Source organism: Schistocerca piceifrons, chromosome 1, assembly GCF_021461385.2.
Source record: "Schistocerca piceifrons isolate TAMUIC-IGC-003096 chromosome 1, iqSchPice1.1, whole genome shotgun sequence".
Taxonomy (NCBI): domain Eukaryota; kingdom Metazoa; phylum Arthropoda; class Insecta; order Orthoptera; family Acrididae; genus Schistocerca; species Schistocerca piceifrons.
Genome location: NC_060138.1, coordinates 436,648,465 through 436,720,553, shown reverse-complemented (window position 1 = coordinate 436,720,553; position 72,089 = coordinate 436,648,465).

Here is a 72,089-nt window from a genome sequence, read left to right as displayed (position 1 = left end):
TGATGAGCAAACATTCTCTTAGTTAGAATGAGTACAAAAGGTGCTGAGATGCAGCTGACAAAGTCGGTAGCGGGTGGAGTTCCTACACCACAATTCGCATTCACAAAATAGATAATGGTCTCTGACTATAATGTGTACCTCCAGAGCATGTGGTCTGTAATTCAAAAGTGTCATGATGATCTCCCCATTGGCAAAATATTCTTGAATAATCCCCCATTCGGATCTCTGGGAGTGGATTGCCAATGGAGGAAGTAACCTTGAGCAAAACAATCAGTAAACATCAAAAGGATAACGTTCTACGAGTTGGTGCGTGGAATCTCAGAAACTTGAAGGTGGTAGGGAAGCTAGATAATCTGAAAAGGGAAATACAAAGGCTCAGTCTAGATATAGTAGGTGTCACGTGAAGTGAAATGAAAAGAAGACAAGGATTTCTGGTGAGATGAGTATAGGGTAATGTCAACAGCAGCAGAAAAGGGAGCAACGGGAGTATGTTTCGTTGAGAATAGGAAGGTAGGGCTGAGAATGTGTTAGTACGAATAGTTCAGTGATACCGTTGTTCGTATCAGAATCGACGAGCAACCCAACACCAATAAGGACATTTTAGGTATACATGCCGACGTCAAAAGCTGAAGTTGAAGAGATAGACAAAGTATAGGAGGACAATGAAAGGTTAATACAGAATGTGAAGAGAGATGAAAACTTAACAGTCATGAAGGAAATGGAATGCAGTTGTAGGGGAAGGAATAGACGAAAAGGTTACAGGAGATTAAGGACTTGGGACAAGGAATGGGAGATGAGAATGACTAATTAAGTTCTGTAATAAATTTCAGCCAGCAATAGCGAATTCTCTGTTCAAGAATCACAAGAGAAGGAGGTATACTTTGTGACCACCCCGCAAAAATGAAAGAAAATAATTAATTAAATGTTAATGGACATTGTGCTAAACGTAACCTTTCTGTAATTATTTTTAAATGATATGAATTGAATAAGAATTGCAAATAGTGCCAAATGTTATCTTCCCACAGTAATAAAACTCAATGATAATAACAATGTGCAAAAATATTAAGTCCCCACAAAATTAACGTTAAGATCAACCTGATAAATTGATTCTGGGAGGAAAAGCAAAGGTAACATTATTTCAATTGTAATGATTATTTTCTTAAAAGATTGCTTTCAGAACAAAATTATTATTGGGGCCATTCTTGAACAAATTAATTACAGTTAAGATACATTACATTATCAGATGTGCGCAATGCTGCTTCATTACCTTATTTAAAAAATATACCTCGTCCTGAATCTTGACCAGAGGCCCATGTCGACGCCCGCCGACTCCTCACACACGACTCCGACTATCTCGCGCGCGCTGCTAGCACGAACGAACTACATGCTCTCGCGACTCGCTACGTACCACAACTTTCTCGCAACTGAACTGAACTCTCGCGCGGTCAAGCGCAGACTAGGAATGATAAATAACGCTCTGGTCAGAGATTCTGTCATGCATCGCCATCGCTGATACATAACACACGTGTTTCATAACCCTCCACTGGGGAGGCAAAAATTTGTCAGCGATGGTCAGTCATTTGGACTTGCCATGAGCGACAAATTTCTTCTCAACTAATTAACTTTACAATTAAAGCATATATACAGATATAGAACATGAAGGAAATATGGTGCACATGCATCAAGTACAAAACATATTAGACAATGACAAAATGTGAGTACAAAACATATTAGCAAATCTGAAAAATGTGTATACAAATTATTTGATAGATAACAAAAGTGCACATGCACTGAAAAACTCTTTAGCATTTTCAGAACAAATAAACAGAATGGCACAATATCATGTTGACAAGTGACATGAGTGCACATGCACTGCAGTTCAGAACATATCAGCAAATGAGGAAATGTATATACAATGAGTACAAATGACATAAGTGCATACGCACTGAAGTATTGAACATATCAGGAAATCACAAAATGTATACAGAATGAGTACAGATCATATTGAAAAATGAGAAAAGTGCACAGGCACTGTAGTTCAGTAGAAAACATATTAACACATGACATAAGTGCACATGTACTGTAGTTAAGAACATATCATCAAATCAAAAAAGAAAAAGAAAAAAGTGTATAGGTCATGAATACAAATCATGTTAGCAAAAAATGTTTTTTTTAAATTTTTATTTTACTACGTTACAAGAATTAGGATAGGAAAGGGATGGATTGCATCATGGTTGTAGCACTTTAGGTTGCACACAGCTGCACTGAAAGTCCATATCTTTCCACAGAAGTACAACACCAAGTGAGACAATCTGAAGTTCTTTTCCCAGAAGTATTTATCAGCATAGCCATGACACTGAAATGTCGAAGTAATATTCCACCACGCTCTTACAAGGCATTCAATCGTAGAATCAGTGCAAAAACCAAATATAGTGCTCCATGATCAGGAGGATGTACAGGACAATTGGATATTGCAGTAATTCAGGGTAGTTAGGTCAGTAGGTGAAGGACATTAAGTCACATACTAGTCATCACTGAGAATTACATTAGTCTAACAGCTGATTTAAGTAATTGGTGGAACTCGTCGTCCAGTTACTGAACATTTCTGTACCATGTATGAAGTATTACAGAATAATGATCATAAATCATCTGATTATAGTGAACATTGGCACTTATTGGCCAGTTATAAACCATCAGAAGTCATCATTCAAAATTAGAGTCAATTATTGGCATAGCATTAACATAATTCATTTAGTTATACCAATGATTGGCACTCATTGGCCAGTTACAAAACATCAAAAGTCATCATTGAAAACAGGAGCTAATGGATGGCATAGTATTAACATAATTCATTTAGTTATACTAATTATTGGTACTCATTGGCCAGTTACAAAACATCAGAAGTCATCATTGAAAACAGGAGCTAATGAATGGCATAGTATTAACATAATTCATTTAGTTATACTGATTATTGGCACTCATTGGCCAGTTACAAAACATCAGAAGTCATCATTGAAAACAGGAGCTAATGAATGGCATAGTATTAACATAATTCATTTATTATACTAATCATTGGCACTCATTGGCCAGTTACAAAACATCAAAAGTCATCATTGAAAACAGGAGCTAATGAATGGCATAGTATTAACATAATTCATTTAGTTATACTAATTATTGGCACTCATTGGCCAGTTACAAAACATCACAAGTCATCATTGAAAACAGGAGCTTATGACCTGCATAGTATTAACGTAATTCATTTAGTTATACTAATTATTGGCACTCATTGGCCAGTTACAAAACATCAGAAGTCATCATTGAAAACAGGAGCTAATGAATGGCATAGTATTAACATAATTCATTTAGTTATACTAAGTATTGGCACACATTGGCCAGTTACAAACCATCAGAAGTCATCATTGAAAACAGGAGCTAATGAATGGCATAGTATTAACATAATTCATTTAGTTATACTAGTTATTGGCACTCATTGGCAAGTTACAAAACATCAGAAGTCATTATTGAAAACAGGAGCTAATGAATGGCATAGTATTAACATAATTCATTTAGTTATACTAATTATTGGCACCCATTGGCCAGTTACAACACATCAGAAGTCATCATTGAAAACAGGAGCTAATGAATGGCATAGTATTAACATAATTCATTTCGTTATACTAATTATTGGCACTCATTGGCCAGTTACAAAACATCAAAAGTCATAATTGAAAACAGGAGCTAATGAATGGCATAGTATTAACATAATTCATTTAGTTATACTAATTATTGGCACTCATTGGCCAGTTACAAAACATCAAAAGTCATAATTCAAAACAGGAGATAAAGAGTGTAGAGCATGCATGTATTATTACAAAATATCATTGACTATTACTCAGAGCTCATCATTTAAGTGACATAACTAAAATTTAACACTCTGCAACTATTACTCAAGGTCTGTGATTAGAATGACATAATTAAAATGTAACACTCTGCAACTATTACTCAAGGTCTGTGATTAGAATGACATAATTAAAATGTAACACTCTGCAGCTATTACTCAAGGTCTGTGATTAGAATGACATAATTAAAATGTAACACTCTGCAACTATTACTCAAGGTCTGTGATTAGAATGACATAATTAAAATGTAACACTCTGCATCTATTACTCAAGGTCTGTGATTAGAAAACATTATTTAGTATTTTTTAGAACTCTCTTAAACTGGTAGCATTATTTGCGACAGGTAATAAATGGTTCAAATGGCTCTGAGCACTATGGGACTCAACTGCTGAGGTCATTAGTCCCCTAGAACTTAGAACTAGTTAAACCTAACTAACCTAAGGACATCACACACATCCATGCCCGAGGCAGGATTCGAACCTGCGACCGTAGCGGTCTCGCGGTTCCAGACTGCAGCGCCAGAACCGCGCGGCCACTTCGGCCGGCCGACAGGTAATACTTTTTTATGTTTTGTGCTAGCAATGCATTGCGATGGGATCGATAATTAATTGCAGAGGCATAACAATATTTGCTTTTGACCTATTGATGCAAATGAGGATAGGTAACGTCATTCGTCATGAGTCAGCTGTAGCAAGTTAATGAACCAAGTAGAGTACCTGTATATGTAATCACATTCATAGAAGGCATAGATATAATGATCAACTGCTTATAGCACATTAATTTCATAAATAATTTCTCCTGCGAAAATATACAAAAAAATGGATTATTAAGTTGAAGTAAGAAGCGCATTTTATGCTGAAAAGCAGTGAACCTTGAAGTAACAGGTAGTGAAATGTGTATAAAAATTTGTTCCATAGCTGTCCTTTCCAAAACCTTCCGTCATCCTACTATGCAATATAACACCTGCTGTCAAAGCATACTGCAACAAATACTTAAATAACTACATATCATAAATACATAACTTTAACAATATTCTCATCTGTAAAGAAGAAACTTTATTATCCATCATGTCATTACTTACATTATCATAACTCCATTATTATCATCACCTGTAAAGAACAAACTTCATTATCCATATTAGTATATTCTTCATCATTATTCATCAGCATTCATTATCATCTGCAAAAAAAAAAATCACTTCATGACTCATTACATAACTATTCCTTATCTCTAGCATATTTCATCACTAAAACTAAGATGTGTAGTTCTGTCTGACAGCCTGCATCAACCGCTTCATATTCTGAAAGAAAAAATTTCTTAAGACTGCTATTCTACGATGTGTATTGTATATTCTTGTTAATGCTTATTAATTCTGATCCATTTACTATTCCTCATAAGGTTTTGGCATCTTCTTTCGTTTATTCCGAAGGTGAAATTCCCATTTCTGTTTAATTTATGTCTTTCACGCATCATTTCTTTCTGAAATTGATGAACAAAGATTAATGTCTTGCATTTAAATCATATACTCATTAAATAATGACTGGTTTATGGTAACATAATTAAGCATACAGCTCTGTTAGTTCTCGGAATCGGACCAAAAATGTCTACAGCGGCCATGTGTCTTAATTTAACGGGTACAATGGGATATAATGGAGGAATATGTGAAGTTGTGTCTGACTTAGCTTTCTGGCAAATTTTACATGACGTTAAAACTCGTCGTATACGTTTCTCCATGTTGGTAAAATAACAGTTCTGTCTCAGTATAAGAAAACATTTTCTTGCTCCGTAATGTGCGTAACTTAAATGAGTGTACCAGATTAATTTGTTAACCAGTTCGTCAGGAATGCATAATAACCAATTGTTGCTGTCAGGATGAGAGCGGCGAAATAGAATGTCATTGCGCACAGTGTAATGGTTCCTAATCGTAACATTATTCTTATCTTGCCAAAGGTGTTTAATTTCTTTCCACACATTGTCTTTACTTTGCTCTTTTGCTATGTCCTGTAATGACGACGAAATAAAATTTTCAAATGCAACTTGCTGAATGTACATAACGCTGAAATTTGCTTTGCAGAAGTTGGTTGCGACGTCTTGCTGATTGTTGCTGAGAGAACGAGATAGTGCGTCTGCTACAACATGTTGTGTGCCGGGAATGTGAACAATCGTAAAATTAAATTCCTGCAAATAAAGTTTCCATCTGCTTAATCTATCGTGTGTGAATTTAGCTGAATGTAAGAATTGTATCGCTCTGTGGTCTGTGTAAACGGTGGTGTGTCTGCCATAAAGAAAATGCCTAAATCTCGTGAAAGCCCATACAACACATAATGTTTCTAGTTCTGTAGCGGAATAATTTCGTTCAGCAGGTGACAAAATGCGGCTTGCAAATGCGATATTTTAATTACTGTTGAGCCATCTTCTTCAATTTCCTGAAAAATATGTACGCCTACAGCGGTGTTGGAACTGTCGGTGGCAATGGAAAAATTTCTGGTAAGATCTGGGTGCGATAAAAGTGGAGCATTCAACAAGGCATGTTTCAGGTTCACGAATTCAGAATGTGCTTGTTTATACCAGGACCAAATAGCATTATTACCTGTTAATTGGCATAATGTAGGTGTGTCTAAAGCAGAATGATGAATAATTTTACGAAAAAAGGTAATTAAGCCCAAAAACCTGCATAGTTGTTTCTTCGTCGTAGGAACAGTAATGTCACGTAGAGCTTGAAGTTTTTCAGGATCAGGCGCAATGCCTTTTGCTGAAATTACGTGTCCAAGAAATTTTATAGAAGTTTTCCCAAAGTGCGATTCACTGAGGTTAACTGTGAGTCCTTGTGCACGAAATGTTTGCAACAGTCGTTCTAAAATCAGATTATGTTCAGTCCAGTTAGCTTCTGGAATAAGAATGACATCTACGTACGTCGTAATAATGTCTTTCATGCAAACGTGTGTCGGATGGCGTCAAAATGAATAACATTTTTGTTAACAAGATTCCGCGTGTCAAAATTATGGCTTACGTTACTGGAATATGCAATCTGTGCTGTATCTGTTTAAATTCTATCGTACGTGTTATTATTTTCAGCAGGATTCTGTGGCATTTCGACAATTTGAACTGTACTATTATTTCTTCTTGACGTATTACGTTATGGATGACACCTATTGTCTGGTTCATTCATGATAATATGTTGTTGCTGATGTTGCTGCTGCTGAAAAGATCGACTGTTATTAAATGTACGCTGAAAATTATGATCATTAATTTTACGTCTGTCATGATAGTAATTCCTATTCGGCGCTTTGAGATACGGGTTGAAATAGTGTGTTGTCTGTACGTAGTTATTTCTTTGCTGCTGAGCGTTACTATTTGTTGTAGCTGAGACTATACGTGCTCGCGGCGAAACATTAAAGTTTGGTTGACCTTGTAGACTGCATTGTTGGTTACGTATGCTAAGCGGCTGACTTTCATGCTGTTGCAGAGAAAAACACTATTGTTACCAAAAATGTGGTTCCTGTTACTAATAATTTGGACGGTTGCTAAAAATGCTGTACATACTGATGATTACGATTTTATCTGTTATTGGAATTACGGCGGTAGTTGTGGAGTGCCTAATGAAAATTGTCACTTTCGGTAAAAATTTGTCACATTGGGTATTCTTTAGTCATGTTTCTTAATTCTAGATAGGGCAATAGTTAAAGAGCTGTTCTGATAGATATAAAGGATAGTAGAGGAGAAGGCAGCAGTGCAGAAAACTAAAATTGAAACAGCACTACTACAGCTCGGGGCCCTATGCTCGCTACGGCACATATTCATTAAAGCGTAATGAATCCCCTGATGTCTATTACGCGCTGCAAATAAATTTTAGCTTTTGCGTTACAGGCAATGGCGGTAAAAATTCATAAACAAATTGCTGTATCCGTGCTAACTGTAGTTTCTGTATAACACGCAATGCTGGTGAAAGTACAAAAACAAATTGTCGTATCCAGTTCAAAACGTGTACCTGTGTTCTGTCACTATTAAATTCGTTAGATTTTCTTACAGATAAAAATTGCTCGTAATCTACGTTCTCGTCACTGAATTTGAGAACTCGTTCAGGTTTGTGTGAGAATCTGTTTGTCTGTGTCTCTTCGGAATCTAAGTCCCATACTCTCTGTAGATTACTTAAATTATACGCGCTGCGTGAGTCTGACAATTGTTCGCAAAGTGGCGTGTGCTGTGATGTGTTATTAACTGAAATATATTTTATCTCTGTTACCTCTTGCTGTAAACGTGACAATTTTCTATGCAATGTGTTATTAGATGAATTTATCTCATTGATTGTCTGCTGTAAATTTTGGAATTCAGGTGTTTGTTGAAATGAGATCGGTACAGTATCGTCTGATTTATTGTCATTAGTACTTTCGATAACATCAATACGACTGGCAAATTAATCATATTTTTCAGTCAGTATTTTTACCTGATCATCGTTCTTAGTGTCAGAAGCATTAATCTGTTTTGCATTTTACGTGTGGTTTCGTTCAGTTATTTAATGTCAGCTTTGACGACATCGGAATCCTGTGTTAGTTCTAATTGTTCGAGTCTGTCGGTCACTGTTTGAAAATCTGTTGTGTATGTGTCTGTTTTCGATTTAAGATCGGAAATTTCGTCACGTATTTCTGTGTCCGACTGTTTGATGGTATTAATTTCGTCAGACACTGTAGCGATATTGTTGTCTACGTATGTCTTCGCTTTCGTGAACGATTTACGTTTGTCTTCCTGTCTCTGTGCAGTGATTGTTTCCATGACTTGACGTTTTACTTTATTTTGATCCTGAATAAATTTGCGGAAACGCATATCACTGTTATGTATGTGGTGATTAAAACGTTCGTCCATGTGAGTATTCTGTTGGTCGAATTTCGCGTCTATCTTTGCATCCATTGTGCGCGAAAGTTCTGCCGTCATTAATTTAAATTCGTCGCTCAATTGTGTAGCCTTTTCAGAGCATTGTATAGCGACTCCGCTAATTTCCTCTTTAAGTGTTTCTGTTGCAGCTATTTGCATATCCCTTAATTCTTGCGCAACAGATCTAATTTCTTCGCTACTTTTCTTTGAACAAGCCTCAATTTCCTCGCGTAACTGTTCCTTAGTGTCATGGCACTGCGCGGCAACGGCTCTAATTAGGTCACTAAGCTGCCTGGAATTGTTGTCTAATTTTTCATTAAGCTTGTCTTGTTTTTCGTTCTGTTGTTTGACCTGTTCACTAAGTTGTTTTATATCTTCATTATTATTGTCTAATTTTTCATTAAGCTGTTTAAGATCTTCATTATTATTGTCTAGTTTTTTATTAAAGTTTTGTTTGAGATCTTCACTCTGTTGTTTGTTTGATTCAAGAATTTGTAGCAATAATGCCCTAATTGGATCCGACACAAAATTACCATTTCTATTCTCTGTGCTGTTTAATGGTGGATCTGGAATTGTCTCGCTTTCTGTAACCATTTGGTTATTCTGAAATTTACAAAAAGGTTTATCAGTCGGATGTACACTGTCAGACACTATTTCGGAATTAAATATATCCGTCATACTTTGTGTATCCTGTTCAGTTTCATTAGACAAATTTGTCTGTTCGTCACGTGAATTTAGTAAACCGGTTGTGTTAAGCTGGGCAGCGCTCATTACAATAGAATGCCCCACAACATCAGTTGTCGTCAAATTAACAGAGGACACAATTGAGTTCGTTTGTTCATCAGTAAGATAAAAATTATCATTAGTGGTTGGAACGCACTGATTGTCAGTGAACGCAGGATTGTCATCATTACACTGCGTGTCACAAGTACTATCGGTAAAGTTGTTTAAGTCGGTAATTTCATTCATTATACCTCGCGATACACTATTCATAGTCTTTCGCGGCATTTTTACAATAGTCACAATTAATCACAAAAGAAATAAGCACAATGCAAAAAGTAACAAACACAAATACAACAGAGCTACGAATTGCCGATGATCTGAGGAAAGAAAGTCATAAAATTAGTAAAAGCGTTGCGCCAAATGCTAATTATATTAAGTATATAAGAGCAAATATCTGACTACTTTTCAGAAGATTCTCAACGAAATACGATCCTGGACCGGATGTCGCCAAGTGTAACCTCCTCGCAAAAATGAAAGAAAATAATTAATTAAATGTTAATGGACATTGTGCTAAATGTAACCTTCCCGTAATTATTTTTAAATGATATGAATTGAATAAGAATTGCAAATAGTGCCAAATGTTAGCTTCCCACAGTAATAAAACTCAATGATAATAACAATGTGCAAAAATATTAAGTCCCCACAAAATTAACGTTAAGATCAACCTGATAAATTGATTCTGGGAGGAAAAGCAAAGGTAACATTATTTCAATTGTAATGATTATTTTCTTAAAAGATTGCTTTCAGAACAAAATTATTATTGCGGCCATTCTTGAACAAATTAATTACAGTTAAGATACATTACATTATCAGATGTGCGCAATGCTGCTTCATTACCTTATTTAAAAAATATACCTCGTCCTGAACCTTGACCAGAGGCCCATGTCGACGCCCGCCGACTCCTCACACACGACTCCGACTATCTCGCGCGCGCTACTAGCACGAACGAACTACATGCTCTCGCAACTCGCTACGTACCACAACTTTCTCGCAACTGAACTGAACTCTCGCGCGGTCAAGCGCAGACTAGGAACGATAAATAACTCTCTGGTCAGAGATTCTGTCATGCCTCGCCATCGCTGCTACATAACATACGTGTTTCATAACCCTCCACTGTGGGGGGCAAAAATTTGGCAGCGATGGTGAGTCATTTGGACTTGTCATGAGCGACAAATTTTTTCTCAACTAATTAACTTTACAATTACAGCATATATACAGATATAGAACATGAAGGAAATATGGTGCACATGCATCAAGTACAAAACATATTAGACAATGACAAAATGTGAGTACAAAGCATATTAGCAAATCTGAAAAATGTGTATACAAATTATTTGATAGATAACAAAAGTGCACATGCACTGAAAAACTCTTTAGCATTTTCAGAACAAATAAACAGAATGGCACAATATCATGTTGGCAAGTGACGTGAGTGCGCATGCACTGCAGTTCAGAACATATCAGCAAATGAGGAAATGAATATACAATGAGTAACAAATGACATAAGTGCATACACACTGAAGTATTGAACATATCAGGAAATCACAAAATGTATACAGAATGAGTACAGATCATATTGAAAAATGAGAAAAGTGCACAGGCACTGTAGTTCAGTAGGAAACATATTAACACATGACATAAGTGCGCATGTACTGTAGTTAAGAACATATCATCAAATCAAAAAAAAAAAAAAAAAGTATAGGTCATGAATACAAATCATGTTAGCAAAAAATGTTGTTTTTACATTTTTTTTTACTACGTTACAAGAATTAGGATAGGAAAGGGAAGGATTGCATCATGGTTGTAGCACTTTAGCTTGCACAAAGCTGCACTGAAAGTCCATATCTTTCCACAGAAGTACAACACCAAGTGAGACAATCTGAAGTTCTTTTCCCAGAAGTATTTATCAGCGTAGCCATGACACTGAAATGTCGAAGTAATATTCCACCACGCTCTTACAAGGCACTCAATCGTAGAATCAGTGCAAAAACCAAATATAGTGCTCCATGATCAGGAGGATGTACAGGACAATTGGATATTGCAGTAATTCAGGGTAGTTAGGTCAGTAGGTGAAGGACATTAAGTCACATACTAGTCATCACTGAGAATTACATTAGTCTAACAGCTGATTTAAGTAATTGGTGGAACTCGTCGTCCAGTTACTGAACATTTCTGTACCATGTATGAAGTATTACAGAATGATGTTCATAAATCATCTGATTATAGTGAACATTGGCACCTATTGGCCAGTTATAAACCATCAGAAGTCATCATTCAAAATTAGAGTCAATTATTGGCATAGCATTAACATAATTCATTTAGTTATACTAATGATTGGCACTCATTGGCCAGTTACAAAACATCAGAAGTCATCATTGAAAACAGGAGCTAGTGAATGGCATAGTATTAACATAATTCATTTAGTTATACAAATTATTGGCACTCATTGGCAAGTTACAAAACATCAGAAGTCATCACTGAAAACAGGAGCTAATGAATGGCATAGTATTAACATAATTCATTTCGTTATACTAATTATTGGCACTCATTGGCCAGTTACAGAACATCAGAAGTCATCATTGAAAACAGGAGCTAATGAATGGCATAGTATTAAAATAATTCATTTAGTTACACTAATTATTGGCACTCATTGGCCAGTTACAAAACATCAAAAGTCATCATTGAAAACAGGAGCTAATGAATGGCATAGTATTAACATAATTCATTTAGTTATACTAATTATTGGCACTCATTGGCCAGTTACAAAACATCAAAAGCCATCATTCAAAACAGGAGTTAAAGAGTGTAGTGCATGCATGCATTATTACAAATTATCATTGACTATTACTCAGAGCTCATCATTTAAGTGACATAATTAAAATGTAACACTCTGCAACTATTACTCAAGGTCTGTGATTAGAATGACATAATTAAAATGTAACACTCTGCAACTATTACTCAAGGTCTGTGATTAGAATGACATAATTAAAATGTAACACTCTGCAACTATTACTCAAGGTCTGTGATTAGAATGACATAATTAAAATGTAACACTCTGCATCTATTACTCAAGGTCTGTGATTAGAAAACATTATTTAGTATTTTTTAGAACTCTCTTAAACTGGTAGCATTATTTGCGACAGGTAATAAATGGTTCAAATGGCTCTGAGCACTATGGGACTCAACTGCTGAGGTCATTAGTCCCCTAGAACTTAGAACTAGTTAAACCTAACTAACCTAAGGACATCACACACATCCATGCCCGAGGCAGGATTCGAACCTGCGACCGTAGCGGTCTCGCGGTTCCAGACTGCAGCGCCAGAACCGCGCGGCCACTTCGGCCGGCCGACAGGTAATACTTTTTTATGCTTTGTGCTAGCAATGCATTGCGTTGGGATCGATAATTAATTGCAGAGGCATAACAATATTTGCTTTTGACCTATTGATGCAAATGAGGATAGGTAACGTCATTCGTCATGAGTCAGCTGTAGCAAGTTAATGAACCAAGTAGAGTACCTGTATATGTAATCACATTCATAGAAGGCATAGATATAATGAACAACTGCTTATAGCACATTAATTTCATAAATAATTTCTCCTGCGAAAATATACAAAAAAATGGATTATTAAGTTGAAATAAGAAGCGCATTTTATGCTGAAAAGCAGTGAACCTTGAAGTAACAGGTAGTGAAATGTGTATAAAAATTTGTTCCATAGCTGTCCTTTCCAAAACCTTCCGTCATCCTACTATGCAATATAACACCTGCTGTCAAAGCATACTGCAACAAATACTTAAATAACTACATAGCATAAATACATAACTTAAACAATATTCTCATCTGTAAAGAAAAAACTTTATTATCCATCATGTCATTACTTATATTATCATAACTCCATTATTATCATCACCTGTAAAGAACAAACTTCATTATCCATATTAGTATATTCTTCATCAATATTCATCAGCATTCATTATCATCTGCAAAAAAAAAATCACTTCATGACTCATTACATAACTATTCCTTATCTCTAGCATATTTCATCACTAAAACTAAGATGTGTAGTTCTGTCTGACAGCCTGCATCAACCGCTTCATATTCTGAAAGAAAAAATTTCTTAAGACTGCTATTCTACGATGTGTATTGTATATTCTTGTTAATGCTTGTTAATTCTGATCCATTTACTATTCCTCATAAGGTTTTGGCATCTTCTTTCGTTTATTCCGAAGGTGAAATTCCCATTTCTGTTTAATTTATGTCTTTCACGCATCATTTCTTTCTGAAATTGATGAACAAAGATTAATGTCTTGCATTTAAATCATATACCCATTAAATAATGACTGGTTTATGGTAACATACTTAAGCATACAGCTCTGTTAGTTCTCGGAATCGGACCAAAAATGTCTACAGCGGCCATGTGTCTTAATTTAACGGGTACAATGGGATATAATGGAGGAATATGTGAAGTTGTGTCTGACTTAGCTTTCTGGCAAATTTTACATGACGTTAAAACTCGTCGTATACGTTTCTCCATGTTGGTAAAATAACAGTTCTGTCTCAGTATAAGAAAACATTTTCTTGCTCCGTAATGTGCGTAACTTAAATGAGTGTACCAGATTAATTTGTTAACCAGTTCGTCAGGAATGCATAATAACCAATTGTTGCTGTCAGGATGAGAGCGGCGAAATAGAATGTCATTGCGCACAGTGTAATGGTTCCTAATCGTAACATTATTCTTATCTTGCCAAAGGTGTTTAATTTCTTTCCACACATTGTCTTTACTTTGCTCTTTTGCTATGTCCTGTAATGACGACGAAATAAAATTTTCAAATGCAACTTGCTGAATGTACATAACGCTGAAATTTGCTTTGCAGAAGTTGGTTGCGACGTCTTGCTGATTGTTGCTGAAAGAACGAGATAGTGCATCTGCTACAACATGTTGTGTGCCGGGAATGTGAACAATCGTAAAATTAAATTCCTGCAAATAACGTTTCCATCTGCTTAATCTATCGTGTGTGAATTTAGCTGAATGTAAGAATTGTATCGCTCTGTGGTCTGTGTAAACGGTGGTATGTCTGCCATAAAGAAAATGCCTAAATCTCGTGAAAGCCCATACAACACATAATGTTTCTAGTTCTGTAGCGGAATAATTTCGTTCAGCAGGTGACAAAATGCGGCTTGCAAATGCGATGTTTTAATTACTGTTGAGCCATCTTCCTCAATTTCCTGAAAAACATGTACGCCTACAGCGGTGTTGGAACTGTCGGTGGCAATGGAAAAATTTCTGGTAAGATCTGGGTGCGATAAAAGTGGAGCATTCAACAAGGCATGTTTCAGGTTCACGAATTCAGAATGTGCTTGTTTATACCAGGACCAAATAGCATTATTACCTGTTAATTGGCATAATGTAGGTGTGTCTAAAGCAGAATGATGAATAATTTTACGAAAAAAGGTAATTAAGCCCAAAAACCTGCATAGTTGTTTCTTCGTCGTAGGAACAGTAATGTCACGTAGAGCTTGAAGTTTTTCAGGATCAGGCGCAATGCCTTTTGCTGAAATTACGTGTCCAAGAAATTTTATAGAAGTTTTCCCAAAGTGCGATTCACTGAGGTTAACTGTGAGTCCTTGTGCACGAAATGTTTGCAACAGTCGTTCTAAAATCAGATTATGTTCAGTCCAGTTAGCTTCTGGAATAAGAATGACATCTACGTACGTCGTAATAATGTCTTTCATGCAAACGTGTGTCGGATGGCGTCAAAATGAATAACATTTTTGTTAACAAGATTCCGCGTGTCAAAATTATGGCTTACGTTACTGGAATATGCAATCTGTGCTGTATCTGTTTAAATTCTATCGTACGCGTTATTATTTTCAGCAGGATTCTGTGGCATTTCGACAATTTGAACTGTACTATTATTTCTTCTTGACGTATTACGTTATGGATGACACCTATTGTCTGGTTCATTCATGATAATATGTTGTTGCTGATGTTGCTGCTGCTGAAAAGATCGACTGTTATTAAATGTACGCTGAAAATTATGATCATTAATTTTACGTCTGTCATGATAGTAATTCCTATATGGCGCATTGAGATACGAGTTGAAATAGTGTGTTGTCTGTACGTAGTTATTTCTTTGCTGCTGAGCGTTACTGTTTGTTGTAGCTGAGACTATACGTGCACGCGGCGAAACATTAAAGTTTGGTTGACCTTGTAGACTGCATTGTTGGTTACGTATGCTAAGCGGCTGACTTTCATGCTGTTGCAGAGAAAAACACTATTGTTACCAAAAATGTGGTTCCTGTTACTAATAATTTTGACGGTTGCTAAAAATGCTATACATACTGATGATTACGATTTTATCTGTTATTGGAATTACGGCGGTAGTTGTGGAGTGCCTAATGAAAATTGTCACTTTCGGTAAAAATTTTTCACATAGGGTTTTCCTTAGTCATGTTTCTTAATTCTAGATAGGGCAATAGTTAAAGAGCTGTTTTGATAGATATAAGGGATAGTAGAAGAGAAGGCAGCAGTGCAGAAAACTAAAGATGAAACAGCACTACTACAGCTCGGGGCCCTATGCTCGCTACGGCACATATTCATTAAAGCGTAATGAATCCCCTGATGTCTATTACGCGCTGCAAATAAATTTTAGCTTTTGCGTTACAGGCAATGGCGGTAAAAATTCATAAACAAATTGCTGTATCCGTGCTAACTGTAGTTTCTGTATAACACGCAATGCTGGTGAAAGTACAAAAACAAATTGTCGTATCCAGTTCAAAACGTGTACCTGTGTTCTGTCACTATTAAATTCGTTAGATTTTCTTACAGATAAAAATTGCTCGTAATCTACGTTCTCGTCACTGAATTTGAGAACTCGTTCAGGTTTGTGTGAGAATCTGTTTGTCTGTGTCTCTTCGGAATCTAAGTCCCATACTCTCTGTAGATTACTTAAATTATACGCGCTGCGTGAGTCTGACAATTGTTCGCAAAGTGGCGTGTGCTGTGATGTGTTATTAACTGAAATATATTTTATCTCTGTTACCTCTTGCTGTAAACGTGACAATTTTCTATGCAATGTGTTATTAGATGAATTTATCTCATTGATTGTCTGCTGTAAATTTTGGAATTCAGGTGTTTGTTGAAATGAGATCGGTACAGTATCGTCTGATTTATTGTCATTAGTACTTTCGATAACATCAATACGACTGGCAAATTAATCATATTTTTCAGTCAGTATTTTTACCTGATCATCGTTCTTAGTGTCAGAAGCATTAATCTGTTTTGCATTTTACGTGTGGTTTCGTTCAGTTATTTAATGTCAGCTTTGACGACATCGGAATCCTGTGTTAGTTCTAATTGTTCGAGTCTGTCGGTCACTGTTTGAAAATCTGTTGTGTATGTGTCTGTTTTCGATTTAAGATCGGAAATTTCGTCACGTATTTCTGTGTCCGACTGTTTGATGGTATTAATTTCGTCAGACACTGTAGCGATATTGTTGTCTACGTATGTCTTCGCTTTCGTGAACGATTTACGTTTGTCTTCCTGTCTCTGTGCAGTGATTGTTTCCATGACTTGACGTTTTACTTTATTTTGATCCTGAATAAATTTGCGGAAACGCATATCACTGTTATGTATGTGGTGATTAAAACGTTCGTCCATGTGAGTATTCTGTTGGTCGAATTTCGCGTCTATCTTTGCATCCATTGTGCGCGAAAGTTCTGCCGTCATTAATTTAAATTCGTCGCTCAATTGTGTAGCCTTTTCAGAGCATTGTATAGCGACTCCGCTAATTTCCTCTTTAAGTGTTTCTGTTGCAGCTATTTGCATATCCCTTAATTCTTGCGCAACAGATCTAATTTCTTCGCTACTTTTCTTTGAACAAGCCTCAATTTCCTCGTGTAACTGTTCCTTAGTGTCATGGCACTGCGCGGCAACGGCTCTAATTAGGTCACTAAGCTGCCTGGAATTGTTGTCTAATTTTTCATTAAGCTTGTCTTGTTTTTCGTTCTGTTGTTTGACCTGTTCACTAAGTTGTTTTATATCTTCATTATTATTGTCTAATTTTTCATTAAGCTGTTTAAGATCTTCATTATTATTGTCTAGTTTTTTATTAAAGTTTTGTTTGAGATCTTCACTCTGTTGTTTGTTTGATTCAAGAATTTGTAGCAATAATGCCCTAATTGGATCCGACACAAAATTACCATTTCTATTCTCTGTGCTGTTTAATGGTGGATCTGGAATTGTCTCGCTTTCTGTAACCATTTGGTTATTCTGAAATTTACAAAAAGGTTTATCAGTCGGATGTACACTGTCAGACACTATTTCGGAATTAAATATATCCGTCATACTTTGTGTATCCTGTTCAGTTTCATTAGACAAATTTGTCTGTTCGTCACGTGAATTTAGTAAACCGGTTGTGTTAAGCTGGGCAGCGCTCATTACAATAGAATGCCCCACAACATCAGTTGTCGTCAAATTAACAGAGGACACAATTGAGTTCGTTTGTTCATCAGTAAGATAAAAATTATCATTAGTGGTTGGAACGCACTGATTGTCAGTGAACGCAGGATTGTCATCATTACACTGCGTGTCACAAGTACTATCGGTAAAGTTGTTTAAGTCGGTAATTTCATTCATTATACCTCGCGATACACTATTCATAGTCTTTCGCGGCATTTTTACAATAGTCACAATTAATCACAAAAGAAATAAGCACAATGCAAAAAGTAACAAACACAAATACAACAGAGCTACGAATTGCCGATGATCTGAGGAAAGAAAGTCATAAAATTAGTAAAAGCGTTGCGCCAAATGCTAATTATATTAAGTATATAAGAGCAAATATCTGACTACTTTTCAGAAGATTCTCAACGAAATACGATCCTGGACCGGATGTCGCCAAGTGTAACCTCCTCGCAAAAATGAAAGAAAATAATTAATTAAATGTTAATGGACATTGTGCTAAATGTAACCTTCCCGTAATTATTTTTAAATGATATGAATTGAATAAGAATTGCAAATAGTGCCAAATGTTAGCTTCCCACAGTAATAAAACTCAATGATAATAACAATGTGCAAAAATATTAAGTCCCCACAAAATTAACGTTAAGATCAACCTGATAAATTGATTCTGGGAGGAAAAGCAAAGGTAACATTATTTCAATTGTAATGATTATTTTCTTAAAAGATTGCTTTCAGAACAAAATTATTATTGCGGCCATTCTTGAACAAATTAATTACAGTTAAGATACATTACATTATCAGATGTGCGCAATGCTGCTTCATTACCTTATTTAAAAAATATACCTCGTCCTGAACCTTGACCAGAGGCCCATGTCGACGCCCGCCGACTCCTCACACACGACTCCGACTATCTCGCGCGCGCTACTAGCACGAACGAACTACATGCTCTCGCAACTCGCTACGTACCACAACTTTCTCGCAACTGAACTGAACTCTCGCGCGGTCAAGCGCAGACTAGGAACGATAAATAACTCTCTGGTCAGAGATTCTGTCATGCCTCGCCATCGCTGCTACATAACATACGTGTTTCATAACCCTCCACTGTGGGGGGCAAAAATTTGGCAGCGATGGTGAGTCATTTGGACTTGTCATGAGCGACAAATTTTTTCTCAACTAATTAACTTTACAATTACAGCATATATACAGATATAGAACATGAAGGAAATATGGTGCACATGCATCAAGTACAAAACATATTAGACAATGACAAAATGTGAGTACAAAGCATATTAGCAAATCTGAAAAATGTGTATACAAATTATTTGATAGATAACAAAAGTGCACATGCACTGAAAAACTCTTTAGCATTTTCAGAACAAATAAACAGAATGGCACAATATCATGTTGGCAAGTGACGTGAGTGCGCATGCACTGCAGTTCAGAACATATCAGCAAATGAGGAAATGAATATACAATGAGTAACAAATGACATAAGTGCATACACACTGAAGTATTGAACATATCAGGAAATCACAAAATGTATACAGAATGAGTACAGATCATATTGAAAAATGAGAAAAGTGCACAGGCACTGTAGTTCAGTAGGAAACATATTAACACATGACATAAGTGCGCATGTACTGTAGTTAAGAACATATCATCAAATCAAAAAAAAAAAAAAAAAAAGTATAGGTCATGAATACAAATCATGTTAGCAAAAAATGTTGTTTTTACATTTTTTTTTACTACGTTACAAGAATTAGGATAGGAAAGGGAAGGATTGCATCATGGTTGTAGCACTTTAGCTTGCACAAAGCTGCACTGAAAGTCCATATCTTTCCACAGAAGTACAACACCAAGTGAGACAATCTGAAGTTCTTTTCCCAGAAGTATTTATCAGCGTAGCCATGACACTGAAATGTCGAAGTAATATTCCACCACGCTCTTACAAGGCACTCAATCGTAGAATCAGTGCAAAAACCAAATATAGTGCTCCATGATCAGGAGGATGTACAGGACAATTGGATATTGCAGTAATTCAGGGTAGTTAGGTCAGTAGGTGAAGGACATTAAGTCACATACTAGTCATCACTGAGAATTACATTAGTCTAACAGCTGATTTAAGTAATTGGTGGAACTCGTCGTCCAGTTACTGAACATTTCTGTACCATGTATGAAGTATTACAGAATGATGTTCATAAATCATCTGATTATAGTGAACATTGGCACCTATTGGCCAGTTATAAACCATCAGAAGTCATCATTCAAAATTAGAGTCAATTATTGGCATAGCATTAACATAATTCATTTAGTTATACTAATGATTGGCACTCATTGGCCAGTTACAAAACATCAGAAGTCATCATTGAAAACAGGAGCTAGTGAATGGCATAGTATTAACATAATTCATTTAGTTATACAAATTATTGGCACTCATTGGCAAGTTACAAAACATCAGAAGTCATCACTGAAAACAGGAGCTAATGAATGGCATAGTATTAACATAATTCATTTCGTTATACTAATTATTGGCACTCATTGGCCAGTTACAGAACATCAGAAGTCATCATTGAAAACAGGAGCTAATGAATGGCATAGTATTAAAATAATTCATTTAGTTACACTAATTATTGGCACTCATTGGCCAGTTACAAAACATCAAAAGTCATCATTGAAAACAGGAGCTAATGAATGGCATAGTATTAACATAATTCATTTAGTTATACTAATTATTGGCACTCATTGGCCAGTTACAAAACATCAAAAGCCATCATTCAAAACAGGAGTTAAAGAGTGTAGTGCATGCATGCATTATTACAAATTATCATTGACTATTACTCAGAGCTCATCATTTAAGTGACATAATTAAAATGTAACACTCTGCAACTATTACTCAAGGTCTGTGATTAGAATGACATAATTAAAATGTAACACTCTGCAACTATTACTCAAGGTCTGTGATTAGAATGACATAATTAAAATGTAACACTCTGCAACTATTACTCAAGGTCTGTGATTAGAATGACATAATTAAAATGTAACACTCTGCATCTATTACTCAAGGTCTGTGATTAGAAAACATTATTTAGTATTTTTTAGAACTCTCTTAAACTGGTAGCATTATTTGCGACAGGTAATAAATGGTTCAAATGGCTCTGAGCACTATGGGACTCAACTGCTGAGGTCATTAGTCCCCTAGAACTTAGAACTAGTTAAACCTAACTAACCTAAGGACATCACACACATCCATGCCCGAGGCAGGATTCGAACCTGCGACCGTAGCGGTCTCGCGGTTCCAGACTGCAGCGCCAGAACCGCGCGGCCACTTCGGCCGGCCGACAGGTAATACTTTTTTATGCTTTGTGCTAGCAATGCATTGCGTTGGGATCGATAATTAATTGCAGAGGCATAACAATATTTGCTTTTGACCTATTGATGCAAATGAGGATAGGTAACGTCATTCGTCATGAGTCAGCTGTAGCAAGTTAATGAACCAAGTAGAGTACCTGTATATGTAATCACATTCATAGAAGGCATAGATATAATGAACAACTGCTTATAGCACATTAATTTCATAAATAATTTCTCCTGCGAAAATATACAAAAAAATGGATTATTAAGTTGAAATAAGAAGCGCATTTTATGCTGAAAAGCAGTGAACCTTGAAGTAACAGGTAGTGAAATGTGTATAAAAATTTGTTCCATAGCTGTCCTTTCCAAAACCTTCCGTCATCCTACTATGCAATATAACACCTGCTGTCAAAGCATACTGCAACAAATACTTAAATAACTACATAGCATAAATACATAACTTAAACAATATTCTCATCTGTAAAGAAAAAACTTTATTATCCATCATGTCATTACTTATATTATCATAACTCCATTATTATCATCACCTGTAAAGAACAAACTTCATTATCCATATTAGTATATTCTTCATCAATATTCATCAGCATTCATTATCATCTGCAAAAAAAAAATCACTTCATGACTCATTACATAACTATTCCTTATCTCTAGCATATTTCATCACTAAAACTAAGATGTGTAGTTCTGTCTGACAGCCTGCATCAACCGCTTCATATTCTGAAAGAAAAAATTTCTTAAGACTGCTATTCTACGATGTGTATTGTATATTCTTGTTAATGCTTGTTAATTCTGATCCATTTACTATTCCTCATAAGGTTTTGGCATCTTCTTTCGTTTATTCCGAAGGTGAAATTCCCATTTCTGTTTAATTTATGTCTTTCACGCATCATTTCTTTCTGAAATTGATGAACAAAGATTAATGTCTTGCATTTAAATCATATAACCATTAAATAATGACTGGTTTATGGTAACATAATTAAGCATACAGCTCTGTTAGTTCTCGGAATCGGACCAAAAATGTCTACAGCGGCCATGTGTCTTAATTTAACGGGTACAATGGGATATAATGGAGGAATATGTGAAGTTGTGTCTGACTTAGCTTTCTGGCAAATTTTACATGACGTTAAAACTCGTCGTATACGTTTCTCCATGTTGGTAAAATAACAGTTCTGTCTCAGTATAAGAAAACATTTTCTTGCTCCGTAATGTGCGTAACTTAAATGAGTGTACCAGATTAATTTGTTAACCAGTTCGTCAGGAATGCATAATAACCAATTGTTGCTGTCAGGATGAGAGCGGCGAAATAGAATGTCATTGCGCACAGTGTAATGGTTCCTAATCGTAACATTATTCTTATCTTGCCAAAGGTGTTTAATTTCTTTCCACACATTGTCTTTACTTTGCCCTTTTGCTATGTCCTGTAATGACGACGAAATAAAATTTTCAAATGCAACTTGCTGAATGTACATAACGCTGAAATTTGCTTTGCAGAAGTTGGTTGCGACGTCTTGCTGATTGTTGCTGAGAGAACGAGATAGTGCGTCTGCTACAACATGTTGTGTGCCGGGAATGTGAACAATCGTAAAATTAAATTAATGCATATAAAGTTTCCATCTGCTTAGTCTATCGTGTGTGAATTTAGCTGAATGTAAGAATTGTATCGCTCTGTGGTCTGTGTAAACGGTGGTATGTCTGCCATAAAGAAAATGCCTAAATCTCGTGAAAGCCCATACAACACATAATGTTTCTAGTTCTGTAGCGGAATAATTTCGTTCAGCAGGTGACAAAATGCGGCTTGCAAATGCGATGTTTTAATTACTGTTGAGCCATCTTCTTCAATTTCCTGAAAAATATGTACGCCTACAGCGGTGTTGGAACTGTCGGTGGCAATGGAAAAATTTCTGGTAAGATCTGGGTGCGATAAAAGTGGAGCATTCAACAAGGCATGTTTCAGGTTCACGAATTCAGAATGTGCTTGTTTATACCAGGACCAAATAGCATTATTACCTGTTAATTGGCATAATGTAGGTGTGTCTGAAGCAGAATGATGAATAATTTTACGAAAAAAGGTAATTAAGCCCAAAAACCTGCATAGTTGTTTCTTCGTCGTAGGAACAGTAATGTCACGTAGAGCTTGAAGTTTTTCAGGATCAGGCGCAATGCCTTTTGCTGAAATTACGTGTCCAAGAAATTTTATAGAAGTTTTCCCAAAGTGCGATTCACTGAGGTTAACTGTGAGTCCTTGTGCACGAAATGTTTGCAACAGTCGTTCTAAAATCAGATTATGTTCAGTCCAGTTAGCTTCTGGAATAAGAATGACATCTACGTACGTCGTAATAATGTCTTTCATGCAAACGTGTGTCGGATGGCGTCAAAATGAATAACATTTTTGTTAACAAGATTCCGCGTGTCAAAATTATGGCTTACGTTACTGGAATATGCAATCTGTGCTGTATCTGTTTAAATTCTATCGTATGTGTTATTATTTTCAGCAGGATTCTGTGGCATTTCGACAATTTGAACTGTACTATTATTTCTTCTTGACGTATTACGTTATGGATGACACCTATTGTCTGGTTCATTCATGATAATATGTTGTTGCTGATGTTGCTGCTGCTGAAAAGATCGACTGTTATTAAATGTACGCTGAAAATTATGATCATTAATTTTACGTCTGTCATGATAGTAATTCCTATACGGCGCTTTGAGATACGAGTTGAAATAGTGTGTTGTCTGTACGTAGTTATTTCTTTGCTGCTGAGCGTTACTATTTGTTGTAGCTGAGACTATACGTGCACGCGGCGAAACATTAAAGTTTGGTTGACCTTGTAGACTGCATTGTTGGTTACGTATGCTAAGCGGCTGACTTTCATGCTGTTGCAGAGAAAAACACTATTGTTACCAAAAATGTGGTTCCTGTTACTAATAATTTGGACGGTTGCTAAAAATGCTGTACATACTGATGATTACGATTTTATCTGTTATTGGAATTACGGCGGTAGTTGTGGAGTGCCTAATGAAAATTGTCACTTTCGGTAAAAATTGGTCACATTGGGTATTCTTTAGTCATGTTTCTTAATTCTAGATAGGGCAATAGTTAAAGAGCTGTTCTGATAGATATAAAGGATAGTAGAGGAGAAGGCAGCAGTGCAGAAAACTAAAGATGAAACAGCACTACTACAGCTCGGGGCCCTATGCTCGCTACGGCACATATTCATTAAAGCGTAATGAATCCCCTGATGTCTATTACGCGCTGCAAATAAATTTTAGCTTTTGCGTTACAGGCAATGGCGGTAAAAATTCACAAACAAATTGCTGTATCCGTGCTAACTGTAGTTTCTGTATAACACGCAATGCTGGTGAAAGTACAAAAACAAATTGTCGTATCCAGTTCAAAACGTGTACCTGTGTTCTGTCACTATTAAATTCGTTAGATTTTCTTACAGATAAAAATTGCTCGTAATCTACGTTCTCGTCACTGAATTTGAGAACACGTTCAGGTTTGTGTGAGAATCTGTTTGTCTGTGTCTCCTCGGAATCTAAGTCCCATACTCTCTGTAGATTACTTAAATTATACGCGCTGCGTGAGTCTGACAATTGTTCGCAAAGTGGCGTGTGCTGTGATGTGTTATTAACTGAAATATTTTTTATCTCTGTTACCTCTTGCTGTAAACGTGACAATTTTCTATGCAATGTGTTATTAGATGAATTTATCTCATTGATTGTCTGCTGTAAATTTTGGAATTCAGGTGTTTGTTGAAATGAGATCGGTGCAGTATCGTCTGATTTATTGTCATTAGTACTTTCGATAACATCAATACGACTGGCAAATTAATCATATTTTTCAGTCAGTATTTTTACCTGATCATCGTTCTTAGTGTCAGAAGCATTAATCTGTTTTGCATTTTACGTGTGGTTTCGTTCAGTTTTTTAATGTCAGCTTTGACGACATCGGAATCCTGTGTTAGTTCTAATTGTTCGAGTCTGTCGGTCACTGTTTGAAAATCTGTTGTGTATGTGTCTGTTTTCGATTTAAGATCGGAAATTTCGTCACGTATTTCTGTGTTCGACTGTTTGATGGTATTAATTTCGTCAGACACTGTAGCGATATTGTTGTCTACGAATGTCTTCGCTTTCGCGAACGATTTACGTTTGTCTTCCTGTCTCTGTGCAGTGATTGTTTCCATGACTTGACGTTTTACTTTATTTTGATCCTGATTAAATTTGCGGAAACGCATATCACTGTTTTGTATGTGGTGATTAAAACGTTCGTCCATGTGAGTATTCTGTTGGTCGAATTTCGCGTCTATCTTTGCATCCATTGTGCGCGAAAGTTCTGCCGTCATTAATTTAAATTCGTCGCTCAATTGTGTAGCCTTTTCAGAGCATTGTATAGCGACTCCGCTAATTTCCTCTTTAAGTGTTTCTGTTGCAGCTATTTGCATATCCCTTAATTCTTGCGCAACAGATCTAATTTCTTCGCTACTTTACTTTGAACAAGCCTCAATTTCCTCGCGTAACTGTTCCTTAGTGTCATGGCACTGCGCGGCAACGGCTCTAATTAGGTCACTAAGCTGCCTGGAATTGTTGTCTAATTTTTCATTAAGCTTGTCTTGTTTTTCGTTCTGTTGTTTGACCTGTTCACTAAGTTGTTTTATATCTTCATTATTATTGTCTAATTTTTCATTAAGCTGTTTAAGATCTTCATTATTATTGTCTAGTTTTTTATTAAAGTTTTGTTTGAGATCTTCACTCTGTTGTTTGTTTGATTCAAGAATTTGTAGCAATAATGCCCTAATTGGATCCGACACAAAATTACCATTTCTATTCTCTGTGCTGTTTAATGGTGGATCTGGAATTGTCTCGCTTTCTGTAACCATTTGGTTATTCTGAAATTTACAAAAAGGTTTATCAGTCGGATGTACACTGTCAGACACTATTTCGGAATTAAATATATCCGTCATACTTTGTGTATCCTGTTCAGTTTCATTAGACAAATTTGTCTGTTCGTCACGTGAATTTAGTAAACCGGTTGTGTTAAGCTGGGCAGCGCTCATTACAATAGAATGCCCCACAACATCAGTTGTCGTCAAATTAACAGAGGACACAATTGAGTTCGTTTGTTCATCAGTAAGATAAAAATTATCATTAGTGGTTGGAACGCACTGATTGTCAGTGAACGCAGGATTGTCATCATTACACTGCGTGTCACAAGTACTATCGGTAAAGTTGTTTAAGTCGGTAATTTCATTCATTATACCTCGCGATACACTATTCATAGTCTTTCGCGGCATTTTTACAATAGTCACAATTAATCACAAAAGAAATAAGCACAATGCAAAAAGTAACAAACACAAATACAACAGAGCTACGAATTGCCGATGATCTGAGGAAAGAAAGTCATAAAATTAGTAAAAGCGTTGCGCCAAATGCTAATTATATTAAGTATATAAGAGCAAATATCTGACTACTTTTCAGAAGATTCTCAACGAAATACGATCCTGGACCGGATGTCGCCAAGTGTAACCTCCTCGCAAAAATGAAAGAAAATAATTAATTAAATGTTAATGGACATTGTGCTAAATGTAACCTTCCCGTAATTATTTTTAAATGATATGAATTGAATAAGAATTGCAAATAGTGCCAAATGTTAGCTTCCCACAGTAATAAAACTCAATGATAATAACAATGTGCAAAAATATTAAGTCCCCACAAAATTAACGTTAAGATCAACCTGATAAATTGATTCTGGGAGGAAAAGCAAAGGTAACATTATTTCAATTGTAATGATTATTTTCTTAAAAGATTGCTTTCAGAACAAAATTATTATTGCGGCCATTCTTGAACAAATTAATTACAGTTAAGATACATTACATTATCAGATGTGCGCAATGCTGCTTCATTACCTTATTTAAAAAATATACCTCGTCCTGAACCTTGACCAGAGGCCCATGTCGACGCCCGCCGACTCCTCACACACGACTCCGACTATCTCGCGCGCGCTACTAGCACGAACGAACTACATGCTCTCGCAACTCGCTACGTACCACAACTTTCTCGCAACTGAACTGAACTCTCGCGCGGTCAAGCGCAGACTAGGAACGATAAATAACTCTCTGGTCAGAGATTCTGTTATGCCTCGCCATCGCTGCTACATAACATACGTGTTTCATAACCCTCCACTGTGGGGGGCAAAAATTTGGCAGCGATGGTGAGTCATTTGGACTTGTCATGAGCGACAAATTTTTTCTCAACTAATTAACTTTACAATTACAGCATATATACAGATATAGAACATGAAGGAAATATGGTGCACATGCATCAAGTACAAAACATATTAGACAATGACAAAATGTGAGTACAAAGCATATTAGCAAATCTGAAAAATGTGTATACAAATTATTTGATAGATAACAAAAGTGCACACGCACTGAAAAACTCTTTAGCATTTTCAGAACAAATAAACAGAATGGCACAATATCATGTTGGCAAGTGACGTGAGTGCGCATGCACTGCAGTTCAGAACATATCAGCAAATGAGGAAATGAATATACAATGAGTAACAAATGACATAAGTGCATACACACTGAAGTATTGAACATATCAGGAAATCACAAAATGTATACAGAATGAGTACAGATCATATTGAAAAATGAGAAAAGTGCACAGGCACTGTAGTTCAGTAGGAAACATATTAACACATGACATAAGTGCGCATGTACTGTAGTTAAGAACATATCATCAAATCAAAAAAAAAAAAAAAAAAGTATAGGTCACGAATACAAATCATGTTAGCAAAAAATGTTGTTTTTACATTTTTTTTTACTACGTTACAAGAATTAGGATAGGAAAGGGAAGGATTGCATCATGGTTGTAGCACTTTAGCTTGCACAAAGCTGCACTGAAAGTCCATATCTTTCCACAGAAGTACAACACCAAGTGAGACAATCTGAAGTTCTTTTCCCAGAAGTATTTATCAGCGTAGCCATGACACTGAAATGTCGAAGTAATATTCCACCACGCTCTTACAAGGCACTCAATCGTAGAATCAGTGCAAAAACCAAATATAGTGCTCCATGATCAGGAGGATGTACAGGACAATTGGATATTGCAGTAATTCAGGGTAGTTAGGTCAGTAGGTGAAGGACATTAAGTCACATACTAGTCATCACTGAGAATTACATTAGTCTAACAGCTGATTTAAGTAATTGGTGGAACTCGTCGTCCAGTTACTGAACATTTCTGTACCATGTATGAAGTATTACAGAATGATGTTCATAAATCATCTGATTATAGTGAACATTGGCAACTATTGGCCAGTTATAAACCATCAGAAGTCATCATTCAAAATTAGAGTCAGTTATTGGCATAGCATTAACATAATTCATTTAGTTATACTAATGATTGGCACTCATTGGCCAGTTACAAAACATCAGAAGTCATCATTGAAAACAGGAGCTAATGAATGGCATAGTATTAACATAATTCATTTAGTTATACAAATTATTGGCACTCATTGGCAAGTTACAAAACATCAGAAGTCATCATTGAAAACAGGAGCTAATGAATGGCATAGTATTAACATAATTCATTTCGTTATACTAATTATTGGCACTCATTGGCCAGTTACAGAACATCAGAAGTCATCATTAAAACAGGAGCTAATGAATGGCATAGTATTAACATAATTCATTTAGTTACACTAATTATTGGCACTCATTGGCCAGTTACAAAACATCAAAAGTCATCATTGAAAACAGGAGCTAATGAATGGCATAGTATTAACATAATTCATTTAGTTATACTAATTATTGGCACTCATTGGCCAGTTACAAAACATCAAAAGCCATCATTCAAAACAGGAGTTAAAGAGTGTAGAGCATGCATGCATTATTACAAAATATCATTGACTATTACTCAGAGCTCATCATTTAAGTGACATAATTAAAATGTAACACTCTGCAACTATTACTCAAGGTCTGTGATTAGAATGACATAATTAAAATGTAACACTCTGCAACTATTACTCAAGGTCTGTGATTAGAAAACATTATTCAGTATTTTTTAGAACTCTCTTAAACTGGTAGCATTATTTGCGACAGGTAATAAATGGTTCAAATGGCTCTGAGCACTATGGGACTCAACTGCTGAGGTCATTAGTCCCCTAGAACTTAGAACTAGTTAAACCTAACCAACCTAAGGACATCACACACATCCATGCCCGAGGCAGGATTCGAACCTGCGACCGTAGCGGTCTCGCGGTTCCAGACTGCAGCGCCAGAACCGCGCGGCCACTTCGTCCGGCCGACAGGTAATACTTTTTTACGCTTTCTGCTAGCAATGCATTGCGTTGGGATCGATAATTAATTGCAGAGGCATAACAATATTTGCTTTTGACCTATTGATGCAAATGAGGATAGGAAACGTCATTCGTCATGAGTCAGCTGTAGCATGTTAATGAACCAAGTAGAGTACCTGTATATGTAATCACATTCATAGAAGGCATAGATATAATGAACAACTGCTTATAGCACATTAATTTCATAAATAATTTCTCCTGCGAAAATATACAAAAAAATGGATTATTAAGTTGAAATAAGAAGCGCATTTTATGCTGAAAAGCAGTGAACCTTGAAGTAACAGGTAGTGAAATGTGTATAAAAATTTGTTCCATAGCTGTCCTTTCCAAAACCTTCCGTCATCCTACTATGCAATATAACACCTGCTGTCAAAGCATACTGCAACAAATACTTAAATAACTACATAGCATAAATACATAACTTTAACAATATTCTCATCTGTAAAGAAAAAACTTTATTATCCATCATGTCATTACTTATATTATCATAACTCCATTATTATCATCACCTGTAAAGAACAAACTTCATTATCCATATTAGTATATTCTTCATCATTATTCATCAGCATTCATTATCATCTGCAAAAAAAAAAATCACTTCATGACTCATTACATAACTATTCCTTATCTCTAGCATATTTCATCACTAAAACTAAGATGTGTAGTTCTGTCTGACAGCCTGCATCAACCGCTTCATATTCTGAAAGAAAAAATTTCTTAAGACTGCTATTCTACGATGTGTATTGTATATTCTTGTTAATGCTTGTTAATTCTGATCCATTTACTATTCCTCATAAGGTTTTGGCATCTTCTTTCGTTTATTCCGAAGGTGAAATTCCCATTTCTGTTTAATTTATGTCTTTCACGCATCATTTCTTTCTGAAATTGATGAACAAAGATTAATGTCTTGCATTTAAATCATATACCCATTAAATAATGACTGGTTTATGGTAACATACTTAAGCATACAGCTCTGTTAGTTCTCGGAATCGGACCAAAAATGTCTACAGCGGCCATGTGTCTTAATTTAACGGGTACAATGGGATATAATGGAGGAATATGTGAAGTTGTGTCTGACTTAGCTTTCTGGCAAATTTTACATGACGTTAAAACTCGTCGTATACGTTTCTCCATGTTGGTAAAATAACAGTTCTGTCTCAGTATAAGAAAACATTTTCTTGCTCCGTAATGTGCGTAACTTAAATGAGTGTACCAGATTAATTTGTTAACCAGTTCGTCAGGAATGCATAATAACCAATTGTTGCTGTCAGGATGAGAGCGGCGAAATAGAATGTCATTGCGCACAGTGTAATGGTTCCTAATCGTAACATTATTCTTATCTTGCCAAAGGTGTTTAATTTCTTTCCACACATTGTCTTTACTTTGCTCTTTTGCTATGTCCTGTAATGACGACGAAATAAAATTTTCAAATGCAACTTGCTGAATGTACATAACGCTGAAATTTGCTTTGCAGAAGTTGGTTGCGACGTCTTGCTGATTGTTGCTGAAAGAACGAGATAGTGCGTCTGCTACAACATGTTGTGTGCCGGGAATGTGAACAATCGTAAAATTAAATTCCTGCAAATAACGTTTCCATCTGCTTAATCTATCGTGTGTGAATTTAGCTGAATGTAAGAATTGTATCGCTCTGTGGTCTGTGTAAACGGTGGTATGTCTGCCATAAAGAAAATGCCTAAATCTCGTGAAAGCCCATACAACACATAATGTTTCTAGTTCTGTAGCGGAATAATTTCGTTCAGCAGGTGACAAAATGCGGCTTGCAAATGCGATGTTTTAATTACTGTTGAGCCATCTTCCTCAATTTCCTGAAAAACATGTACGCCTACAGCGGTGTTGGAACTGTCGGTGGCAATGGAAAAATTTCTGGTAAGATCTGGGTGCGATAAAAGTGGAGCATTCAACAAGGCATGTTTCAGGTTCACGAATTCAGAATGTGCTTGTTTATACCAGGACCAAATAGCATTATTACCTGTTAATTGGCATAATGTAGGTGTGTCTAAAGCAGAATGATGAATAATTTTACGAAAAAAGGTAATTAAGCCCAAAAACCTGCATAGTTGTTTCTTCGTCGTAGGAACAGTAATGTCACGTAGAGCTTGAAGTTTTTCAGGATCAGGCGCAATGCCTTTTGCTGAAATTACGTGTCCAAGAAATTTTATAGAAGTTTTCCCAAAGTGCGATTCACTGAGGTTAACTGTGAGTCCTTGTGCACGAAATGTTTGCAACAGTCGTTCTAAAATCAGATTATGTTCAGTCCAGTTAGCTTCTGGAATAAGAATGACATCTACGTACGTCGTAATAATGTCTTTCATGCAAACGTGTGTCGGATGGCGTCAAAATGAATAACATTTTTGTTAACAAGATTCCGCGTGTCAAAATTATGGCTTACGTTACTGGAATATGCAATCTGTGCTGTATCTGTTTAAATTCTATCGTACGCGTTATTATTTTCAGCAGGATTCTGTGGCATTTCGACAATTTGAACTGTACTATTATTTCTTCTTGACGTATTACGTTATGGATGACACCTATTGTCTGGTTCATTCATGATAATATGTTGTTGCTGATGTTGCTGCTGCTGAAAAGATCGACTGTTATTAAATGTACGCTGAAAATTATGATCATTAATTTTACGTCTGTCATGATAGTAATTCCTATATGGCGCATTGAGATACGAGTTGAAATAGTGTGTTGTCTGTACGTAGTTATTTCTTTGCTGCTGAGCGTTACTGTTTGTTGTAGCTGAGACTATACGTGCACGCGGCGAAACATTAAAGTTTGGTTGACCTTGTAGACTGCATTGTTGGTTACGTATGCTAAGCGGCTGACTTTCATGCTGTTGCAGAGAAAAACACTATTGTTACCAAAAATGTGGTTCCTGTTACTAATAATTTTGACGGTTGCTAAAAATGCTATACATACTGATGATTACGATTTTATCTGTTATTGGAATTACGGCGGTAGTTGTGGAGTGCCTAATGAAAATTGTCACTTTCGGTAAAAATTTTTCACATAGGGTTTTCCTTAGTCATGTTTCTTAATTCTAGATAGGGCAATAGTTAAAGAGCTGTTTTGATAGATATAAGGGATAGTAGAAGAGAAGGCAGCAGTGCAGAAAACTAAAGATGAAACAGCACTACTACAGCTCGGGGCCCTATGCTCGCTACGGCACATATTCATTAAAGCGTAATGAATCCCCTGATGTCTATTACGCGCTGCAAATAAATTTTAGCTTTTGCGTTACAGGCAATGGCGGTAAAAATTCACAAACAAATTGCTGTATCCGTGCTAACTGTAGTTTCTGTATAACACGCAATGCTGGTGAAAGTACAAAAACAAATTGTCGTATCCAGTTCAAAACGTGTACCTGTGTTCTGTCACTATTAAATTCGTTAGATTTTCTTACAGATAAAAATTGCTCGTAATCTACGTTGTCGTCACTGAATTTGAGAACACGTTCAGGTTTGTGTGAGAATCTGCTTGTCTGTGTCTCTTTGGAATCTAAGTCCCATACCCTCTGTAGAATACTTAAATTATACGCGCTGCGTGAGTCTGACAATTGTTCGCAAAGTGGCGTGTGCTGTGATGTGTTATTAACTGAAATATTTTTTATCTCTGTTACCGCTTGCTGTAAACGTGACAATTTTCTATGCAATGTGTTATTAGATGAATTTATCTCATTGATTGTCTGCTGTAAATTTTGGAATTCAGGTGTTTGTTGAAATGAGATCGGTGCAGTATCGTCTGATTTATTGTCATTAGTACTTTCGATAACATCAATACGACTGGCCAATTAATCATATTTTTCAGTCAGTGTTTTTACCTGATCATCGTTCTTAGTGTCAGAAGCATTAATCTGCTTTTGCATTTTACGTGTGGTTTCGTTCAGTTTTTTAATGTCAGCTTTGACGACATCGGAATCCTGTGTTAGTTCTAATTGTTCGAGTCTGTCGGTCACTGTTTGAAAATCTGTTGTGTATGTGTCTGTTTTCGATTTAAGATCGGAAATTTCGTCACGTATTTCTGTGTTCGACTGTTTGATGGTATTAATTTCGTCAGACACTGTAGCGATATTGTTGTCTACGTATGTCTTCGCTTTCGCGAACGATTTACGTTTGTCTTCCTGTCTCTGTGCAGTGATTGTTTCCATGACTTGACGTTTTACTTTATTTTGATCCTGAATAAATTTGCGGAAACGCATATCACTGTTTTGTATGTGGTGATTAAAACGTTCGTCCATGTGAGTATTCTGTTGGTCGAATTTCGCGTCTATCTTTGCATCCATTGTGCGCGAAAGTTCTGCCGTCATTAATTTAAATTCGTCGCTCAATTGTGTAGCCTTTTCAGAGCATTGTATAGCGACTCCGCTAATTTCCTCTCTAAGTGTTTCTGTTGCAGCTATTTCCATATCCCTTAATTCTTGCGCAACAGATCTAATTTCTTCGCTACTTTTCTTTGAACAAGCCTCAATTTCCTCGCGTAACTGTTCCTTAGTGTCATGGCACTTCGCGGCAACGGCTCTAATTAGTTCACTAAGCTGCCTGGAATTGTTGTCTAATTTTTCATTAAGCTTGTCTTGTTTTTCGTTCTGTTGTTTGACCTGTTCACTAAGTTGTTTTATATCTTCATTATTATTGTCTAATTTTTCATTAAGCTGTTTAAGATCTTCATTATTATTGTCTAGTTTTTTATTAAAGTTTTGTTTGAGATCTTCACTCTGTTGTTTGTTTGATTCAAGAATTTGTAGCAATAATGCCCTAATTGGATCCGACACAAAATTACCATTTCTATTCTCTGTGCTGTTTAATGGTGGATCTGGAATTGTCTCGCTTTCTGTAACCATTTGGTTATTCTGAAATTTACAAAAAGGTTTATCAGTCGGATGTACACTGTCAGACACTATTTCGGAATTAAATATATCCGTCATTCTTTGTGTATCCTGTTCAGTTTCATTAGACAAATTTGTCTGTTCGTCACGTGAATTTAGTAAACCGGTTGTGTTAAGCTGGGCAGCGCTCATTACAATAGAATGCCCCACAACATCAGTTGTCGTCAAATTAACAGAGGACACAATTGAGTTCGTTTGTTCATCAGTAAGATAAAAATTATCATTAGTGGTTGGAACGCACTGATTGTCAGTGAACGCAGGATTGTCATCATTACACTGCGTGTCACAAGTACTATCGGTAAAGTTGTTTAAGTCGGTAATTTCATTCATTATACCTCGCGATACACTATTCATAGTCTTTCGCGGCATTTTTACAATAGTCACAATTAATCACAAAAGAAATAAGCACAATGCAAAAAGTAACAAACACAAATACAACAGAGCTACGAATTGCCGATGATCTGAGGAAAGAAAGTCATAAAATTAGTAAAAGCGTTGCGCCAAATGCTAATTATATTAAGTATATAAGAGCAAATATCTGACTACTTTTCAGAAGATTCTCAACGAAATACGATCCTGGACCGGATGTCGCCAAGTGTAACCTCCTCGCAAAAATGAAAGAAAATAATTAATTAAATGTTAATGGACATTGTGCTAGACGTAACCTTCCCGTAATTATTTTTAAATGATATGAATTGAATAAGAATTGCAAATAGTGCCAAATGTTGGCTTCCCACAGTAATAAAACTCAATGGTAATAACAATGTGCAAAAATATTAAGTCCCCACAAAATTAACGTTAAGATCAACCTGATAAATTGATTCTGGGAGGAAAAGCAAAGGTAACATTATTTCAATTGTAATGATTATTTTCTTAAAAGATTGCTTTCAGAACAAAATTATTATTGCGGCCATTCTTGAACAAATTAATTACAGTTAAGATACATTACATTATCAGATGTGCGCAATGCTGCTTCATTACCTTATTTAAAAAATATACCTCGTCCTGAACCTTGACCAGAGGACCATGTCGACGCCCGCCGACTCCTCACACACGACTCCGACTATCTCGCGCGCGCTACTAGCACGAACGAACTACATGCTCTCGTCTCGCAACTCGCTACGTACCACAACTTTCTCGCAACTGAACTGAACTCTCGCGCGGTCAAGCGCAGACTAGGAATGATAAATAACTCTCTGGTCAGAGATTCTGTCATGCCTCGCCATCGCTGCTACATAACATACGTGATTCAAATTGGATAAAGCTGGGAGACACTACAAGATTTCTGTTAGATCATGTCACGACCAGACAGACATTCCAAAATCAGATTCCTGATAACAAGGCGTACCCAGGAGAAGGTATAGACTCACATCACAATATAGTAATGATGAACAGTAGGCTGAAGTTTGCCGGCCGCGGTCGTCTAGCGGTTCTAGGCGCGCAGTCCGGAACCGCGCGACTGCTACGGTCGCAGTTTCGAATCCTGCCTCGGGCATGGATGTGTGTGATGTCCTTAGTTAGGTTTAAGTAGTTCTAAGTTCTAGGGGACCGATGACCACAGATGTTAAGTCCCATAGTGCTCAGAACCATTTGAACCATTTTTATGCTGAAGTTTAAGAGATTAGGCAGAAAGAATAAACAGGCGAAAAAGTGGGTATGGAAGCATTAAGGAATGATGAGATTGTCTTCAAGTTCTCGTAGGCTATAGCTCCAACAGTAAGGAATAGCTGAGTGGGCAGTACAATTGAAGAGGAATGGATATCCCTAAACAGGCAGTCATGGAAGTTGCATAGAAAAATGTAGATGAAAAGAAGGCAACTGCTACGAAACCGTGGGTAACAATAGAAATACTTCAGTAAATGAATGAAAGAAGGAAGTACCAAAACGTTCAGGGAAATTCAGGAACAGAAATACTAGTCATGAGAAATGCGATACAGTAAATAGGACATGCAGGGACGTTAAGACATAATGCGAAGACAAATACATTGTTAAACGCAGAGGAGAGAGCGGATAGGAGGATAGAGCACATTGACGGCATGTATGAGAGCAAGAGGGCTTGTATGTCTTACCAGATAGAAGAGGAAAAAGGAGTGAATTTAGACGGTGTATCCTGTATCAGAATCAGAGAAGATAACTTTGGAGTACTTACGATCAAATAAGGCAGAAATGATAGAAGCGTTCCATCGAAATTTCTACAATCATTGGCGCAAGTGGCATCAAAACGAGTAATCACTTGTGTGTGTAGAATCGATGAGTCTGGTGTAATACCATTTGACTTTCGAAAAAAATATCATCCGCACAATTCCGAAGACTGCACAGGCTGACAAGTGAGAGAATTATTGCACAACAACCTTAACAGCTCGTGTGGCCAATTTGCTGACAAGAATAAGACTCATACATTCTACACACCAACGTGTATAGTCGTTTTGTTGCCTCTTCCTCCAATGATTTTGGAAAATGTGACTGAATGTTATCGATGCTATCTGCCTCATTTGATCTTAAGTCCTGTGAAGCTCTTTTAAATTATGATTCTAATACTGGATCCACTATCTCTTCTAAATAGATTCCTGTTTCTTCTTCTATTACATCAGACAAATATTCCCCCCCACCACCACCACCCTCATAGAGGCTTTCAATGTATTATTTCCACCTATCCGCTCTCTCCTCTGCATTTAACGGTGGAATTCCCGTTGCACTCTTAATGTAATACCCTTGCGTTTAATGTCACAGAAGGTTGTTTTAACTTTCCTGTATGCTGGGTCTGCCCTTCCAACAATAATTTTTTTCGATATCTTCACTTTTTTCCTGCAGCCATTTCGTCTTAGCTTCCCTGCACTTCCTGTTTATTTCATTCCTCAGTGTATTGTATTTCTCTATTCCTGAGTTTCTCGGAACAATTTTGTTCTTCCTCCTGTCATCGATCAGTTGAAGTGTTTCTTCTGTTACCCGTGGTTTCTTCGTAGTTACCTTCTTTGTACCTATGTTTTCCTTCCCAACTTCTGTGATGGCCCTTTTTAGAGATGTCAATTCCTCTTCAACTGTACTGCCTACTGAGCTATTCCTCACTGCCGTATCTATAGCCTTAGAGAAAATCATCCATGGCTCCTCATTCCTTAGTACTTCCGTGTCCCACTTCTTTGCGTATTGATTCTTCCTAACTAACGGTTTAAACATTAGCCTAATTTTCATCACTACTAAGTTGTCTTCTGAGTCTATATTTGGTGCTGGTCACGCTTTACAATCCATTATTTGATTTCGGAATCTCTATCTGAGCATGATGTAATCTAACTGAAATCTTCCGGTATCACCCGGCCTTTTCCAAGTATACCTCGTCCTCTTGTCATTCTTGAACAGAGTATTCGCTATTATTAGCTGAAACACACTCTCTGCCCTACCTTCTTATTCATAACGAATCCTACTCCCACTATACCATTTCCTGCTGCTTTAATATTATCCTCTACCCATCTGACCAGAAATCCTTGCCTTCTTTCCACTTGACTTCACTGACCCCTACTATATCTAGATTTATCTTTAGAATTTCCCTTTTCAGATTTTCTAGATCCCCTACCACTTTCAAGCTACCGTTGATCATTCAATCTTTTTCTCACGGTACTCTTCCTCTTGGTAGTCCCCTCCCGGAGATCCAAATGGGGGACTATTCTGGAATCTTTTGCCAATGGAGAGCTCACCATGACATTTCGTCAATTACAGGCAACAAATCCTGTGGTACAAGGTACGTGTCTTTAATGTACTGGTTTCCACTGCCTTCTGCATCTCCATGCCGTTGGTCACTGCTGATTCTTCCGCCTTTAGGGGCGATTTTCAACCTCTAGGACAAGAGAGTGGCCTAAATCTCTTTCCGCTCCTTCGCCCACTTTGACAAGGCCGTTGGCAGAATGAGGGGTGACTTCTTAGCCGGAAGACTTCGGCCGCCAATGCTAGTTATTAATAAGAGTTTGAGCAGCCACGGGATTCGAAAGCGTGACTGAAGACGTTTTGATGATGAATGAAATCCGCAACCCCTAAACCACGGTTGCAAAAACCGTTGGTCAAAGAATCACAGCCTCCTCTGCTCGATATAGAACACGGAATTGCGCCTTAAAACCAGACATGAAATTGTGATGACACGTGAACCAAGGCTCTCCGTCAGAAGATTTGCTGATATTTGCGTTATAGAGAACACACAAAAATTCGACTAGTTACTTTTCCACCTAACCACTCTCTATTGCGGCATGAAAAAGGTGCTCTCAGTTATACACCTCGCTATCTCGACAATCAAGGCTCAAATTCACCGTTCTCGTGGAAACACGGGCCTGAGAGCCTACATCGGTGTGCGGAAGACATAAAGCCGCAAAGACCCATTGCGGAGACTAAACCGACTTGTTTTCTTTCAGAGGCCGATACGACATTCTCAGGAAGCCCCTTATCAAGGCTACCTGCGGAAGCATAGGCAAACTCTCTCCTATGCAGGGATTAATTAATGGTGTGCTATTCCAGTGCGATGTGGTGAAGAAGCTACAAGATTCTAATCACCAGATTCTACACAGAATTGCACCCTATGACATTAAACTGACGTCCCTCGAGGACACAGGCAAATCCTCCGCTGCTAAAGGCCTTATCCCTAACGTACCTTCCTACCACTGGTAGGCGGCTCCTCGTCCATCGTCCCATATAGCTGAACTCAATCCCTACGTTCTCTAAATTGCAAGCAACAGAGTGGGTGTTCTGCTACCTGCGCAGGAGGCCATTGTCACGCCCAAAATGGTTCAAATGGCTCTGAGCACTATGGGACTTAACGTCTGAGGTCATCAGTCCCCTAGAACTTACAACTACTTAAACCTAAATAACCTAACGACATCACACACATCCACGCCCGAGGCAGGATTCGAACCTGCGACCGTAGCGGTCGCGCTGTTCCAGACTGTAGCGCCTAGAACCACTCGGCCACAACGGCCGGCGCGTCACACCCAACAGCAGTCTTAGCTGTCCATAAAGAAGACACGTTTTCAACATGAGCACATTTCCTTCATCCCGAAACAAAGTACGCAATATTACATTACAATCAAAACTGTACCTAATCACTGCATACCTGTATATAGATCACTGAATTAGTCACTGTGCCCTAATCTGCATATGGTCCACAAATGTGATCAGCGGAATGAAATAAATGTTAGGCCAAAATACTATCCACCTTTAAGGTTTCATGATATGCAGGACAATTATTGTGATATGAGGATGATAACAGGAAGTAGGTGACTGATAAGCGTTTATCAGAAAGGAATCATACGCAGGATACAAGGATGGCTTACGTGAATTGGATGGCAGCAGTTTCCTACCCCATCCTAGTCTGACACTAGCTCCGGCTCCAATAACCTTGATGTCAGAAAACCTGGAAATCCTCTTATCATCCCTTCCATTATTTTTAATCTGACATGTCGAAGGTCGTAAAATATGCATCTATCAGATACAGATCGCACTAAAGGCAGTAGAGCTAGAGTGGCATTACAGAAATGTAAACCATTCACAGCAAATGTTAATCTGTTATATTTGTCAATAGACCATACACGTATTTCAAACTGCAATACTAATATATAAATTTCAAAAAGAGTTACGTCATTTGAATGAAGGGCGTCTTGGGTGGATTTCTAGCTATTATGTCTGTCCAACCAATTGCGTCCTCTCCTCTTATGTAGTCGTAAACTGAAATACATATTTTTTAGCACCCCTGCCACCAACAATTACTGATAATAGCGGCAACTCAGAAATGTCGCAGGCTTACAGCACAGAAGTCGCCGCAGCTTAGGTCCGCAAGTTATGGGCTTCTTTTTAAATAATGTGATGGAAAAATAATGAAAATAATTAAGTGGCACGGAGGAGTTTGGAACACGCCTCGGCCGCTTTTTGAGACATGGAAGGGAGGATGGTGAGAGCAGAATGGGCAGGGCTAATAACCCGAGCCCTGGCCACAGTTACCCCCTCGCCCGTCAAGATATCAGGGATGGTAAGGTGAAATATGTTGCTGGAATTTTATTAATTTATTTTTATTTACTTATTTTAATATATTAGTAATTTGTATGAACTTTATACCACAACAGTAATAAATGTACCTAGCACCGTATCGTGCTCTGAGTAACCAATATGGGGAAACGAAAATAAAAGTGCTTCGTACACGATGCAGAAGGGTGTGTCGCTACCCTCCTTACGCTTCATCATCCAGGTACGCCTTCACGAATGTCGTATGTTATTCCACCGAGAATCGGACATAGTCTAGTCAGCTCAGTCAATGGCTATCTTGTCCTACCTGTTGATGATCTAGCTGCATGCAGGGTCGCGAAGGGCGCTCCCTAAGTAATTAGAAAAATATTGTCCGTAGTTTGGGTCCCGTAAGATCTCACATTGACGTTCTTGTAGGTAGTTCCAAAAGTGTAACACATCTTTAGGTCCATCGTGAAGTAGGTATTGCGCCGCATGCCCATGGATCCACGTGATTGCGTTGGTTTTGGTGCGTCGGAAATACTGTTCATCCGGAAATAATAGAATCCGAGGTGTGATGTGTTCCGGAGTCAGTCGCAGAAAATACGACAAAGTTTGTCGCACCAAGCGCCATACTTCTTCTGCCGCGCCACATGTGAGACAGTGCTCGTACGTGTCCGGTATTCTGCAATATAGACATACAGGCGATTCCGCCATATTTATGTTGTGTAGGCGTGATCGGGTGATCTGTTTACCGTTGATTGTGATGTGCCATGTGGATCAGACGTCTGTATCCAGTGTAACCGCGTGTATCGTCCGCCACACCACCTTCCAATTAACCTGAGGGTTTTTAGTCTCCACAGTGTTTGGTAGTCCTCTCTGCTCTAGGTCATGATACATATTCCGCCCCGACGCCTGTTTCGTCGATGGTCCTGCGATACGGACATAACTGTGTTCAATGTAAAGTGACCGAAGTAGTAGAAGGGTGGGGGTATGTCTTGCGTCGTCAGTGGAAGCATAAGGGAGGACGGAGCCAAGGTCTCCAGTTTGTAAATCCTGTGGGACAATGCCATAAACCAGTTGTGAGACTCCTGTCACCGTCGTCGGGTCGGAACACTGCACAGAATAAAGTCATACATAATGGTTGAAGAGGGCTGCACCAATATCGCATTGTGTGGAGTGGTGACGGCCGTCCTAACGCTTTCTGACTTCCAAGTGGTCTTTCGTCTGCCATGACGGTCGATCGTGTCTCCATGGGTAATTGAGAGGGAGGGCCGTGAGCGTAGTAGGTGGTGCCCTGCCACGTAGTGGAATTTGTGCAACACGACGCTGAACACACGCCGAGAGTACATAACCCTCCTGGCCGCAACCAGAACAAGTACGATGCTGTCCCTCGCACATTACGATTGCTCGACAGACACCTCTGTCTAAGGAGGGTGGCACGGGGTTCTTTAATTCAATTTTGACTTGTCGGACGCCGTTGAGGACCTGGTATGTGTCGAAGGTGTTCCATCTTCGGCCACGTAGCTAATTACCATCCCACAAGGGCGGTAAGCTGAGGTAACTACGCCCGGTGGCACTTCGAATGGGAGTTCGAAGACTCTTAGTGTGCGTAACCCTAGTATTGGGTGGTCAACGGTAACCTCCCCGAGGGTGTTCTCACATCTGCTCACAACAGCGTGACATAACTCGTCATTGATCATCTTGATGTAAACGACGCTACTTGTGATGAATAGGTGGACACTGATGATGTGCTGCGGTGGTATTTGAACTTCGTCACGGATGAATCGTTCGATGTCAAAGGCTCGTGATCTTGCGTAGTCGGTCTGGAAACTGATCTTGATGGTAACTTTTCTGTACGAGTGAGCCATAGCGTCTCAATGTCGAAGTATGCGAGCACTAGCTGCGACGAGGAAGTAAACGAACTACGCTCGTTCGCGACTCTGCGGACGGAACGTAAACAAGACGTCCTCGCCGCTCACCGGACGAAAGCAGACTGAAGTCAAGTGCTCATCATTGACTAGCAAGTCGCCGATGTGGCGTCACCTGAAAAGGACCTGTAATAGGGCGGCCGCACTCCCCTGAAAGGAGCCTCCCAGCCAACAATGTCATACGATCATTTCATTATGCACTGAACAAATCCAACGAACAATATCGAACAAAATGAGATTTTGCCGGCACGGTAGCACAGCGTGTAAGGTCTGTAATAAAAAGAAACTGAGTAAAGGAAACAACGATCAACTTGAATGGATGTCCTGTGACGTCTTCCCAGACGAAACGTAAGGAAAGATGAAAAAAAAGGTGCCTAGCGTTGCTACCTTTGGATCACGGGGTTCTGGGTTCGATAACCAGCCGGGTAGGGGATTTTCTCTACCCGGGGATTGGGTGTTTGCGTTGTCCTAGTCATTTCGTCATCACCCTCATTATTAGTGCAGTGGATGGATTGGACTGTGAAAAAATTGTAGCTTTGTACGGACGCTGATAACCTCGTAGTTGAGCGCCCCACAAACCAAACATCATCATCATAGCCGGTCGTTGGAAGAGGTGGGACAGGTAGGTCACATGGGCGGCGCTACTGAACGGGACAGCTAACGTTGATTCTTGTTCTGTTTACGCTTTCGAATCTACAATGGACACAAAAACTTCCTACTCACAAATCTGACGCTCATTCATGTTGAAAATTAAATCCCCTCATTTTTCCATCTTCTGGTTTTGTGTGTAATACAGAAACATTTATCTCGTAATCTTCTGTTCATTTAAGACTGCTAACATGATATGAATCTACACCGTCAAAGTGAGGCTATGAAACTTTAGAATAACACTATTTCTTCGAAAGCACCTCCATACCCGTATGTTATAAATCCTGATCAGTACATATGACGAGACGTGCAGATCAAACAGCACAAGAGGAGGCAGGGAATACTTAATTGTTACTAGTGAATCAGTTACAGATTTGATGTGAGCTAGGACATCTAAATTGCTCCAGACCTCAGCGTTCAATATCACTGCCGAATCTGTTTTCAGGTATAGTTGAAAAATGAGATGCACTGGGTCCCTCCATAGACCTTCAGACGCCCTGAGGAAGGCCAAGTCGCTGCCTCAGTTATTTTGATATTCAAGGCTGCTCCTTAATGTTGTTATTACATCCTACACATTATTTTCGTGAAATGGCACGATATTATAAACATGAGCAGGCACTGATGTGAGACTGTACATTGTTAATGCATGCAGGATCTTTATGGTAACTCTCCTTCAAATTGTATTTTATGGAGTTGTGAACAAGCAACCAGTTTGGATATTTAACAGATCTTGCAGTTGACGTTTGGGTCTTGGAAGCCACGTGCAGCTGTTAGGGAGTGGAACATCTCGAACCAATTACTAGGGACAGAACGCTTGTCTCCTGAGACCGATGTGCAGACGATACTTTCGGCTGAATAGACGAAAAAAGTGCCTACCTGGATCCACCTGTTATACGTTTCTAGTTACAGTAGAGAAAGGGACACAGGTGAGAAAGGGATGCCCCAACAAGGCATTTAAACTGTGTTGTACAAACTCTTGTGTGAAGGGATGGTGTCCATAAAAACCTGCGAGTTCCCATGCTCATGTGATGGACCCATCTGTCGGTGTCATCTGCCTTGCGAGGTTTGTGGGAAGCTTCAGGACTGAAGAATTTCAGGTTGGAACTGAACATTTATGGTGGATCTAAACTGACCTGTCTTGTGACACAATAGCACATCGCTTAATTTAGACAAGGCCCCTGGTCAAAATGCTGACATATTCAGCCTTTCCAGGTAATGATATTTGCGATAATGTGTTTCACCTTAGACCTAAACGGAATCTCGAAACATGTTGCCTAAACCGGCAGTGGGAAAATCAGTTAGGGAATGTAATGTATTTTCCTCCCTGCTTGGGAATATAAGAATAAGGAATTCTCTGCTTCTCAAGCAAGGCAAAACAATATTATTATCTGTGGCTAGGATTAGCTGGAGACGAGCGAGATGGTATACAATGCTCGTGGAGTCTTGTTATCGGAGTGAAAACTTGTGGGCGCTCTTTTCGAGCTTTACTTCCTATCAAAACTAACATTGGCACTCTGTAGGGTGGAGGCATCACAGAAAGTTCCTGGTCACCAGGTCGCTCCTTGGCTTTCACTACAGACGGTTCTCACAGCACCTCTATGGGCAACGGCTAATTGATTCACTCCTTTGTGATTGCTGTCCGAAGAAGGAAACCGAATACGTCGTTCTCGGCTGCCCACTGCCATATCACGCGACAAACAATACACAACAGTCCTGAGACCTTTGAGGACAACTGCTTCTCACCATATAAAAGCGCAACTTACAATGTGTCTCTATAAAAACACATTCAGGTAACTTTTAGCAGCTGAAATATTATGATTAGTTAACACTTTTGTAACCTAATATAAATATTGTGACATATGCATGGACTTTGAGTCTTCGATGTGTTTGATTCAATATTTTTATTTACTAAAATAAGTGCACTCATGATAATCTGTAGATAATTGGCTGAATGGATGTCCGATTAACAGAGATAAAATACAAATAAGGATTTTCGCTTAGGTTTTGTAGCACATTGACCCTGATCTTATTAAGAAATTCTGAGTTTTGATGGAATGATGACTGTAGCTGCAATATGTTATGAAGCAATGTAACAATCTAAGAGAGTAATTTAGCTATTAGATAGTATTTCCCGGTTAACGGTAACATTAAGAGTGTAACGGGAATTCCAATGTTAAATACAGAGAAGGGTGCGGATAGGTGGAAAGAGTGCATTGAAGGCTTCTATGAGGGCGAAAATTTGTCTGATGTGATAGAAAAAGAAACAGGAGTCGATATAGAAGAGACAGAGGATCCAATATTAGAATCAGAATTTAAAAGAGCTTTGGAGGACTTAAGATCAAATAAGGGAGACGGGGCAGATAACATTCCATCAGAATTTGTGAAATCATTTTGACAAGTAGCAACAAAAGGACCAATCACGTATTTGTGTAAAATCTATGAGTTTGGTGACATACCATTTGAGTTTCGGAGAAATATCTTCCACGTGATATTGAAGACTGGAAGTCTTGACAAGTGCGAGAATTATTGCACAATCAGCTTAACAGCTCAAATAACTGGGCAAAATAATGTACAGAAGAATGGAAAAGAAAATTAAGGATGTGTTGGATGACGATCAATTTGGCTTTAAGAAAGGTAAAGGCACGAGTGAGGCAATTCTGACTTTGCGGTTAATAACTGAAGCAAGACTAAAGAATAATGAAGACATGTTCATATGATTTGTCGATATGGAAAAAGCGTTCGACAATGTAAAACGGTTCAAGTTGTTCGAAATTCTGAGAAAAGTAGGGGTAAACTATAGGGAGAGACGGGTAATATAAAATAAGTATAAGAGCCAAGAGCGGATAATAATAGTGACCGACCAAGACCGAAGAGCTCGGATTAAAAAGGGTGTAAGACAGGACGCATTCTGTCGTGCCTACTGTTCAGTCACTACGTCGTAGAACTAATGACGGAAATAAAAGAAAGGTTCAAGAGTGAAATTAAAATTCAGTGTGAAAGGATATATAATGATTCGATTCGTTGATGACATTGGTATATTGAGTGAATCTGCTGAATGGGATGAACAATGTAATGAGTACAGAATATGGATTGAGATTAAATCGAAGAAAGATGAAGGCAATGAGAAGTAGTGGAAATGAGAACAGCGGGAAACATAACATCAGGATCGATGGTCACAAAGATGATGAAGTAAAGGTATTCTACTACCTAGGCAGCAAGGAAGTAACAAAGAGGACATCGACAGCACATTACCCCTGATAAAAAGGGGATTCCTGACCAAGAGAAGTCTACTAGTATCAAACATAGATGTTAATTTGAGGAAGAAATTTCGGAGAAGGTACGTTTGGAGCACCATGTTGTACGTTAGTGACACAAGGACTTTGAGAAAACCGGAACAGAGGAGAATCGAAGCATTTGAGGGGAACGTTGAAAATCAGGTGCACTGATAAGGAATGAGGAGATTCCGCGCAGAATCAGAGAGTATAGAAATATATAGAAAATACTGACACCGAGAAGGGACAAAAATTGTTCAGTTGGCTCTAAGGACTATGGGACTCAACATCTGAGGTCATCAGTCCCCAAGACATAGAACAACTTAAACCTAACTAATCTAAGGACATCGCACACATCCATTCCCGAGACAAGATTCGAACCTGCGACAGTAGCAACAGCGTGGTTCCGGACTGCTCGGCCACAGCGGCCGGTGGAGAAGCGACAGGCTGATAGGACATCTGTGAAGACATCAGGGAATGACTTCCATGGTACTAGAGGAAGCTGCAGAAGTCGAAAACTATAGAGGAAGACAGAGATTGGAATACATCTGGCAAATAACTGAGGATGTACTTTGTAGGTGCTAATCTGAGATGAAGAGGCTGCCACAGGAGAGGAATTCGTGGCGGGCCGCATCAAACAAGTCAGAAAATTGATGAACCCCCCCTCCCCCCCCCCCTCAAAAACCCCCCTCAAAAAAAAAAAAAGAAAAAAAACATAATCTCCTGTCGGCTCCCAAATCATTGGCGCGTTCAGTTTCCTTGTTAGGACTGTTGGAAACTGCAAATGTGTGAACAATATTGTAATGCCTCGCGGGACTGCAGGAGATTCTCAGATGACAGGTATTATTTCCACGGAATCATGACACATGTTGCTGTATACGAGGTTCTGTACGAACAGAGCATCGTGTAATATCATTGTTCCAGCAAAATCTTTGTCCTTCGAGTGATATCTAATTGCGAATGCTAAAAAAAAAAATAGCCACAGTGGACCAACAGCCAATTTTATCATGCATGACAGCTGGAGGTATGTACACCAGAACGTCATCGATTGGCCCCAAACCTGAAAACAGACCGTTAACGTGTGTTATATCTAATGGTGGACTCTCTCATGTGCGATACGTATTGTTTCCTGACCATTTAAGTTTCATTAGGGCAGATTACCTCTTCGAGGTACGTTGCGATCTCTCTATGTGTTTGATTTCTACGACTGGTAACTATTCCGTGAAACGCATTGCAAAAAGCAATCTAAGAACAGAGACTGTCGAAGATATCAGGACAGAAGCCAAGGAATTTTACTATCCATAATCTAAGTTACACAAGATGATCAGGGTAAGGGGACCATATAAAACAGACTGCCAGAAGTCAAGACTGCGTTTCTCGTCAGCAGAGTCAAACTCACAGAAGCAAACACTAAACAACGGGAAATTTGCAGAATTAAGGAAACTGAATCGTCTGTGATGTGACTAATCAGGAATTCAGGAAACGCAACATGCTAAACTTAAAATCTGGAATTACGGATATTGGGATGATGGGTGTAACAGGTCCACAAAATTGAAGAGATTGTTGTATGACAGAGACAAAGTGGTAGACAACGTAAAAATAAGCGAAAGAAAAATGAGGAATAATGTGAATTCCAAAATAAATCAGACATTCAACACTGGAACACTAAGGAAAATGGGTTTTGGCTGATCACTATATGTGACAAAACGTTTCTGTGGCAAGCAATGCTTTTAATGTTTGATCAACTATCAGACCACGTGTGGGTGACCAAGTGAAACCTTCATCGCGTACCCGTTCTTATGAAACTCAATTTAGAGCCTTCTCGAGTGTTTAGGGCCTCGCTATATTTTCCTGTAACCCTATAACGTAGAAAAACTTTCAATTTGTGAAAGCTAAAACAGACTGGATCGAATGCTTAGAAATTGTGGTTTAAAGGCATCGCTCCATAGAGAAAGGGGGAGCCTAAAATTGGATTGGAACGTTGGAAAAGTGGTCTCAAAAATGTAACGAAGTCAATGAAGTAGACCCGAAACTGAAACCACTAATTAGATGAACTAACCTCCCGGTGATATCTTTCATTATGTTATTAACCTGCCTATGGACTGATACTACATCCACCGTGTAGAATATGAAGGGTAATGTTACTTTAAATCCGTCTTGATTGCAAATTTTTTTATTATTCATATGACCGGTTTCGGTTCATTCAGAACCATCTTCAGATCTGATAATTAAGTTACAGGAGTAACCCGTCCAATTCAGCAACTTTCACATGCTACGTCATATCAGATCTGAAGATGGTTCTGAATGAACCGAAACCGGTCATATGAATAATAAAAGAATTTGCAATCAAGACGGATTTAAAGTAACATTATAAAATCACTGATTGCTGTTATCCCATAAGACATTATGTCTGTTTTTGCAAAGAATATGAAGGGCATTACTGGAGTAGCTCATAGACTACCGTTGTACCGGATACCCCTAGAACTCAACGCAAGTGTTACTCTTCGGTAATCCCTTAGTTGTCTTCAGGAGCGACAATGGACTCCGTAAACGAACTATAACCATGTTACATTTCTTAACAGCACTGTAAATCTGTTCTACATTCTCCTTCAGTCAATCACACTACCAGACCTTTCAAATATGGACGCACATTATTTTAATACTGTTGTATCAGCCTGTACAGTCCTCTGTACAGTGTAATTGCAGAATGTTTTTAAATAATGTATAAATGAGAAAGCAATCATCATTGAAAGACATTGTTGATGACAGGCACAGTTCCCTTCTTAGAGAGCATGCACTACGTCTGACCTTATTATTGTCAGCAAAACCAACTGAAGACTGTACAGTTTGATCTTACATTGAACTCTTTCTGGATGATAGAACCAATTCAAATGCCCACAGCAGACTCTTAGATACTTTATAGAAGATCACATTTAGTGCATCATGTATTACATCAGATTACTATCCAGTTTAGGTCATTGGCCACTGTCAGATGCAGTTGCGTCGGCGATATATGTATCATATTTACAAACGATTTAACCCTGCTTGGAAACAGATGCATGTTCCCACACACTTACACCGAAAATCTGCGTATATGGTCTGAATTTGAAAATGGCCGCAGACCAAACCTGATCGGTATTGTAACCTAATAAATGATAAAATAATGTTGTCTTTTTCATAAAGAATGTCACAGCCGTCAGTGGTCATTTAAAATGGTTTTATGGTTCAGAAATTGCGTCTAGGTTATGGATCCCTACATCAACAAAATAATGAAACAGTTTCTTGGTGCAAGGATCAACAGAATTTTGCTACAGAATGAAGGAGCTCTGTGCGCCAATAGTTCATATGGGACGGCTATTACTCCAGCCGTTGTACGTCTCTGTTAGTATTACTTACTTAATTTGCAGAAATGAACGTGATTGAGTCAACTGCATGTATAGTGCCAATATACGAAACCTACTTGGTGTATCAGCCTATTCTGATAACCCTTGCTGATAACCCCAGCCTATTCTGATAACCCTTGCTGATAACCCAAGAACATTTCAATAGTGAAATTAGTCGGGAATGCCTGTTTTCAGTATGCATTGATCAGACATGTCGTTATGACCACCGACCTACTCTCGATACTAACGCGACAAGACGATAGCAGCGTTACCTGGCGAAGAATGACTGCTAGTCAGACACACGCACTGTGGCTGTACTATCAGTCAATGTGCTGTTCCTGTGTAGAATGGGGAAGGCGCACGATCTACTTATATCTGAGTTCGACCGAGGTCAGATTGTGATGGCCCAGAGGATCGCCACGAGAATTTCGGAAACTGCACGACCTGTAGGGTGTTCGAGGAGTGCTGAGGTGAAACCACGACGAGGCGTCGTGGGTTTGGGCTGCCACCCCTCATTACAGATGTCGGAGCCGTAGGCAGGACAGAATGGTAAAACAGGACAAGCGGTGAGCTGTGGTGGAACTAACATCAGCTTTTAATGCTGGGCAGAATCCAAATGCGTCTGAACGCACAGTGAACCGAACGCTCTTAACAGTGGGCCTCCGCAGACTACGACGCATGCGTTTACCGATGTTAACACCGCGACATCAACAACTACGATTGAAACCGGCACGCGACTCTCGGAACTGAACGTTGCCGCAGTGACAGAGGGTGGCATCGTTTGATGACTCTCGTTACTTTCTTTACAACGCCGAGGGGAGGGCACGAATCCGTCATCTTCCAGGAAAACAGCTCCTCGACATCTGTGGCTGCCGTGCTATGCTCTGGAGAAAATTCAGTGCGCATGTGTCTATTGGAGCTCGTGCAAGGCACCATGACGGCCAAGGAGAATTGTACTCTGGCTGCATACCACGTACATCCCTTCATAACGATCATATTGCCCTATGGCAGTGGCATTTTTCAACAAGATAATACGTCACTCATAAGGCCGGGAGTCTTACAGATTGAGCACAGTGGCGATTTCCAGATGATGTACTAGCCCCGATCGAACACTTCTGGTATGTTATTGAACGGGGTATCAGAGCTCGTCGGCCCCTTCCACGGAATTTACAGGAATTAGGTGACTTGTGCGTGCAGATGTGGTGCTAACTCCCTGCAGTGGCCTACCAAGACATCATTCCTTCCATGCCGAGCAGCGTCACCGCTGTTGTAAGTTCAAAGGTGGACATCCTGGCTATTAAGAGGGTGGCCATAATGCCAGTGCATACTTTCCTTCACTTTCAGCATACGATGATGAGGTGAACTGAGTTACGATGCGCTTTGTGCCGAATACCATTGTGGTGGTCAGAAGTACAACCTCTGGCCACTGTCACATCCCAATGGCTCCCCCCACCCCCAACCCTCCATCCGAAGATACATCTTGATATCGCACTATTCGACAAGCTGGCCAATTGAAGAACTACAGTGAGGCAGATGCAGATGATACTGTCTAACACATACTTGAAAACTCCGTGACATTTACATAGATCACTCAACATCAACACCTGACTCTGTTCAGGCCGTTAATAATCATATTAGGCCTGGTGACACCAGTAAACAAGAACACTAATGCACTCTTGTACTGTTTACCATAGAGAATTATAATTTATGTGCCTGTCAATGGTGTGCGTGTGTACGAAATTATATTGACATCCTACCATATTTTCTGGAATCTTCACTTGTTTTTGTCAGGCAGCGAGCACTCAAATGAAGTAGTCACCTACGGAAACAGCAATCCATTTCTTACGTGATGAAAATGAAGAGCATTCGAATATCAGTCACTTGTAGTTATCTGAAAAACAATTAATCTTAAATCTGAATTTAGTCACCTATTTCTTGATGTTTAAAATGACGTATCAGACGTTTTAAATATCATCACCAACTTCGGATGTACTTTTTATGTTGTGACAGCGAGATCGTTACGAAGATGCTCAACAAAGCCAGATGGCGGACTTTGGAAGAGAGGAGTATGCATCAGTGGAAGATTTACAGTTGAAATTCCGAGGGAATACGTTCCAGGAAGACGGGCAACATATCACGTCCCCACTCATACGTCTGGTGAAATTCTCGAAACGAGAAAATCCGAGAAATTAGAGCTAATACAGAGGTTTATCTAGAATCATTATTCACCTGCCCCATTAGCGAGTTGAACAGGGAAGGGTAGACCAGATAGCGGTACAACGTCAAGTGGGTTGCTCAATGTCCAAATAATTCAAGCCACTTTATGGTTGCTGAAGCGACAGAGACTTAGGACTACTAAGGAAGGTGGATCTAGAAAGCAGACTATTTCATAGAGTATGTTGACTCCTGAAAGAAGAATTTCGATCAGAATGATTTCCTCCTCGCCTACAAGCATATATTCCGAAAATGTCGTTAATGTGAAACCAAGTCGGTCTTTCTTCAGATGATGTTCCGAAAGCCGTAAATCATAGCAGTTAGCTAATGCAGTATTTCTTGATTTACGAAAAGCATTTGATTTAGTACTATATCTACAATAATAGTCGAACGTTCAGTCATGTCAGGGGAAATTTGTTCATCAAAGAAGATTTCTTGGCAGAGGGGATGCATCATGTATTGTTGGTTGGAGAGATGTCTATAGATGCAGTAGTAACTTCGGGAGTGCCCAAGGGGAAGTGTGTGTTGGGACTGTTGTTGTTCATGTTGTGTCGTAATGGCCTTGCAGATAGAGTTAATAGTAATATCAGGCCTTTTGCTTATGATGTAGTTACCTACGAGGGAGTCCAGTTACGTGTTGTGGGCCTGGACTGGCCAAGCGTGCTCGACCGCCTGTCGTGTCATCCTCTGCCAACAGCGTAACTGGATACGATACGCAGGGCGTGTGCTCAGCATACCGCTTTTCCTGTCGTCGTCGGGCTTCTAGACCATGGAACAGCTACTAATCAGTCGAGTAGTTTCTCTGTTATCATCATGAGGCTGATTGCATTCCGTATCAGTCTTCCCAACAAGTAAAAGATCCTGGCCGTATCGGATATCGAACCCGTCATCCCCAGCGTGGTAGTCAGCCATGGTGACTACGCAGCTGGAGAGGCGGATATCTATACAGAAGTACTGCCTTAAAAAGTCGTGCACAGAATATTCAGTTTCATCTTGACAAGTCTTCAAAGTGGTGCAAAACTGGGTCACTTGCCTTAAATTAATACACCTCGTGGGAGACCACGGTGATGTAGGACTTTATGAACGACATTTACGCTGTATGACTGCAAATTACCATAATTCATATTATAACAAATGGACAGTAATATATAGTCAAAGGGCGAAAGTTTCTTTCAAAAACTTGATTTAAATTATTTCAACCAATATCACTGGGAGAGTCAGCAATCTTACTTGTGATAAATACTTATGAAGAAACAGTCATGAGAGACGGTCACGATCGCTAAATATAATTTGTAGAACAATAAATGATATTTTGCGATCGTGACCATTTCTTCACAAATAAATGGCTTTAAATGTTCTGAAATGTAAAACTGAGCACTTTGAAAAATTACCTGCCTCTGCGGCCAAGATCGCCAACACACACATGTGCGGTGGCGCTCGACTCAAGCCTGCTCGAATCCTCGTGGTGAATGAAATTTTCATTACCGGTGGCGTATAGTGCTTGATAACCAGTCCATGCGTCAGTGTCATGGATTAAGTTGAAAACGTCTCCCTAGTGCCTCGTGAAGTGAGGGCCCGTAACAATGTTGATTATGATCCGTCAGTCGGATGGGGACGTTAAGCTCGACACCCCCTTGGTGTTGTATGTGAGGAGTATACTGTGTGCTGACGACAGGGTTCACCTTCTCCCTTCTCTCATCACACCTAACACGAACACGACGCACACTACACACACAGCCATTACTGTTACCTACACTTAGTAGTTACATTTACATACACACTTCATACTTCCCGACGGAACTGTGACTGCTGATGCAAATATTAGTAAAATCTTTCCAATTAGGCAGGCCTTACGGGCCACCCAGCCATTCATGCGACTTCAATTTAGTACAATATCAACTAGTCATAGCTGGAATCGTGCTTGTAACAATCTGAAACTACCACGCAGGATCAGTAGAATGCGAGTCACTGATAGAATACTAACGAAGTGCAAGCAGTCTACAGGGCGATGCGATTTTTACAAAAGACTGGTGCGACCCATCCTAGAATATCTGGAGAAAACATACTTAGAAAACTTCACACCAGTTTTAAATTATGAATTTAGGATTATGCTAAAACCACCTATGTGTTTGTCCCTTGGGGATCGCCAGGACAATATTAGAATAATTAGGACGTGCTGAGTATTTAAACAGTTATTGTCCCGCTCTCCAGATGTGAATGAAATGGGAAGAAGCCTTAATAACTGGTACAACGGGAATTACCCTCTGTCGTTCACTGCGGTTTGTGCAGTACGCGCTGTGGTCGAGCGGCTCTAGGCACTTCAGTCCGGAACCGCGCTGCTGCTACGGTCGCAGGCTGGAATCTTGCCTCGGGCATGGATGTGTGTGTGACGTCCTTAGTTTAGTTAGGTTTCAGTAGTTCTAAGTCTAGGGGACTGACGACCTCGGATGTTAAGTCTCATAGTGTTTAGAGCGATTTGAACCATTTTTGTAGAGTCTCATAGCGCTTAGAGCGATTTGAACCATTTTTGTAGAGTGTCATAGTGCTTAGAGCGATTTGAAAAATTTTTGTAGAGTATGGACGTAGACTACCGGAAAAAAGTTACTACATGTGGATAAAGACGACGTCGTTTTGATCTGATGAGTGTGTATGCCGTTTGGGGGGTAGTAGATGTGCTGATAATGTTTTCAGCGTCTTCCACCAGTAGAGAGCATAGTGTCTTAGCTATCAGTGGGTCTTTGTTTCTACCCTTTCATAGCCAGAAGGTTCAGTACATTGCGAACGTAAGAAGCAAGCAGGCAACCATGCTACGGAGGCGCATTCGTCCATCCTACAGCCAATGAGGGATTCTGAAAGACGTCAAATTGTGTCCTTCCGAATGGTACGTTGTTGTGTCAGTTGTGCATCAACGGTGGTGTCAGTGGTCACGTGAACATTCTCATACCCGTAGACGAGATTCTGGACGTCCATGCGGGACAGATGCCCGCCATGATTGTCGTGCTGTAGGGCAGAAATGGCAGGTCGTGCAGCTACCACAGCACAGATAAGAGGGCTGTGAGTCCAGACGTGTCAACCGTAACTGTCGTTAGCAGTGGGAATACCGCACAGACACGTCTAGCCCGGTTCCACTCACGCCACAGCATCGACCTATCCGGAACGACTACAGCCCTCAGTGGAACATTTGGAGGATGGAATGGCGCGCAGTTGTCTTCATCGATGGAAGCAGATTCTGCCTGCACGCAAGTGATGGTCGTATGCACATGCAACGCAAGCCTAATGAGCGCTGCCTCGTAGAGTGCATTCGTCCGAGACGCACTAGTCTCGTGTGCAATAAGTTGCAACTGTCGCTCAGCTTTGGTGTTTCTGAACGGGAAGCTAATCAGCGCTAGGTACGTGCAAAATGTTGATAGGCATGATCTTTTGTCATTCTTGCAACAGGAAAATGAATTGTTGCTCCAGCAGAATAATTCTCGCCCAAACATTGCCCGCGAAACTCAATGTGCTGTGCAAGAAGTGCAGCACCTTTCGTGGCCAGCATCATCTCCGGACTTGGGATATGATGGCAGGAGAAGTGACTTGTGCGATTCGTCAAACAATAACTCTTATGGAAGTACGTAAGCAGGTTGAGCAGGCGCGGCGTTACGTACCACAGGACAGTATTCGCCGTCTGTACGATCCACTGGATACCAGTGTCGGCGCCTGCACTGCCGCCTGGGACACCACACCAAGTACAAATATGGATGTATCAGCAGTGGTTGATTCCTGGTACCCAGAACCACTTGTGCTATTGATCTGTAAATGTAATCATTCATCTACGCCATATGCACTGTTGCAACAACAAATCTTGAATGAACTGGAAACCTTTAGAACGGTGTACTATTTTTTTTTATTTCCGACAGTGTATATGTAGGTCTAGATTCTTTGGCAAACTATATGAATGCCACGAAAACAATCGATTGTCGCCACCACCTATGTCACCCGGAGAACTCTTCTCCCAGGCGCACCGGTGGCTTCTTGGGCGCCCGCAGTGTGGCCCCGTTGCCCCTGGTCTAGGGCGGTTGCGGCGGTTGCGGCGGTGGCGGCGCCGTGTCAGCGGATGATGAATATTCAGCGGGCGGTAAACAAGTGGCGGCTGCCCTTTGCCGCGGCCGCTGTTTAGCTTAATTAACCGTCCACCGGCGGCCCGGATTAACGCGCGCAGTGTTTGCAGGGCGGCGGGCAGCCAGTGGCTTCCTGTCGCCGGCACGACGCTGCCAATTCACCCATCCGCGGGTAGTCAGTGGTCGCCTCTATGAGACAGAGGCGTTAACACAGAACGGTCACAGTGATCTCCAAAGGTCATCGGGTTCATAAGAAACATTAGTGTCGCAGTAAATGACCCGACATACTAATTATTCAGAGCACTGAATTATGCTTCATTCGCTATCGAAATCAGACGTAAGTGACTGAAGCAACCCTCGAGGATTTTTGCTGATTGTAGGAAATAAAAGGTTCTGTGTGAGGAAAAGAACTTGCAAAAAAAAAAAAAAAAAAAAAATCAGGTAGGTGTATCGTGAAAAGTACGTATTTAATTGATTGAAGGGTATAATGCCACACTCTCAAGAGACAGCAATAAAACTTTGTCATCACTTAGGTCAAAGAGTATGACGTACTTAAAACTAAACATTTATCGAGAAATTCAGGTAACTAACCCTTTCGTTGCTACAGACAAGCTCTTTGCATTCCGTGCTGAGACCGCTTTTGTTACGCCTGTACTGCTCGCCAAATGCTGGTATCTGTGCTGAGAGATGGCGTTCTGGCCGATATGAAATACTTATCATACGATCTTTTCAGTAAATGATTAGCTGGGAAAAAAGACTGAAGTAATGCGAAGTAGCAGATATGAGAATAGCGAGTGACATAACATCGAAATCGATGATAGCGACGTAGACAAAATTAAGTAATATTCCTATCTTGGAAGCAAAAGAACCATGGCGGACGAAGCAATGAGAAAATAAAAGGCAAATTAATATAGCAAAAAAAGTCTACTGATATCAAACCTAAAGTATGTAAAATTTCTTTCTGGAAACATTCGCTGGCTGTGGTACCTCCACTTTCCATATTAGTCCATTTAGTTTTCAACGTTCTAAAATTCTGTGCTCCAAACGTACATTCTCAGAGATGTCTTCCTCACATTAAGGTTTGTGCGCAAAAAAACTTCCTGGCGTAATAAAACTGTGTCCCAGATCGAGATTCGAAATCGGGACATTCACCTTTGGCGGGCGTGTGCTCTTCCAGCTGAGCTACCCAAGCGATACTCAGCACGCGCCCTCACAGTTTTAATTCTGCAGTACATGGTCTCCTACCTTCCAACCTTGATAAAAGCCCTGCTGCACCTTGCTGAACTAGTACTCCTGGAAAGGAGGATATTGCAGAGACATGGCTCAGCCACAGCCAGAGAGTGTTTCCAGAATGAAATTTTCACTCTGCAGTGTCTTGTGCGCTGATATGGAACTTCTGGCAGATTAAAACTGTATGCCGGAACGAGACCAGAACTCGGGACCTTTGCCTTTCTTGGTCAACTTGTTTAATGTAACTCGGCACAAGTTACTCTCCTGTGCCAACCTCTTTATCTCAGAATAGCACTTAAACCAACGCCCTCAATTATTTGCTAGATGTCTTTCAATCTACGTCTTTATATTCTGCTTTTATTACCTGTAGTTCCGTCTAGTACAATGGGCGATATTCACTGATATGTTCACAGACGTCTTGTTGTTCTGTCTTTTGTGGCGGCGTTCATAGCGACAAACAATTCGCTGTAGAAACGGCTTAAGAAGTCACCGCCACATTTTTAATAGCGGGCCGACCGGTCCGCTGGAACAGTGAACAGAAAGATGAAAACCCAAACACTCTGATTAAATAAAAGTCGGTACTTATCTTTATTAACGAAGATACAGAAACACAGTAGTGAACTCCGTGTCTACAGAAATCTGTCTAGTTCGAGTCGGAGCGGCTAGGTCAGCGTCGGCTGACGACAAACAACAACTCTGCTGCGATGAACACACAACTGACTAGCAAGTACACAATTCGGTGGCGAGTATACAACTAAGCGGCGAATACAGAACTGTCCTAGCGCTCGCGACTCCAGCGCTTAAGAAACCAGAAGCCAGCGGTGGCGCGCGCAGACTTGCGGAGATTTCCTGTCTCGCTGGCGCTGCTTATGCGCACGGCGTCCGGACTTTGATGCCTCCAACCTTTTGGCAGCGGGCTCGGGTGGCATTACTGGCTAGGATATAACACTCCTCCCCCCCCCCCCCAAATCGCCGCACCGTCGTTGAATAATGACGTGGCGAGCGTCGACGGCGGGGGAGGGGTCTGGCCGCAGCCGTAGCAGAAGAGACCGGGGCGGAGATTGTTGTCGGTGGCAGTCCCCGGTCCGCACCCCAGCATTGGCTGCGCGGGGCCTCGGGAAACACCGACTGAAAACCGAGGTCAGGGTGCACGCCTGTGACCACGGGCGCAGCTTCTGGTACTGGATGCGACGGGGCGTCGGGACCCACGAAGAGAGGCAGCGTCTCCTGACGCTGCGTCGACGGCTGCTGAGAGGGCGCCGGACAAGGCGCTGCGGTGTCAGACTCCTTGGGGGTGCCCAAGGAAAGCGGCTGCAGGACAGGCTGCACAGTCACCGCTTGGGAAGGCGGCCCGGCTGAGGGGTCGACGTCCATCAGCTCCGAAGGCGGTGGCGACTGAAGAGGGACCGCAGGCGCCGGAGCGACAACCTGGGGCGCTCCCGGATGAAGCTGCGCGGGAGGCATCAACGGGACGGGCTGTCGGCGTGGTAGCGGCGACGGCTGCTGCCGCTGCCCTGGGGGCGGCAGCGAAGTCGGAAGGCGCGGCTGGAACCCGCCGCGGACCAAATCTGTGGACAAAGAACGAGCGGCAGAATCTGGGCGGCCAGCGCGGCGCAACTGGTTCTGATGCCTCCTGTGCACCCCAGTAGCACCTTGAACAGTATAAAAACCGCGACCCTGGACACTTATCACGGTACTACGTTCTTAACGACGGCGACCGTGATAAACTCTGAAAAAAAGGGCGTCGTTGCGCTGAGAACGCGTGCGATGCTCAGAAGCGGCGGGTCGATCCGGGGGGTGCAACAACCGTAGTAGGGTGCGATGACGACGGCCGTGGAGAAGCTCCGCAGGCGAAGGGCCGTCGCGTGGGGGGGTTCCGGTACGACGACAGGAACGTGATGAGGGCCTGCTGACGAGAGTGCGTAGCACGAAAGCGGTCCATATGATCCTTGAATGTGCGTATAAAACGTTCCGCTGCACCATTCGATTGAGGTTGGAACGGCGGAGTAAGAACATGGCGAATGCCACTGGCAGAACAAAAACTTTCAAATTCAGCAGAGGTAAATTGTGCACCATTGTCAGACACTAAAACTTCTGGAAGACCCTCAATACAAAAAATTGAAGTCAACGCCTGTATAGTTTGTGCAGACGTTGTAGACTGCATGGGCACAACAAACGGAAAATTACTAAATGCATCTATCACGATGAGCCAACGAGAATGCCAATATGGACCAGCGAAATCAATATGTACTCGCTGCCAGGGACCGGTAGGGCGTGCCAACTCAAAATAGCGTTGAGGCGGAGCAGCTTGGTGTTCGGTACACGTCGAACAATCTGTAGACATTTGCGTAATCTGCGTATCAATGCCGATCCATGTACAATGACGGCGGGCAAGCTGCTTGGTGCGGACCACTCCCCAATGACCTTGATGCAACAAGTCGGGGACCTTGGATTGGAGCACTTGGGGAACCACTACACGAAGCTGGTCATTCTCGGTGCGTAACAGCAAAACTCCGTGCGAAACAGACAACAGATGACGTTGCGGATAATAGCGACGAACCACAGGATCCGATATGTCCTTTGCCTTGGACGGCCAACCACGTTGAACAAAACGTAATAGTAAACTCAGATGAGGATCCGTAGCTGTCTCACGTGCCACCTGACGATAATCAATCGGAAAATCCCGGAGGGATTGATGCTCATCGGCGTCAATCTGATGGCAAGAGTCGTCAGAGGAATCGAAGACATCATCCGCAGCAATCGGCAATCTAGAAAGCGCGTCAGCGTTTGCATGCTGAGCTGTAGGGCGATACAGTATCTCATACTGGTATTGTGATAACAAAAGAGCCCAACGTTGTAGTCTCTGAGCTGTCCGCTGAGGAACTGGTTTAGACGGATGAAACAGTGACGTCAGGGGCTTGTGATCTGTTACTAAATAGAATGGTCTACCATAGAGGTAGTGATGGAATTTTGTGACACCGAACACAATAGCCAACGCTTCCTTGTCCAATTGGCTATAATTACACTGAGCTTTGTTTAGCAATTTAGATGCGAACGCAATAGGACGTTCGGTGTTACCGACTCGGTGAGACAACACAGCACCGAGGCCGAAAGAAGAGGCATCACAAGCTAACACCAGAGGCTTGTTAGGGTCGTAATGGACCAGACAACGATCATTCAATAAAGCCTCTTTAAGCTGCTGAAAGGCTGATTGGCAATCAGCTGACCACACAAACGGAACATTCTTACGGCGGAGACGATGCAACGTTGCAGCAATCTGTGATGCATTAGGTATAAACCTAATATAATATGTCAATTTGCCAAGAACTGCTTGCAATTCATGCAGATTGCGAGGGGCGGGCAAATCACGAATAGCTGCTAAATGTGACTGGGAGGGATGAATGCCTTGAGCATTAATAACATGTCCCAGATACTCCATCTCCGTAAGGAAAAATGAACATTTATCGATGTTGCAACGTAGGCCTGCCAGAGACAACACTGTAAACAAACACTCCAAATTACGGAAATGTTCAGCAGGCGTCCGACCGGACACAACAATGTGGTCTAAATAGTTGCAACACGATGGCACATTAGCCAGAAGTTGTGACAAAAAACGCTGAAAAACAGGTGGAGCTGACGCACAACCAAACGGCAAACGCAGAAAACGGAACAACCCCAACGACGTGTTTATGACAAAATACTGTTGTGATTGCTCGTCGAGGGGCAATTGCAAATATGCTTCACGGAGATCAATTCTGGAAAAGAAACGAGCTTCCCCTAACTTATCAATCAGCTCGTCCGGTCTAGGCAAAGGAAAAGAATCAATGACAGTCTGAGGATTAACTGTCGACTTAAAATCAGCACACAAACGTAACTTTCCAGACGGTTTCGTTACAATAACTAAGGGAGAAGCCCACTGGCTCGCTGAAACGGGTTGAATAACACCGTTGTTTTGCCAACGACGAAGTTCATCTGCTACAGGTGCTCGGAGGGCGTGAGGCACTGGACGAGCACGAAAAAATCGAGGCTGAGCATTATCTTTTAACGTAATATGAGCGGCAAAGTTCGCAGCACAACCTAGTTCGTCTTTAAATATGTCACTGTATTGTTTACACAAATCGGTTATGCTGTCTTGAAGAACAACAACAGAATTAATTTGCAACACATTGTCTTGTATAGAGAGGCCAAACAAGTCAAAACAGTCTAATCCGAAAATGTTTACACTGTCTGTAGCGCGGAGCACTGTGAATGAAATTGTTTTTGTATTGCCACGGAATGTGGCTGGCACGCTACATACACCTAACACAGGAATTTGTTCTCCACTATAAGTAGCCAAAGAATGTTTTGCCGCTGAAAGTTGAGGGCGGCCGATAGCCGCATACGTAGCACTATTTATGAGAGTCACAGACGCACCAGTGTCTAATTGAAAATTGAAGGTCTTATCCTGGATGCGTAGCTTCACAAAAAGTTTATTACACTGTCTCTGGATCGGTGCAGTGGAGGCGGAAGACACAAAATCAGCGCGTTTAGCGCGTATTCGCTGCTTACGACAACTCGTGGGTTGGGCGGGTGGAACAACAACTCCCGCTTCACTTGCAGTCTGTACATTACTTTTTACAGCGTTTGAATTACGCTTGGGTCGCATAGCAGAGGGCTGGGTGGGTGACTTATTGCGAACAAGTTTATTACCCACACGAACCGTGGAAGAGTCTTTAAACGCGACCTTCTGGGCGGGCTGGCTTTGAAGAACATGAATATCCATTGGCTGGGCAGCACTAGAATTGTTCTTGCGTTTACGCAAACAAACAGTCTGGATGTGTCCTTTCCTTTGACAAAATTGACAAACCGCGTTTCGTAACGGGCAACGTTCACGAGGATGAGCAAGAACACACTTAGGGCAAGACTTAACTCTATCATTTTGCACACGCGGCTGACGAATGTGTTGAACATGACGCGGCCGGGTAGTGTTTACAGTCTGACTCTGCCGGTGGGGCCGCGGGCGTGACATAACTTGCTTAGCACAGGCAATTTGAGAAATACATGGCTGATCTAACTCACACTCAGCATAGTCAAAAGTAGCTTGGGCTTCAACGATGTTCATCACAGTCTCTAATGACGGGTCAGGCAACTTTAAGATAGCAGCACGAATACGAGAATCTGCAATGTTTTGAGTAATAGCGTCTCGTAACATGACATCACTGTAGGAAGCTCCACACACACAATTAAATCGGCACTGACGGGTGAGGCCCCGTAAATCTGTTAACCACTGTTTACTAGATTGATGTGGCAGTTTCTTTAATATGAAGAAATTGAATCTGGCTGCTGCCACATGAACTCGCGACTCGAAATACTCAGCAAGCTTGTTAACAACAACGTCATAGTCTAAAGCTTCTGGCTTGGATTCCAGGAACAACTTACAAAGTAGTCGATAGACTTCCACGCCTGCAGTGGAAATTAAATAAAGCTGCCGCTCAGTACCCGTGATTTTGTAGACTGTCATGTGCGCCTGCAACTGCGCGAAATATTCTCGCCATTCTTCTCTTGATGCATCAAAAGCACGGAAAGGTGGTGCTGCCTGTGCCTGTTCCTTTTGTGTTGGAGGATTAGCCGCTTGTTTGGCGATTGCTTCCACCAGACTTTGTATTTGCTGACTCTGTAACAAGATCAACTGTTGTAATTCGGCAGACATAGTGAACACAAATTAAACCAGCCCCCAAAATTTTGTCGCTATAATTAGTATAACCAGAAACAAGGTGAACCAGCGCTGCACACGAGTTCGGAAGCCCTCGTCGCCAGTTTTGTGGCGGCGTTCGTAGCGACAAACAATTCGCTGTAGAAACGGCTTACGAAGTCACCGCCACACTTTTAATAGCGGGCCGACCGGTCCGCTGGAACAGTGAACGGAAAGATGAAAACCCAAACACTCTGATTAAATAAAAGTCGGTACTTATCTTTATTAGCGAAGATACAGAAACACAGTTGTGAACTCCGTGTCTACAGAAATCTGTCTAGTTCGAGTCGGAGCGGCTAGGTCAGCGCCGCCTGACAACAAACAACAACTCTGCTGCGATGAACACACAACTGACTAGCAAGTACACAATTCGGTGGCGAGTATACAACTGAGCGGCGGATACAGAACTGTCCTAGCGCTCGCGACTCCAGCGCTTAAGAAACCAGAAGCCAGCGGTGGCGCGCGCAGACTTGCGGAGATTTCCTGTCTCGCTGGCGCTGCTTATGCGCACGGCGTCCGGACTTTGATGCTGCCAACCTTTTGGCAGCGGGCTCGGGTGGCATTACTGGCTAGGATATAACACTGTCCTTCTTCACATATTCCTTTCCTCTCCGGTTCTGCACAAGACCTCCTCATTCCTTACCCTATCAGCTTACCTAATTTTCAACATCCGTCTCAAATGCTTCGATTCTCTTTATTACAGCGTGGCAAATCCATGAAGGTGAACAAACAGCGTTTAGTGATAGGTGACGTTTGTATAGTGTTCACGTTACGTCAATTAATTAATCTATTGTTAGGAATTATAATTATTTTGCGCTTTAAATCACCAGAGCAAATTCGACAACTACATTACAGTACATTACATTCTCATCTAACCTAGAGGTATCAGAATCACTACACATGTGCCGTAGATGCAACATTTTTACTGTACAGGTATTCTTTTCCTTTTTCCTAACAATTATCCGGTCCAGTACTGGGTTCACTTTCTGAGGTTTCGGTAAATTTTATTATTGAACTCTGTAACCTGATGTCCTTTCCAGAAAATACAGTCCTCGAGGAAACCTAAGAGGAATAAACATGTGCACTATCTGCGTGTTATCACCATCATCATCTTCACTTCAAGCCTTAAGCCTTTTTTGTTTTGCCTGTTTCGGTACCAATCAGTTCCCCGGTCTTCCTCGACTTCTTTTAGCAACTGGCTTGAATTCTCGTATCTGGTGAGGCAATCATTCTCCGCTCATTCTTTCGAGATGCTCATTTCAGTTCGTCCCGTTTTCTTTTGTTTCATCGAGGATTTAGATATAATCAGTTTTCCCTAAATTCCGAATTTCGAAATCTGTCGGCTCTTGTGGGTCTCTTTACTGTGGTTAGAAACTTTGTCACTTTTGTTTTTATGCGACTTTCTTGACGCTTACTTATAAACTCACGATTCATTTACTTAAAAAACCGTTGGAACTTCCACTGCCTTATAAAATTTCAGTTTTGTTTCTTTCCACATGTTATTTTTTTGAGTCTGTTTATCGTTCCACATATATTACCGAACTTTGCTAATTTCTTCTCGATATCTTCATCTTATTCATTCTTCACCTTATAACCTAAATAGTTAAAATGTTGGGATTGTTCTGTTGGTCTATTGTTGATCAAAATTTTTCTCTGAACCGTATATTTCCCTTTGAAAGCCATTGATGTTGTCTTGTTTTCTGATATCGTCAAATGAAGTCCAAATATGGTTCAAATGGCTCTGAGCACTATGGGACTTAACTTCTGAGGTCATCAGTCCCCTAGAACTTAAAACTACTTAAACCTAACCAACCTAAGGACATCACACACATCAATGCCCGAGGCAGGATTCGAACCTGCGACCGTAGCGGTCGCTCGGTACCAGACTGTAGCGCCTAGAACCACTCGGCCACCCCCGCCGGCTAAATGATGTTCTTCACAAACCTTACCTAACAACTGTATTCTTCTTTGTTGATCAGCTTCATTATCCACTAGCAATGTGGCGTCGTCTGCACATAAAACACAATGCAAGCAAGAACTACTGTTAATCTTAGTTCCCTCGTAAAAAAATCTCCTTCAACTTCCGAATTTTGTCGTCTAAGTGAATGTAAAGATCTATGGGTGAAGTTCCTCACCCTTTTGTTACTTCTTTGTCGCTGTAGGCTGTGTTCGACTACTATTTACATTCAAAATTAAAGCCCTGTGTATTAGATACACTCTTTGCCTCATTATTTTCCACAGATTATTCCTATGAACATTATCGAATGCCTTAATAAAATCATGTTTTAGCAGTTCAGCGTTTGTAACATCCATACCAGTAGATTTTTCTGCTTTTTGTGGAGTTGAGGTCTTCTCTTAATTCTTTGATACGTAATTGATCTCCACGTTCTATTTCTGTGAGTGATGCGTATAAACTTAGTTTCGTGTTGTTGCAGCATCAATTTCCGGCAGCCCTTTGAAACCAGCCAAGGGGTATGTGGGCCAGCCACCGACGTAATTCCGCTACTGGGCACTGCAGTAGCGCTGGCTTAGTACTTCGCAGTGCGGCTCTGTACCGCCAGGGGTAAATTAGACTGCTACATGCTGTAGCTAGCTGGTTTTTCCACAGGTAGCTATATAACGGGAGCTTACCTCCTGTCATGAAACGGCTTGCAGGAATGAGTAGCAGTGCTCCTAGCTGAGACGGCAGGAGCATTCCTTGGCGCCGTGCGTTCGAGCGGCGCTCTCTCCGCGGTTGTCATACGCTGAATGTGCGCCTCAGCTATTCCATCCTCTACGAGCAGCGTCATCAACTCGGCGAGGACTTTGCAACAAACGAGTTCTTGGGGCCAGCTATGATCAGCAGGGCGCGAGCACGGAGCACGGCGAGCTTGGTCCCCTCACTACTGACACACGGTGGAAGGTGGAGGAGGGAACTGAATGGGTGTCAGAACAGTTCCCGTCGCACGTTCGTCAGTCAGGCTGCATGAAAATCACCACGCTATATGAAATATTCTTCCTAAAAATAAAACGAATAAACAAAAATATACACAAGATACACATCTTTGTGAGATGTTGCACAAAAACGAAGATATTAAAGTTTGGGATTCTTTGTGTTCTTGCACTTCTTCCTCTTGAAAATGCTTCTGTGTTCGGTGTAATTTCTGTGCGCTGTAGACGCAGCACATGCAGTTTCGATTACTATGAAACAGCTATTTTCTCAGAGATTTCTTATCACTTTTCATTGCAGAGAATAATTGTTCACAAGCATAAGTGGAACAAAACATTGATATTATTGTAGCCTATATAAATTCGTGGTGTCTGTTCTTTCGGAGGTGTCCGAAAGAACTCACACTGTACATTCAAAAAACTGATTCGCCTGGACGGACAGTGGCCCCACCTTCTTCAGCATGGATCCACTAGTATGTCCTACATCCTATGGGAATCTCAGAGTAGCTAGCTTTGAGAAAATGATGCGGATAGGTTGCGATCGGTGGGGATGTTAGTCGGCCAGGGGTCGGGTAGAAATAGTACGCGCATTTGCAACAAACACCCTCGCCGGGTGCTGCAAGTGGCGCCGTTTGACTCAAGCAGCCGTGAAGTGCAGACGTCCACTGCCTCCCACCTGTTATGGAGGTCGAGCGCGAGTTGTTTACTTCTCGCCGCGGTTTCCAGCATTCAGTCCCTCTTACGAGCGAGCCATGGCACACTCTTTACGGCCGGGCAACGGTCCAGATCGCATTCCACCCACAATATACGTGACCAAAACCTTATAAAATTGAGAACTTTGTACGGGATGATTGAGCCGTGGTAAAAATTGCTGTTTTTAAGAGCGTGCCGCAGCGCGTAGTGTGAAGCAGTCACCCTCCGTTTCTGGCGGTGGCGCCGCTGTGACATTCGCAGCTTTGGTGCCTCCCTCTGGTGGGAAAGGGGAAAGGTTGCTTGCTCATGTGCATTTAAGGGGCGCCATGAGCCCGTTAGTTGGTCGGACTTCGCGCGAGAGATGTCGAAGCGAACGGAGCTACGTACTGCGAAGGGTGTGGCAGATCGCCGTCCGGCGTAGCTTGCTCCGTCGACGGCCCCATCTGGCCCCCCACTTATGACGGACCACACAACGAATGAGGACATGATGGATATCGCTATGGCTGCGCTTACAGTTCCGCTTCCGGAGTCGGAAGACGACGAGCCGTCTGCCGTACCACCACCTCGTCGGCAATCCGGCAAAAGCAGAAGAGAAGAAGATACAGCCCCTACCGGCGGGCGCAGCTCACCGGCTGAGAAGCGATCGAAACCAACGCCTGCTGACGATGCTGACGGATTCACTCGCCCGAAGCATCGCCATACAGCGCGACGACGGGTGCTGTCCACCCACGATCCGGCATCCACCGCCAACTCTTTTGCTGCCCTTGAGGCTGCCCCAGAGGAACCTCCGCGACCTTCCACGGCGCCGAGGCGGGATGCGCCACTTCCGCCGATCGTTCTGAAATACGAAGGGACCTTCCGGCAGCTGCTACAGCTTCTCAATAGCTGGACGACGGCAGTCTACAATGTGAAGGTCGCCGGACGAGACATGTACAAGATTACGCTGCGCTCGGCAGACGACTACCGACGCGTGACGCAGGAGGCGTCTGAAAGGGCAATCCCTTTCTTCACTCACGCCACCACACCGGACCGCTTCCTGAAGATTGTCATCCGGCATCTGCCCTTCAACATGGAGCCGGATCACATTAAAGAAGAACTCGAAGAGCTCGACTTCAGTGTCCGCACTGTGGTCAAGATGAAGCAGCCCCAATCACGTGACTACATGCCCCTGTTTCTCGTCATCGCCACAGATACAGTCGAGAACAGGAAGCTCTACCAGCTCACCCGACTCGCCAACGTCTCGGTGACCACAGAAGACTTGCGCGCCAAGAGAGGCCCTGTCCAGTGCTACCGGTGCCAGGGCATCAACCATGTCGCCCGGCATTGCTCCATGCCTGAAAAATGTGTGAAATGCGCCGGTGCACACCCAGTGAAGGACTGCCCCATCCCTCGGAAGCAGCAGCCAACGTGCGCTCTCTGTGGGGGCGCTCACGTTGCCAGCTACCGCGGCTGTGAAGCTTGGAGACGCGCCAGTGCTCGTCAGCGTGGCCAGCCAGTCGCCGCGAACCAGAAGAAGTCTGCCAAGGCCGACCCTACAATCTTCCACGCCACGGTTGTCACCAGAGGACTGGCGCCCCGCCGACCCAACAGCGACGACGCCGCCCGTGCAGGCCCACAGGCGCGTCGCCGCACTGAAGACTCACACACCCGCGATGTTATTGAAGACGCAGGTGCACGACATCCACTACTCAACTGCGCCACTCCACCTGTGCAGAATTTGTCGGACCCGGAACCGGGCCCCTCCTCTGCTGCCCTACCCGTGACGTCTGGTGCACGCCCCCAACGCCGCGGCGGCCGGCGCAAGACGGGTGGTCGCACAACCGACGCTCCGGAAGAAGCCACATACAATGGTGAAGCGGTGGTCACTTCCATCGGCGCCAGAGGAGATACGGCTCCTGCCGCCTCCGCCACGGACATCGCCAGTCTGATTACTCAACTCACCGCACTTGTGGTGAGCACGACCAAACTGCTTGATGTCCTCACGCAGCACCTGACCGCTGAACAGAAGATTGCCGCTCCGGCAGCCGCCAGACGCTCCTCCACTACTCATTATGGGAAGTGTTGGAGGACTCACGGTCGTCGCGTGGAACACCCTCTGTCTACGCACACAAGCTGGCGAATTTCGTCAATTTCTTCGTGATGAAGCCGTGGACATCTGTCTGCTCAGTGAAACCCGCCTTAAGCCAGGCATTGCAGTCAAAGCGCCGAACTACTCCTGTTACCGTGCTGACAGGACGACTGCCGGCGGTGGAATGGCCATCTACATACGGAATGGGATCCGTCACCACCAGATTCAGCTGCCGCCGCTCGTGACTCTGGAGGCGGTTGGAGTTGTCGCGCACACGTCAGCGGGCGCCATTACCTTCATCGCCATCTACAAACCACCATCGCATCCCTGGGTAGATGCGGACTTAGAATCTCTTCTCTCCATCGGAGGCAAGCTGTTCATCGCTGGCGACTATAACTCCAAGCACGTTGCTTGGCGTTCACGCCTCACCAACAGACGGACGCAGCGTCCTACAAATCGTGGATCGCAATGACGCCGTGGTAGTGGGTCCCTATGATCCCACCATCTTCCCCGCTAATGGACAGCCGGACATCGTCGACTTCGCGGTCGTGAAAGGCATTCCGCACCGCATCCTCGCCTCGACCCGGAATGTTCTCTCCTCTGACCATGTGCCAGTTGTTTTTGACGTCGACCTCGACCCACTGCAGTTACCCAGGCGTGGGGTGTCACTCTCTGGAGTCAACTGGGATCTCTTTCGCCGCACCCTGACCGAGTCCCTAGCTGGGATGCCACCTGTAGACGACGCAGAAGCTAAAGATTCCCTCCTCCACTTCACGGACGCCGCCCTCGCCGCAGTCGAAGAAGCGGCTCCGCCCAGACGCGAGCGCCAGGACCACTCTCGCCAGCTGCCCCCCGATCTCCTTGCACAAATTGCCGAGAAGAACAGAGTGTACCGCGAATGGCAGCGTACGCGGAACCCCGCCACCAAACGGCAACTCAACCGTATGCGGCGCGAAATCACGGTGGCTGTGGACAATCACCGCAACCGGGAGTGGGCTAACCGTGTGGCGACTCTTCAGCTTGATGACGGGTCTGCCTGGAGGACCACGAAACACTTCCTACGGCGAACGCGGCGTATGCCTCCTCTCCGCACTGCAGCCGGAACTGCCTGTGAACCAAACGCGAAGGCTGATGCCCTCGCCGATGTTTTTGAGGAGAACTTCAAGCCTGTAGCGGATCAACTGGACGCCGAACATGAAGCAATGGTCTCCGACCGGCTGTCTCGCTATCTGGAAACGGAGGGCGATGATGACATCGAGGCCACAACTCCTGAGGAAGTCTCGATGGCTCTGCGGGCCCTCAATCCAAAGAGAGCTGCAGGCCCTGACGACGTCTCCACTGCCCTGCTGAAACAACTGCCTCCACTCACCTGGCTGCAATCTTCAACAAGATCTTTGGCACCGGTCACTTTCCCCTGCAGTGGAAGCATGCTGAGATTGTCGCAATTCCTAAGATGGGCAAAGATCTCCGGCAGCCGACGAGCTATCGCCCAATTAGTCTGCTGCCTGCCGTCTCGAAGGTTTTCGAGCGCATCTACCTGACGAGGCTCCAGCAACACGTCACCGCCGAAGCTCTCCTCCCAGATGCCCAGTTTGGCTTCCGTAAGGGCCACTCTACGGAGCACCAACTTCTCCGCCTCGTGGAAGGAGCCTTCGATTCCCTGGAGAGGCGCGAATACTTTGGAGCAGTCTTCCTTGATGTCTCGCGCGCTTTTGACAGCGCCTGGCACGATGGGCTGCTCTTCAAACTTCTCGAAATGGGGGTCCCTCGATCCCACATCCGTCTGCTACGGTCCTTCCTCGATGGACGGACTTTTCACGTCCGTGCAGAAACTGGCCTGTCAACCGTCCGTCCCATCAGAGCAGGCGTGCCACAAGGGTCGGTGTTGGGGCCGATCCTGTACACGCTCTACACGGCTGATACGCCGACTGTCCCTCGTGTGCACCTAGCACTGTACGCCGACGACACTGCGCTCTACTCACGAAGTATGCGCGCGGACACACTTCGCCAGAGGTTGCAGCACGCTGTCGACACCCTACACGATTGGGCCGTCAAGTGGAAACTGCAGTACAACGGCGCCAAGACGCAATTTTTCATTGCAACCCGTCGTGTCATCCCGGCCGCTCTGCCCCCACTCGTCGTTGGAGGCAGTCCTGTCACCTGGCGACCAACAGCGCAGTATCTTGGGGTCACCACAGATCGCCGCCTCACCTGGGGCCCACACGTGAAGGGCGTCGTAAACAAAGCAAGGGGTCAACTTCTCCAGCTCTACTCCCTGCTCAACCCGACGTCGACTCTTCCTCCGCGACTGGGCGTCACGTTGTACAGGGCGCTAATCCGCCCTGTCTTCGATTACGCGGCTGTCGTCTGGGGGAATGCGGCAGACGACCACCTGAAGAAACTACAATCTCTGCAGAACAGGGCTCTCCGCCTCGCGCTGCACCTGCCGCGGGACTTCCCATCTGGCCCACTGCACGACCTCGCTGAGGTCCGCAAAGTCAAGGACCACTTCCGCCTGGTTGCCCGCCGCTTCTACCAACGGGCGCGGCAATCCGAGAACCGGTACATACGCTCTCTGGGGCAGAAGATACGGCGCAATGCCAACACACGCTGGCCCCAGCTCCTTACGGCATAGGCTGTAACTGAAGCAGAAAACAGAGTGGTAACAACCAGAAGCCAATCACCTCTCGAAGACGCATCACCAGAATTAATAGGAGGCAAAACATGTATATGTTGTGAACTCCGCTTTACTCGAAGACTGAAGTTTCTTCGCGAAGAAGCCACGCGGCGTCAGTTGGTCAGTCAGTCGGAATGAGTCTGAGCCGGCAGTCAGTTGGTCAGCTGGGTCAGTGTGGGGCAGTCAGTGTCTGTCTGTCGTCCGGAGTGCTACTATGTGTTACGCCGCCAGTCTGCTCGAGATGCTCGGGCAACGGTCATTGGCGGTTGGATCGATCGGTTGGTCATTCGCGCACTGAGACACAACATGTCTTGTCCGCCTTGAGCGTCGGCGCATGTGAGGTCGCCACGTGAGTCCAGTCGGCCGCGCCGTATAGCGAGGGATAGTGGCTTGGCGGCCGACACGAGAGCAACAGGAGTCAACCCAAGACGTCGGTCGGGCCGGAGCGAGCTGCGACGCCGTGAGATGGGAGTTCGGCGCGCCTTCCTGCGTCCGTTGAAGCGGCTGGCAGCGGACGGTTCGGGAGAGCGTTTTTGGGGTGCTGCGTCAGGTCTTCGCCAGACGCCGCAGTTTATTAGAAGTTAAGT